The sequence below is a fragment of the Oncorhynchus gorbuscha genome, linkage group LG16 (assembly GCF_021184085.1).
Source record: "Oncorhynchus gorbuscha isolate QuinsamMale2020 ecotype Even-year linkage group LG16, OgorEven_v1.0, whole genome shotgun sequence".
Classification (NCBI taxonomy): Eukaryota; Metazoa; Chordata; class Actinopteri; order Salmoniformes; family Salmonidae; genus Oncorhynchus; species Oncorhynchus gorbuscha.
Window position 1 is genome coordinate 38866124 of NC_060188.1, and position 72089 is coordinate 38938212.

The 72089-nt window shown below is 42.9% G+C and overlaps 1 protein-coding gene and 2 long non-coding RNA genes across 10 annotated transcripts in view; 1 reads left to right on the plus strand and 2 right to left on the minus strand.

The window, feature by feature from the left end:
- Positions 1-28189: 28189 nt before the first annotated feature.
- On the minus strand, positions 28190-30566 carry LOC123998821. Its single transcript, XR_006832344.1, has 3 exons — positions 30381-30566; positions 29241-29740; positions 28190-29117 (listed from the first exon to the last, which is right to left on the minus strand). It is a non-coding gene; the product is annotated as an uncharacterized LOC123998821 (long non-coding RNA).
- Positions 30567-32016: 1450 nt separating this feature from the next.
- LOC123998773 lies at positions 32017-33913 on the plus strand. The gene is made up of 3 exons (XR_006832330.1): positions 32017-32133; positions 32446-33256; positions 33392-33913. It is a non-coding gene; the product is annotated as an uncharacterized LOC123998773 (long non-coding RNA).
- A 35469-nt stretch (positions 33914-69382) lies between these two features.
- LOC123998783 (transcription factor COE1-A) overlaps positions 69383-72089 on the minus strand; it is a 147294-nt gene continuing 144587 nt past the window's right edge. For all 8 annotated transcript variants that reach the window (XM_046303925.1, XM_046303923.1, XM_046303919.1 and 5 more), the window contains one exon: positions 69383-71940. In XM_046303925.1, the coding sequence (XP_046159881.1) occupies positions 71909-71940 (32 nt within the window). In that variant the 3' untranslated portion in view covers positions 69383-71908. The remainder of the gene's footprint in view (positions 71941-72089) is intronic.

The window sequence follows — 72089 nt, forward strand, 5'->3', positions numbered from 1 at the left end:
AAAGTGGAGTCGCAATTCAACAGCTTAGACACGAGACGCATGTGACAGGGACTTCTGACAATCACGGAGAAAACAATAAAGGGAAAATAAAGGGAGTTCAGACAATAAAGACAATAAAGGGAAAACCTGTAGCCAACTTTCAGGCTTGTTTAGCCTTACTGGGCTGATGGCCCCGAATGGCATCCCAAGCCTCTTAGAGCATGTGCAGACCAGCTGTCTGGAGTGTTTATAGCCATTTTCAAGCTCTCAGTATCTCAGTCTGTCATCCCCTCTTGCTTCATGATGGCCACCATTGTTCCTGTACTCAAGCAAGCCAAGGTAACTGAACTAAATGATTATTGCTCCATAGAACTCACTTCTGTCATCATGAAGTGATTTGAAAGGCTAGTCACGGACCATGTCACCTCCAACATACCCGACAGACTTGACCCACTCTAATTTGCATACAGCCCCAACAGTTACATGGACGACACAATCACTGTTGCACTGCACACCACCATATCCCACCTGGACAAGAGGAATACCTATGTGAAAATACTGCTCATTGACTACGCTCAGATTTTAACACTATAGTACCCACCAAGCTCATCACTAAGCTCAGGAACTTGGGTCTAAACTCCTCCCTATGCAACTGGAACCTAGATTTCCTTACAGTGCGACCCCAGGTGGTGAGGGTAGGCAACAACACCTTCGCCATGCGCATCCTCAACACGGGGGCCCTCCAGGGGTGTATGCTCAGCCCCCTCCTGTACTCCCTGTTCACTAGTGACTACGACTCAAACTCAATCATCATGTTTGCTGACGACACAACAGTGGTAGGCCTGATTACCAACAACAACAAGACAGCCTATAGGGAGGAGATTAGAGCCATGGCGGAGTGGTGCCAGGACAACCAGGATAACCTCTCACTCAAGGTCAACAAATAAAGGAGCTTATCGTGGACAGCAAGAGACAGAAGAGGGAGCGTGTCCCAAACCTCATCGACAGGGCTGCAGTGGATAGGGTCATAAGCTTCAAGTTCCTCTACATGCACATCACTGAGGAACTGAAAGGGTCTCGCCACACCGATATTGTGGTGAAGAAGGCGCAACAGCGCCTCTATAATCTCAGGCGGCTGAAGAAATTCGGCATGGACCTTAATACCGTCACAAACGTCTACAGATGCTCCATGGAGAGCATTCTGTCGGGCTGCAGCACCGCCTGGTAGGGCAACTACTCCGCTATCAAGGACCTCACTCACCCGAGCCACAGACTGTTCACTTGGACAGTACAAGTGCATCAAAGCCAAGACCTAAGGTTACAAAACAGCTTATATTACTAGCCTATCATTCTGTGGACAGACATTACTAGCCGTCTACCAGGTGATGCAAATAAAACAAACACACACACAAGCTATCACACACACACTCACTCACAGCCAATGTTGCTGTCCCATGTTATAGAGACATTGAACCACTGGTCACTTCCCGTTTCTCACTGCGTGTAATACTGTATCCCTGACATAGCTTATTGTAATATTTCTACTACTGGACATTGTATTGTAGTTACACTGTTTATACACACCGCATATTTATTTATATACTGGATTGTTGACATAGCTTATACTCTTATATATCTACTGTTGTATATCATTCTTAGTTTATTTTGCATAAATTCCCCTGGTGCACATATGTATAGATTGCATTTTGATACTTCTGCAGTGCTAATTGGGTTGTTAAATTGGATTCATCCCACCGTTCTTGATTTCTTGCATTTTATTTTGTATTTTTCTTTACATTTAATTTTTTAAACATTTGACTTCATTGTTAAGCACTAGTAACATAAGCATTTCGCTTGCATTTCTGTAACAACTGCTAAACTGTGTATGTGACCAATAAACGTTGATATGATATATAGCCCCTTTTCTATTTCAGGGGGTCTCAAAGGTTTGCTCATTCATTTTTTGCATTTCCACAAGGTTCTGTTCTTGCCTCTAGAGCTAATTGGACATCAAATCCTTTAGGCATGTCCAATGTGCCCTGGCACTCTCCATTTGTCCTTGCATGGGTGATTGAGTGAGTCAGTGAGCAAGTGAGTGAGTGAGGAAAAGAGCGTGACTGGTTGATTGATTGTTTATGCACTTTATTTTATATTGCTTTAGTTTATCAATACATTTTTATTTGCTTTGAGTGTTTCATTTATTTTCAAATGTTAATTGTATATTCTTGACAAATCCTTAGTTTTGTTAGATAGCGATGTGCCTTTTTTGTCGCGTTCGTTATACGAAGGAGAACAAGGTGCAGCGTGGTATGCGTACATTCTTCTTTAATTAATAGAACGAACACTGAACAAACTAACAAAATAACAAAATGAACCGTGAAGCTATATGAATAGTGCAGACAGGCAACTAAACATAGAATAAGATCCCACAAACACCAAAGGGAAATGGCTACCTAAATATGATCCCCAATCAGAGACAACGACAAACAGCTGCCTCTGATTGGGAATCATATCAGGCCACCATAAACATACAAATCACCTAGACCTACAAAATCCTAGACATACAAAAACCCTAGACAATACAAACCCCTAGACAATACAAAACCCCTAGACAATACAAAACCCCTAGACAATACAAAACCCCTAGACAATACAAAACCCCTAGACAATACAAAACCCCTAGACAATACAAAACCCCTAGACAATACAAAAACTAGCGTACCCACCCTAGTCACTCCCTGACCTAACCAAAATATAAAGAAAACAGAGATATCTCACGTCAGGGGGTGACATTTTTGCAACTCACAGAATAAATTAACTTAGTTCATACTGTATTTCATCTAATCCTTTTTCTATTTATTGCATGGAAACGATCATGTGTAAAAAAGTTCAAATAACCTTAGCGAAATTAGCTAATTATCAAGGTCAAGTTTTAGTTTAAAAAATACTTTTTAATTCTTAGAAGTCTAAGCTGCTGGGGGGTGGGTTCTAAGCTGACATATGGAATTGTTTGAAGATGGTCATACTATGGATCATATAGTTGTTTGATTTAGAATGTTAGGATCCCTTTAGGTATAAAATAAAAAAATATTCAATATAATATTGAATTTGGCCTTTACACTATAGCCCAAAGAAACACATTGAATAACACATTCATAAATGGCAAAAAAAATGTAGTCATAAGAAAAAAGGTTTTTAAGTGTTTGTCCTATAAGAAAGCTAAGGGAAATATATATATTTTACCCTTTTTTGGGTAGGCACAAAACTACCTTCATACTTTCATATTTTTTTTCAACCGCTATCGGTGTCCTGTGACACTTGTGAGGGTTGTAGAACAAAACAAAATGGAGACTACAATCGTGTAGAAAGAGTCCCCCGCTCCATAGAGTGGTCATAATAGTTTGTTTGTCAAACCATTCGGACGCTACAGACGTTTTCGTGAGGAGACAGGTTTTTGGAATATCTCATGGTCTGATAAACACCGCTCTGTCACCTTTCACCGGTGCGCCTATAGGAAGGAAGGAGCAGAATGGAGTCGGGATCTGATTTGCCATTGGGGCGGTGGGGGGAGGGGCTTGTAGCCACCCCAGAAGGTAGAGTAGGCTACTGATGTCACAATAATCATACTAACCCACAACAAAAACTACTGAAGAGGCAACGAAGGGATACTTTAAACATTAGCTGTCAGAGCAGCTTACAGATCATTGCACCTGTACATAGCCCATCTGTAAATAGCCCACCCAACTACCTCATCCCCATATTGTTATTTATTTATTTTTTCTCCCTTGCACCCCAGTATCTCTACTTGCACATTCATCTTCTGCACATCTATCACTCCAGTATTTAATTCCTAAATTGTAATTATTTCGCCACCTTGGCCTATTTATTGCCTTTACCTCCCTAATCTTACTTCATTTGCACACACTGTATATAGACTTTTCTATTGTGTTAATGACTGTACGTTTGTTTATTCCTTGTGTAACTCTGTGTTGTTTGTGTCACACTGCTTTGCTTAATCTTGGCCAGGCCACAGTTGTAAATGAGAACTTGTTCTCAACTGGCCTACCTGGTTAAATAAAGGTGAAATAAAAAAATAAAAAAATAAACATACATCTGGGTCTAAGGAGATGTACTAGGTAGTGTTTGACATGATATTTGAGTTTAGGACCTGTACAGGATGCAATTTAGGAAACGTTGCATTTTTACAATGTGTGTGTGCACGCGATTGTTCATACGTCGGTGGATGCTTGTGTGTGCGCGCGTGTGTCTGCATAAGTGTGTGTATCTGCGTGCGCGTGTGTATGTGTGTGTGTGTATGTGTATATCTGTCTCTGCCTGTATGTGTGTGTATGTGTGAAGCGTCACACATAACTCTTCCTAATGGACAGTCCTGCTCCGGCACCCAGCTCCCTCCACTCCGGCCACACCATTCATTAGGGCTAATTTGACATGTTTACAGCCCTTCTTCCTCATATCACACACTTAAGGGGATTGATTGGACCCAAATCGAAACACCTTCGGCTGCATGCCTGCCCGCACTGAGAGCCCTACTTACACTCAAGGACCAGGTAAGTTATGCATGAGTGGAAACTTCAGCCGTGTCTAATAGATGGTGTGTGAGTGTGCTTCTAAGTGAGTGTGTGAGCGTCCAATTTATCTGTATGTCTGAGGAAAGAAAAAATAGTGAAAGATAAAATATGGTGTTGGTAAAACTATTAGAGAAATAAGAATTTCAGAACTCTGGACCTCACAAACTTTCTTTGGAGCATATATTTTTCTGTCTTAAGGACTAAAAAGGAAGGACTGAATTCAATAGCATTTCTGAAAGTAGTATTGTTGAATGGTGTATGAATTTATACGACCTTGATTTAAAAAAGCCCCTATCATTCCCAACATTTTCAACACTGCCTACTGTCCCTGCCCAGCTGGGCCCAGTGTAACTAGAGCAGGAGGCCCTTCATAGTGCCAGAGAAATCCACACAGGCAGGGGGAGTCAGGTCAGGTCCCCCAACAAACCCCCCCCCTTACCCCAGCCCTCCACTCCCACAGCCCTGCTGCTCCAGAAGTCTAACTGGGAGACAAAGCTCACAGCAATTACAAGCCAGACCTTTCCCAGCATCAAGGTCAACATCCCTCTGTCTTCCCTTAATATCCTACTCACTCTCTCCCAGGTCTGGGGCTCGGTCACTTCCTTTCGGAGGGAGAGAGAGAGAGAGAGAGAGAGAGAGAGAGAGAGAGAGAGAGAGAGAGAGAGAGAGAGAGAGAGAGAGAGAGAGAGAGAGAGAGAGAGGATGAGAGTAATAGAGAGAGAGAGAAAGCGAGAGAAAAAGAAAGAAAGACAGAGAGAGAGAGAAAGAAAGAGACAGAGAATGATTCAGTTCCATGTAGTGCTTCTACATCTGCATTGATTGCTGTTTAGGATTTTAGGCTGGGTTTCTGTATAGCACTTTGTGTCCTCGGCTGATGTAAAAAGGACTTTATAAAAACATTTGATTCATTGATTGTAGTGGGAACATACATTGACTTTGGAAAGTATTCAGACCCCTTGACTTTTTCCACATTTTGTTAGGTCACAGCCTTATTCTAAAATTGATTTTTTTTAAATCCCCCATCAACCTACACACAATACCCCGTAATGAGTATTCATACCCTTAACTCAGTACTTTGTTGAAGCACCTTTGGCAGTGATTGCAGCCTCGAGTCTTCTTGGGTATGACCTACAAGCTTGGCACAACTGTATTTAGGGAGTTTCTCCCATTCTTCTCTGCAGATCCTCTCAAGCTCTGTCAGGATGGATGTGGAGTGTTCCTGCACAGCTATTTTCAGGTCTCTCCAGAGATGTTTGATCAGGTTCAAGTCCGGGCTCTGGCTGGGCCACTCAAAGGACATTCTGCCACCTCTGTGTTGTCTTGGCTGTGTGCTTAGGGCCGTTGTCCTGTTGGAAGGTGAACTTTCACTCCAGTGTGAGGTCCTGAGCACTCTGGAGCAGGTTTTCATCAATAATCTCTCTGTACTTTACTCAGTTCATCTTTGCCTTGATCCTGACTAGTCTCCCAGTCCCTGCCGCTGAAAAACATCCCCCACAGTATGATGTTGCCACCACCATGCTTCACCATATGGATGGTGCCAAGTTTCCTCCAGACGTGACGCTGGGCATTCAGAACAAAGAGTTCCATCTTGGTTTCATCAGACCAGAGAATCTTGTTTCTCATGGTCTGAGAGTCTTTAGGTGCCTTTTGGTAAACTCCAAATGGGCCGTCATGTGCCTTTTACTGAGGGGTGGCTTCTGTCTGGCCACTCTACCATAAAGGCCTAATTGGTGGAGGGTTGCAAAGATGTCCTTCTGGAAGGTTCTCCCATCTCCACAGAGGGACTCTAGAGCTCTGTCAGAGTGACTATCAGGTTCTTGGTCACCTCCCTGACCAAGGCCCTTCTCCCCCGATTGCTCCGTTTGGCTGGGCGGCCAACTCTAGGAAGAGTCTTGGTGGTTCCAAACTTATTTCATTTAAGAATGATGGAGGCCACAGTGTTCTTGGGGACCTTCAATGCTGCAGAAATTTTTTAGTACCCTTCCCCAGATTTGTGCCTGGACACAATCCTGTCTCTGAGCTCTATGGACAATTTCTTCGACCTCATGGCTTTGCTTTTGCTCTGACCTGCACTGTCAACTGTGGGACCTTACATAGACAGTGCCTTTCCAAATCATGTCTAATCAATTGAATTTACCACAGGTGGCCTCCATTCAAGTTGCAGAAACATCTCAAGGATGATCAATGGAAACAGGGGGTCTGAATACTTATGTAAAAAAAAAGGTATTTCTGTTTTTGAAACATTTCTAAAAAACAGTTTTTGTTTTGTCATTTTGGGGTATTGTTTGTAGATCGCTGACGATTTAAAAATAAATCGAATCAATGTTAGAATAATGCAGTAACGTAACAAAATGTGGAAAAATTCAAGGGTCTGCATACTTTCCGAAGGCAGTGTGTAGTGGAGCTATTTCCTCATCATTACATGAACCTCAGCCTGATTTAGCAAGCCACACACATATGCACACACAAACAAAGCATGCACTCTCATGCACCCACCCACACACACGCACAAATGCACGCTCATACACACACACATATGTATGCACACACACATATGTATGCACACATACACACACATGCATGCTTGTACGCACGCACGCACGCACGCACGCACGCACGCACGCACGCACGCACGCACGCACACACACACACACACACACACACACACACACACACACACACACACACACACACACACACACAGCCAGAGAGCAAAACATGTTTTCAACAACATCACACTGTGCTTTTTATTTATTTTCATCTAAACTTTCTCAACCAATGAACTGTTAAATCAAGCCAAAGTACAGAGTTGAACAGAGTTGGGGGGCATAGGCAGTCTTTTCAACATTCTGATGTATGCTACAGTGCTCAGTCTCAATTTCTATAATTGACAAGTGTGCCATAATTCACCTCTCCCAGCCCCTGTAGCTGTGCACACACACTCTGACTTCCAGCAAGTGTGTTTTTCTAAGGGGGGGGTTATTTGAAGGAAGTACGAACTACTGCCTTAGTGCATATTTCAAATGTATGAATCTTGGAATCCCCAAGCGTTCCGATATGATTACTCCAAGAGGAATGAAAAAAAGGAACTGAGATTCTCATATGGAAGTTATTATGTATTTTGTGCAGTGGGGAACAGTCAAGGCCTTCTACGCCTTCAGAGACGGCCCAAGGATTTCTAAAATAATTGCTGTATTTTTTTAATATAAATTATTTTTTTTCTTCTTCTATTTCATCTTTTCAATAATATTTAAATGATATTCTGATTATGTTATTTTTATCAATGGCATTCTGATTTCTTCTCTTCAGTTTGTGTTGGAAAGGAAAGGGTTAAAACTGAGAAAAACATGTCCAATAAGGATTTTTTCTTTGAGGGTCTCTGGGGAGATAAATCTAGCTACATAGCTCACCATTGTCGAGGCACTCAGAAGCTCGATAGAAAGCCATTCAACTGTATTAGAGCAGACTTTTGGAGTGACAGTGGAATCAACCAATCATATTTTGACTTGTAATGGTTGGGACCATTTTTACAAAAACGTATGCAAACCTCTACCTTTTCAAAGGCAGATGGGTAACTGCACAATAGCGAGCAATAGTTTTCCCACGTACTAAGCTAGCTAGTATATGGTTCTTTAAAATCATGCTGTGTGTGACTGCTGTCTTTCTATCAACCTATGTGTTTTAGTCAAAGTGTGCTCTCCTACATGGAGTGCACAGGTACTACAGCCCGTTTTGACCAGAAGCGGGGCCTCAGCTTGACAATGCTTTACTCCAAAAGATTGGTCGATTCATGGGCGTAGGCGTGAACTTATTCAAGTAAAGTAAATACATTTTGAAAATCGATAGCTTGAGACTATAAGGTTTTATCTGAATTTTTGTCAAAGTTGAGTTATTGACATACCCTTGTTCTGTTAAATGTTCTCTACCTATATACCGTAGTACTCCAATTCATGTTGTTCAAAAGAATACAAGATAAAACAAATGGCTGACATCATTCAAACTAATGAGGGTTCAGAACTTTACAGCCTATTATCTCAGAATAATATTTTTTTGCAGATAGAACCTTATAGTCCCAAGCTCTTGAAATGTGACAAAAAAATATACGGTACCATTCAAAAGTTTGGACACACTTACTTATTCAAGGGTTTTTCTTTATTTGACTATTTTCTACATTGTAGAATAATAGTGAAGACATCAAAACTATGAAATAGCACATACGGAATCATATAGTAACCAAAAAAGTTTGAAACAAATCAAAATATATTTTATATTTGAGGTTCTTCAAAAGTAGCCACCCTTGGCATTCTTCTACAATGTAGAAAACAGGCAAAATAAAACAATTCAAGGGTTTGAGTACGTGTGTCCAACCTTTTGACTGGTACTCTAGCTGGCTACAGCAGGCCACTGTGTGTAGTCTAGGAGCAGCTAGCTAGCTAGCTAGACAACTTTACATACTGTATAGCTAAGTAGAAAATCATCAGCTAGCTGACTTCGTATTAGCTTGTTATCTTGATGTAGGCATATTAATGATTGTAAATTAAAAACACATTCTCAAATGCAAAGGATTTGCTGCTCCAGCTGTAAGAAAAGGGAAGTAGTAGGTGTACTAGTTGGATAGGGCAGGTAAGGGTTGTATGTGTACTTATGTTAGCAAATGTTGTATACAACAGTACTAGTTGGATAGGGCATATCATTTTGTGGAAGGACATAATCAAATTGAAAAAGCACTCGCACATCTGAGCAATCTTTTTTGTAGGTGCATGGCAACAGTTGAACAAGATGAAGGAAAAAGGAAACCGCGACACTGCTCTTGATAGTATCACTGATATTTATTTAGCTTACATACCGGCCTCACGGCCCTCGTCAGAGCTTTTGTGACATTATGAAAATGTTCTCCAATTCATGGAAAGGAAAACTATGACAACAGACAGAGAGGTAATAGCAACATAATAGTCAGGGCTGTCTAATTGTAATATAATGAAGCTTGCTTCTTTGTGACGTTATCTGTCCTCAGATATGGAGAGCTGCTGTCTGCAGATGAAGAATTCCCAATGACTGTCCCAAGAGACTGTTGGCACATCCTTGTGTGCCAAGGGTGGTATGTGTACTTACAGTTGAAGTCGGAAGTTTACATACTCTTAGGTTGGAGTCATTAAAACTCATTTTTAAACCACTCCACAAATGTCTTGTTATTAACAAACTATAGTTTTGGCAAGTCGGTTAGGACATCTACTGTGTGCATAACACAAGTAATTTTTCCAATAATTGTTTACAGACAGATTAGTTCACTTATAATTCACTGTATCACAAAGTATTCGGTCATATTTCCGTTCACCTTGCCCTGATTAAAAGCAGTGGTTCGCACTTTCAGTTTCACGCGAATGCTGCCATCAATCCACGGTTTCTGGTTTGGGAATGTTTTAATCATTGCTATGGGAACGACATCTTCAACGCACGTTCTAATGAACTCGCACACCGAATCAGCGTATTCGTCAATGTTGTTGTCTGACGCAATACGAAACATATCCCAGTCCACGTGATGGAAGCAGTCTTGGAGTGTGGAATCAGATTGGACGGACCAGCGTTGAACAGACCTCAGCGTGGGAGCTTCTTGTTTTAGTTTCTGTCTGTAGGCAGGGATCAGCAAAATGGAGTTGTGGTCAGCTTTTCCGAAAGGAGGGCGGGGCAGGGCCTTATATGCGTCGCGGAAGTTAGAATAGCAGTGATCCAAGGTTTTGCCAGCCCTGGTTGCGGAATCGATATACTGATACAATTTAGGGAGTCTTGTTTTCAGATTAGCCTTGTTAAAATCCCCAGCTACAATGCAGCCTCAGGATGTATGGATTCCAGTTTGCAAAGAGTCAAATAAAGTTCGTTCAGAGTCATCGATGTGTCTGCTTGGGGGGGAATATATACGGCTGTGATTATAATCGAAGAGAATTCCCTTGGTAGATAATGCGGTCGACATTTGATTGTGAGGAATTCTAAATCAGGTGAACAGAAGGACTTGAGTTCCTGTATGCTTTTGTGACCACACCACGTCTCGTTAGCCATAAGGCATATGCCCCCGCCCCTCTTCTTACCAGAAAGATGTTTGTTTCTGTCGGCGCGATGCGTGGAGAAACCAGCTGGCTGCACCGACTCCGATAGCGTCTCTCCAGTGAGCCATGTTTCCGTGAAGCAAAGAACGTTACAGTCTCTGATGTCCCTCTGGAATGCTACCCTTGCTCGGATTTCATCAACCTTGTTGTCAAGAGACTGGACATTGGCGAGAAGTATACTGGGGAGTAGTGCACGATGAGCCCGTCTCCGGAGTCTGACCAGAAGACCGCTACGTTTCCCTCTTTTACGAAGTCGTTTTTTTGGGATCCATTCCATTGTCCTGGGTGAAAGGCAGAACACAGGATCCGCTTCGTACTGATGGTGAGTTGACGCTGCTCTTATATTCAGTAGTTCTTCTCGACTGTATGTAATGAAACCGAAGATGACCTGGGGTACTAATGTAAGAAATAACATGTAAAAAAATAAAAAACTGCATAGTTTCCTAGGAACGCGAAGCGAGGCGGCCATCTCTGTTGGTGCCGTAACATGCCTGTTACGCGAATGGAGTAAGAAGCAAAGGTAAGTTGCTAGCTAGCATTAAACTTATCTTAGAAAAAACAATCAATCAATCATAATCACTAGTTATCACATGGTTGATGATATTACTAGTTTATCTAGCGTGTCCTGCGTTGTATATAATCGATGCGGTGGGCATTCAAAAGGACTGTCGTTGCTACAATGTGTGCCTAACCATAAACATCCATGCCTGTCTTAAAATCAATGCACAAAAGTATATATTTTTAAACCTGCATATTTAGCTAAAAGAAAGGTTAGCAGGCATTATTAACCAGGTGAAATTGTGTCACTTCACTTGCGTTCATTGCACACAGAGTCAGGGTATATGCAAAATTTTGGGCCGCCTGGCTCATTGCGAACTAATTTGCCAGAATTTTACATAATTATGACATAACATTGAAGGTTGTGCATTGTAACAGCAATATTTAGACTTAGGGATGCCATCCGTTAGATAAAATATGGAACGGTTCCGTATTTCACAGAAAGAATAAATGTTTTGTTTTGTCCGGATTCGACCATATTAATGACCTAAGGTTCGTATTTCTGTGTACTATTATGGTATAATTAAGTCTATGATTTGATAGAGCAGTCTGACTGAGCGATGGTAGGCACCGGCAGGCTTGTAAGCATGAATTCAAGCAGCACTTTTGTGCGTTTAGCCAGCAGCTTTTCACAATGCTCCAAGTATTGCGCTGTTTATGACTTCAAGCCTATCAACTCCCGAGATTAGGCTGGTGTAACTGATGTGAAATGGCTAGCTAGTTAGCGGGGTGCGCACTAATAGTGTTTCAAATGTCACTCGCTCTGAGACTTGGAGTAGTTGTTCCCCTTGCACCTCATGGGTAACGCTGCTTCGAGGGTGGCTGTTGTCGATGTGTTCCTGGTTCGAGCCCAGGTAGCAGTGAGGGGAGGTACAGACACTCTACTGTTACACTGGCAATACTAAAATGCCTATAAGAACATCCAATAGTCAAAGGTATATGAAATACAAATCGTATAGAGAGAAATAGTTATATAATTCCTATAATAACTAAAACCTAAAACTTCTTACCTGGTAATATTGAAGACTCATGTTCAAAGGAACCACCTGCTTTCATATGTTCTCATGCAAACAAGGAACTTAAACATTAGCTTTCTTACATGGCACATATTGCACTTTTACTTTCTTCTCCAACACTTTGTTTTTTGCATTATTTAAACCAAATTGAACATGTTTCATTATTTATTTGAGGCTAAATTGATTTTATTGATGTATTATATTAAGTTAAAATAAGTGTTCATTCAGTATTGTTGTAATTGTCATTATTACAAATAAACAAATAAAAATCGTCCGATTAATCGGTATCGGCTTTTTTTGGTACTACAATAATCTGTATTGATGTTGAAAAATCATAATCGGTCGACCTACCTGAAGGTACCACGTTCATCTGTACAAACAATAGTATGCATGTATAAACACCATGGGACCACTCAGCAATCATACCGCTCAGGAAGGGGACACGTTCTGTCTCCAAGAGATGAACATACTTTGATGCGAAAAGTGTAAATCAATCCCAGAACAACAGCAAAGGACCTTGTGAAGATGCTGGAGGAAACAGGTACAAAAGTATCTATATCCACAGTCAAACGAGTCCTATATCGAAAGGCCGCTCAGCAAGGAAGAAGCCAATGCTCCACAACCGCCATAAAAATGCCAGACTACGGTTTGCAACAGCACATGGGGACAACGATTGCAATTTTTGGAGAAATGTCCTTTGGTCTGATGAAACAAAAATGGAACTGTTTGGCCATAATGACCATCGTTATGTTTGGAGGAAAAAGGGGGAGGCTTGCAAGCCGAAGAACACCATCCCAACCGTGCAGCACGGCCGTGGCAGCATCCCAGCGTCTTTTTTGCGAAGATGCTTCAGCGTGTGGGCGGAAGTTTCCGGTCACAACTTGTAGACTTGTTTACGTGCTGCTGCAATGCATTTTGTTGCTAACCTTACTTTGCTACGTGACAACTTTGCAGTTTTTGCTTTTTAATTACTGTTTATACAGTATATTGTTTTTCCCTCCCTCAACTTTTTTTTCTCATTCCACTTTTTCACTCAGGACGCTTTATCTGGACGTGGTTCGTCAGGACCTCCGACCAGTCGAAGCTAAGTAGTAACATTAACATGATAACCTCTAATTGCAGTAGCTGTTCTCATAATATACAGGAGAATGATCACCTTACGGCGAGGATAGCTGTACTGCAAGCCCAGCTTCAGACGCAATCGTTAGGCAAGGGTAATTTAAGTGTTGGAAAGGATGAAATAGTGTTTGTGCCTCCAGTAAGTACAGATAGTAATATAAATCCTCTCGCACAGTCCCCGCAGCCGGACAACTTTCTCATGGCTTCTGGAGGGAAATGCTGTAGAAATGCTCAACCGGTGTCGCTCATTCAGCAGACAAACTTTTAACCGTTTCTCCCCATTAAGCAGCGAGTTGGAGTCAGAGATTGAGCCTTATATGGTCTCTACTCCTCCCGATACGGGGTCTGAGACGATGGAGCCTCCCACCATTAACTCTGACAAATTGAAAACCCTTGTCATTGTCGACTCCACTACCTGCAGAATTAGACTTAAAACTAATAATCCTGACGTTAACTTCTTCGAGATAGGGGGCGCTCTTTTAATTTTGGGATAAAAAACGTTCCCGTTTTAAACAAGATATTTTGTCACGAAAAGATGCTCGACTATGCATGTAATTGACAGCTTTGGAAAGACAAAACTCTGACGTTTCCAAAACTGCAAAGATATTATTTGTGAGTGCCCCAGAACTAATGCTACAGGCGAAACCAAGATGAAGTTTCATACAGGAAATGCCCCAGATTCTGAAGGCGCTGTGTTCCAATGTCTCCTTATATGGCTGTGAATGCGCCAGGAATTAGCCTGCCCTTTGTGTCGTTTCTCCAAGGTGTCTGCAGCATTGTGATGTATTTGTAGGCATATCATTGGAAGATTGACCATAAGAGACTACATTTACCAGGTGTCCGCCCGGTGTCCTGTGTCGAAATTATTGCGTAATCTTTAGGTCCACGTTCCATTTATTCAGAAGAGAAAGTCAACTGCCACGATGGATTTATCGTCGATAGATATGTGAAAAACACCTTGAGGATTGATTCTAAACATCGGTTTGCCATGTTTCTGTCGATATTATGGAGTTAATTTGGAAAAAAGTTAGCGTTTTAATGACTTAATTTCCATTTTTTTCTTAACCAAACGTGATGAAGAATACGGAGCGATTTGTCAACACAAATAATCTTTTTGTAAAAACTGAACATTTGCTATCTAACTGAGAGTCTCCTCATTGAAAACATCTGAAGTTCTTCAAAGGTAAATTATTTTATTTGAATGTTTTTCTGGTTTTTGTGAAAATGTTGCATGCTGAATGTCAGGCACAATCCTATGCTAGGCTATCAATACTGTTAGACAAATGCTTGTTTTGCTATGGTTGAGAAGCATATTTTTGAAAATCTGAGATGAGTGTTGTTAACAAAAGGCTAAGCTTGAGAGCAAATAGATTTATTTCATTTGCGATTTTCATTAATAGTTAACGTTGCGTTATGCTAATGAGCTTGCGGATAGATTTACACAATCCTGGATACAGGTTTTTTTCATAGCTAAACGTGACGCAGAAAACGAAACGATTTTTCCTAAACAAATAATATTTTTGTAAAAACTGAACATTTGCTATCTAACTGAGAGTCTCCTCATTGAAAACATCTGAAGTTCTTCAATGGTAAATGATTTTATTTGAATGCTTTTCTGTTTTTTGTGAAAATGTTGCCTGCTGAATGCTAACGCTAAATGCTATGCCAAATGCTACGCTAGCTATCAATACTGTTACACAAATTCTTGTTTTGCTATGGTTGAGAAGCATATTTTGAAAATCTGAGATGACAGTGTTGTTAACAAAAATCTAATCTTGAGAGCTAGCATATTGATTTCATTTCATTTGCGATTTTCATGAATAGTTAACGTTGCGTTTGTGGTAATGAGCTTGAGGCTGTATTCACGATCCCGGATCCGGGATGGCTCGTCGCAACAGGCTAAGGCTAAAACTGGCGAGTGTAGCTCAGCTAACCCCATTGAGACCGTGTCTGTGCCTCAACCTAGGTTGGGCAAAACTAAACATGGCAGTGTTTGCCTTAGAAATCTCACTGGAATAAAGACCTCCTCCATTCCTGTCATTATTGTAAGAAATTGTGATATAGTTATATAGGGATATAGTTATCCATGTTGACACCAACGATGTTAGGATGAAACAGTCAGAGGTCACCAAGCGCAACATATCTTAAGCGTGTAAATCAGCAAGAAAGATATGTTAGCCAGCCTGCCAGCTTAGTGGAGTCTGCCACTAGCACAGTTAGTGTAGTCAGCTCAGCTAACCCCATTGAGACCGTGTCTGTGCCTCAACCTAGGTTGGGCAAAACTAAACATGGCGGTGTTTGCCTTAGAAATCTCACTGGAATAAAGACCTCCTCCATTCCTGCCATTATTGTAAGAAATTGTGATACCTCACATCTCAAAATAGGGCTACTTAATGTTAGATCCCTCACTTCCAAGGCAGTTATAGTCAATGAACTAATCACTGATCATAATCTTGATGTGATTGGCCTGACTGAAACATGGCTTAAGCCCGATGACTTTACTGTGTTAAATGAGGCCTCACCTCCTGGTTACACTAGTGACCATATCCCCCGCGCATCCCGCAAAGGCGGAGGTGTTGCTAACATTTACGATAACAAATTTCAATTTACAAAAAAAAGTATTTTTTCGTCTTTTGAGCTTCTCGTCATGAAATCTGTGCAGCCTACTCAATCGCTTTTTATAGCTACTGTTTACGTTCCTCCTGGGCTATAGATAGAGTTCCTCACTGAATTCCCTGAATTCCTATCGGACCTTGTAGTCATAGCATAATATTCACATTTTTGGTGACTTTAATATTCACATGGAAAAGTCCACAGACCCACTCCAAAAGGCTTTCGGAGCCATCATCAACTCAGTGGGTTTTGTCCAACATGTCTCCGAACCTATTCACTGCCACTGTCATACTCTGGGCCTAGTTTTGTTCCATGGAATAAATGTTGTGGATCTTACTGTTTTTCCTCATAATCCTGGACTATTGGACCACCATTTTATTACGTTTGTAATCGCAACAAATAATCTGCTCAGACCCAACCAAGGATCATCAAATGTCGTGCTATAAATTCTCAGACAACCCAAAGATTCCTTGATGCCCTTCCAGACTCCCTCTGCCTTCCCAAGGACGTCAGAGGACAAAAGTCAGTAAACCACCAAACTGAGTAGCTCAATTTAACCTTGCGCAATACCCTAGATGCAGTCGCACCCCTAAAAACTAAAAACATATGTCACAAGAAACTAGCTCCTTGGTATACAGAAAATATCCAAGCTCTGAAGCAAGCTTCCAGAAAATTGGATGGGAAATGGCGACACACCAAACAGGAAGTCTTCTGACTAGCTTGGAAAGACAGCACTGTGCAGTATCGAAGAGCCCTCACTGCTGCTCGATTATCCTATTTTTCCAACTTAATTGAGGAAAATAGGAACAATCCAAAACATATTTTTGATACTGTCGCAAAGCTAACTAAAAAGCAGCATTCCCAAGAGAGGATGGCTTTCACTTCAGCAGTAATACATTCCTGAAGTTCTTTGAGGAAAATATCATGATCATTAGAAAGCAAATTACGGACTCCTCTTTAAATCGGCGTATTCCTCCAAAGCTCAGTTGTACTGAGTCTGCACAACTCTGCCAGGACATAGGATCAAGGGAGACACTCAAGTGTTTTAGTACTATATCTCTTGACAATTATGAAAATAATCATGGCCTCTAAACCTTCAAGCAGCATACTAGACCCTATTCCAACTAAACTACTGAAACAGCTGCTTCCTGTGCTTGGCCCTCCTATGTTGAACATAATAAACGTCTCTCTGTCCACCGGATGTGTACCAAACTCACTAAAAGTGGCAGTAATAAAGCCTCTCTTGAAAAAGCCAAACCTTGACCCAGAAAATATAAAAAACTATCGGCCTATATCGAATCTCCCATTCCTCTCAAAATTTTTAGAAAAAGCTGTTGCACAGCAACTCACTGCCTTCCTGAAGACAAACAATGTATGTCAAATGCTTCAGTCTGGTTTTAGACCCCATCATAGCACTGAGACTGCACTTGTGAAGGTGGTAAATGAACTTTTAATGGCGTCAGACCAAGGCTCTGCATCTGTCATCGTGCTCCTAGACCTTAGTGCTGCTTTCGATCACCACATTCTTTTGGAGCGATTGGAAACTGTCTATCGCCTCCTTTGAATTCCATGCTGTCACAGTCACTAGCCCTTTCAAGCTTAACATCCTTATCATTTATCGCCCTCCAGGTTCCCTCGGAGAGTTCATCAATGAGCTTGATGCCTTGATAAGCTCCTTTCCTGAGGACGGCTCACCTCTCACAGTTCTGGGCGACTTTAACCTCCCCACGTCTACCTTTGACTCTTTCCTCTCTGCCTCCTTCTTTCCACTCCTCTCCTCTTTTGACCTCACCCTCTCACCTTCCCCCCCTACTCACAAGGCAGGCAATACGCTCGACCTCATCTTTACTAGATGCTGTTCTTCCACTAACCTCATTGCAACTCCCCTCCAAGTCTCCGACCACTGCCTTGTATCCTTTTCCCTCTCGCTCTCATCCAACACCTCCCACACTGCCCCTACTCGGATGGTATCGCGCCGTCCCAACCTTCGCTCTCTCTCCCCGCTACTCTCTCCTCTTCCATCCTATCATCTCTTCCCTCCGCTCAAACCTTCTCCCACCTATCTCCTGATTCTGCCTCCTCAACCCTCCTCTCCTCCCTCTCTGCATCCCTTGACTCTCTATGTCCCCTATCCTCCAGGCCGGCTCGGTCCTCCCCTCCCGCTCCGTGGCTCGATGACTCATTGCGAGCTCACAGAACAGGGCTCCGGGCAGCCGAGCGGAAATGGAGGAAAACTCGCCTCCCTGCGGACCTGGCATCCTTTCACTCCCTCCTCTCTACATTTTCCTCCTCTGTCTCTGCTGCTAAAGCCACTTTCTACCACGCTAAATTCCAAGCTTCTGCCTCTAACCCTAGGAAGCTCTTTGCCACCTTCTCCTCCCTCCTGAATCCTCCGCCCCCTCCCCCCTCCTCCCTCTCTGCAGATGACTTCGTCAACCATTTTGAAAAGAAGGTCGACGACATCCGATCCTCGTTTGCTAAGTCAAACGACACCGCTGGTTCTGCTCACACTGCCCTACCCTATGCTCTGACCTCTTTCTCCCTCTCTCTCCAGATGAAATCTCGCGTCTTGTGACGGCCGGCCGCCCAACAACCTGCCCGCTTGACCCTATCCCCTCCTCTCTTCTCCAGACCATTTCCGGAGACCTTCTCCCTTACCTCACCTCGCTCATCAACTCATCCCTGACCGTTGGCTACGTCCCTTCCGTCTTCAAGAGAGCGAGAGTTGCACCCCTTCTGAAAAAACCTACACTCGATCCCTCCGATGTCAACAATTACAGACCAGTATCCCTTCTTTCTTTTCTCTCCAAAACTCTTGAACGTGCCGTCCTTGGCCAGCTCTCCCGCTATCTCTCTCTGAATGACCTTCTTGATCCAAATCAGTCAGGTTTCAAGACTAGTCATTCAACTGAGACTGCTCTCCTCTGTATCACGGAGGCGCTCCGCACTGCTAAAGCTAACTCTCTCTCCTCTGCTCTCATCCTTCTAGATCTATCGGCTGCCTTCGATACTGTGAACCATCAGATCCTCCTCTCCACCCTCTCCGAGTTGGGCATCTCCGGCGCGGCCCACGCTTGGATTGCGTCCTACCTGACAGGTCGCTCCTACCAGGTGGCGTGGCGAGAATCTGTCTCCTCACCACGCGCTCTCACCACTGGTGTCCCCCAGGGCTCTGTTCTTGGCCCTCTCCTATTCTCGCTATACACCAAGTCACTTGGCTCTGTCATAACCTCACATGGTCTCTCTTATCATTGCTATGCAGACGACACACAATTAATCTTCTCCTTTCCCCTTCTGATGACCAGGTGGCGAATCGCATCTCTGCATGTCTGGCAGACATATCAGTGTGGATGACGGATCACCACCTCAAGCTGAACCTCGGCAAGACGGAGCTGCTCTTCCTCCCGGGGAAGGACTGCCCGTTCCATGATCTCGCCATCACGGTTGACAACTCCACTGTGTCCTCCTCCCAGAGTGCCAAGAACCTTGGTGTGATCCTGGACAACACCCTGTCGTTCTCAACTAACATCAAGGCGGTGGCCCGTTCCTGTAGGTTCATGCTCTACAACATCCGCAGAGTACGACCCTGCCTCACACAGGAAGCGGCGCAGGTCCTAATCCAGGCACTTGTCATCTCCCGTCTGGATTACTGCAACTCGCTGTTGGCTGGGCTCCCTGCCTGTGCCATTAAACCCCTTCAACTCATCCAGAACGCCGCAGCCCGTCTGGTGTTCAACCTTCCCAAGTTCTCTCACGTCACCCCGCTGCTCCGTTCTCTCCACTGGCTTCCAGTTGAAGCTCGCATCCGCTACAAGACCATGGTGCTTGCCTACGGAGCTGCGAGGGGAACGGCACCTCAGTACCTCCAGGCTCTGATCAGGCCCTACACCCAAACAAGGGCACTGCGTTCATCCACCTCTGGCCTGCTCGCCTCCCTACCACTGAGGAAGTACAGCTCCCGCTCAGCCCAGTCAAAACTGTTCGCTGCCCTGGCCCCCCCAATGGTGGAACAAACTCCCTCACGACGCCAGGACAGCGGAGTCAATCACCACCTTCCGGAGACACCTGAAACCCCACCTCTTTAAGGAATACCTAGGATAGGTTAAGTAATCCCTCTCACCCCACCCCCCCCTAAGTTTTAGATGCACTATTGTTAAGTGACTGTCCCACTGGATGTCATAAGGTGAATGCACCAATTTGTAAGTCGCTCTGGATAAGAGCGTCTGCTAAATGACTTAAATGTAAATGTAAATGTAAACCCAAATTGTTCTACACAGACAAGTTCTGGCCTGGTTTAGATATTATCTGTTGGAAAGATATCTGTTTGTCTCTGTGGATGGTTTGTCCTCTGACAAATCAAGTGTAAATTTCGGTGTTCCTCAAGGTTCCGTTTTAGGACCACTATTGATTTCACTAAATAGTGAAATCAATAATAATGTTAACTTTCACTGTTATGCGGATGACACACATCTGTACATTTCGATGAAACATGGTGAAGCTCCAAAATCTCTCTTTTGACGAACATATCAAGACTGTTTCAAGAACATCTTTTTTCCATCTACGTACCACTGCAAAAATCTGACATTTTCTGTCAAAAACAATTAGGCAGAAAAATTAATCCATGCGTTTGTCACTTCTAGGTTAGACTACTGCAATGCTATACTTTCCGGCTACCTGGATAAAGCACTAAATAAACTTCAGTTAGTGCTAAATACGGCTGCTAGAATCTTGACTTGAACCAAAACATTTGATCATATTACTCCAGTGCTAGCCTCCCTACACTGGCTTCCTGTTAAGGCAAGGACTGATTTCAAGGTTTTACTGCTTACCTACAAAGCAATACACGAGCTTGCTCTTACCTATCTTTACTATTTGGTCCTGCCGTACATACCTACACGTACGCTGCGGTCACAAGACGCAGGCCTCCTAATTGTCCCTATAATTTCTAAGCAAACAGCTGGAGGCAGGGCTTTCTCCTATAGAGCTCCATTTTTATGGAATGGTCTGCCTACCCATGTGAGAGACGTAGACTCGGTCTCAACTTTTCAGTCTTTACTGAAGACTCATCTCTTCAGCAGGTCCTATGATTGAGTGTAGTCTGGCCCAGGAGTGTGAAGGTGAACGGAAAGGCACTGGAGCAACGAACCGCCCTTACTGTCTCTGCCTGGCCGGTTCCTCTCTCTCTACTGTGATTCTCTGCCTCTAACCTTATTACAGGGCCTGAGTCACTGGCCTACCGGTGCTCTTCCATGCCGTCCCTAGGAGGGGTGTGTCACTTGAGTGGGTTGAGTCACTGACGTGGTCTTCCTGTCTGGGTTGGCGCCCCCCCTTGGGTTGTGCCGTGGCGGAGATCTTTGTGGGCTATACTCAGCCTTATCTCAGGATGGTAATTTGGTGGTTGAAGATATCCCTCCAGTGGTGTGGGGGCTGTGCTTTCTTTCTTTCTTTCTCTCGGAGTACCTGAGCCCTAGGACCATGCCTCAAGACTACCTGGCATGATGACTCCTTGTTGTCCCCAGTCCACCTGGCTGTGCTGCTGATCCAGTTTCAACTGTTCTGCCTGCGGCTATGGAACCCTGACCTGTTCACCTGATGTGCTACCTGTCCCGACCTGCTGTTTTCAATTCTCTAGAGACAGCAGGAGTGGTAGAGATACTCTCAATGATCGGCTATGAAAAGCCAACTGACATTTACTCCTGAGGTGCTGACCTGTTGCACCCTCGACAACTATTTTATTTATTTTTTTTATTTCACCTTTATTTAACCAGGTAGGCTAGTTGAGAACAAGTTCTCATTTGCAACTGCGACCTGGCCAAAATAAAGCATAGCAGTGTGAACAGACAACACAGAGTTACACATGGAGTAAACAATTAACAAGTCAATAACACAGTAGAAAAAAATGGGCAGTCTATATACAATGTGTGCAAAAGGCATGAGGAGGTAGGCGAATAATACAATTTTGCAGATTAACACTGGAGTGATAAATGATCAGATGGTCATGTACAGGTAGAGATATTGGTGTGCAAAAGAGCAGAAAAGTACATAAATAAAAAACAGTATAAAAACAGTATGGGAATGAGGTAGGTGAAAATGGGTGGGCTATTTACCAATAGACTATGTACAGCTGCAGCGATCGGTTAGCTGCTCGGATAGCTGATGTTTGAAGTTGGTGAGGGAGATAAAAGTCTCCAACTTCAGCGATTTTTGCAGTTCGTTCCAGTCACAGGCAGCAGAGTACTGGAACGAAAGGCGGCCAAATGAGGTGTTGGCTTTAGGGATGATCAGTGAGATACACCTGCTGGAGCGAGGATCGGTAGGATAGTCAGTTTTACTAGGGTAAGCTTGGCGGCGTGAGTGAAGGAGGCTTTGTTGCGGAATAGAAAGCCGACTCTTGATTTGATTTTTGATTGGAGATGTTTGATGTGAGTCTGGAAGGAGAGTTTGCAGTCTAGCCAGACACCTAGGTACTTATAGATGTCCACATATTCAAGGTCGGAACCATCCAGGGTGGTGATGCTAGTCGGGCATGCGGGTGCAGGCAGTGATCGGTTGAAAAGCATGCATTTGGTTTTACTCGCGTTTAAGAGCAGTTGTGGAGGCCACGGAAGGAGTGCTGTATGGCATTGAAGCTCGTTTGGAGGTTAGATAGCACAGTGTCCAATGACGGGCCAAAAGTATATAGAATGGTGTCGTCTGCGTAGAGGTGGATCAGGGAATCGCCCGCAGCAAGAGCAACATCATTGATATATACAGAGAAAAGAGTCGGTCCGAGAATTGAACCCTGTGGCACCCTCATAGAGACTGCCAGAGGACCGGACAGCATGCCCTCCGATTTGACACACTGAACTCTGTCTGCAAAGTAATTGGTGAACCAGGCAAGGCAGTCATCCGAAAAACCGAGGCTATTGAGTCTGCCGATAAGAATATGGTGATTGACAGAGTCGAAAGCCTTGGCGAGGTCGATGAAGACGGCTGCACAGTACTGTCTTTTATCGATGGCGGTTATGATATCGTTTGGTACCTTGAGTGTAGCTGAGGTGGACCCGTGACCGGCTCGGAAACCAGATTGCACAGCGGAGAAGGTACGGTGTAATTCGAGATGGTCAGTGACCTGTTTGTTGACTTGGCTTTCGAAGACCTTAGATAGGCAGGGCAGGATGGATATAGGTCTATAACAGTTTGGGTCCAGGGTGTCTCCCCCTTTGAAGAGGGGGATGACTGCGGCAGCTTTCCAATCCTTGGGGATCTCAGACGATATGAAAGAGAGGTTGAACAGGCTGGTAATAGGGGTTGCGACAATGGCGGCAGATAGTTTCAGAAATAGAGGGTCCAGATTGTCAAGCCCAGCTGATTTGTACGGGTCCAGGTTTTGCAGCTCTTTCAGAACATCTGCTATCTGGATTTGGGTAAAGGAGAACCTGGAGAGGCTTGGGCGAGGAGCTGCGGGGGGGGAGAGCTGTTGGCCGAGGTTGGAGTAGCCAGGCGGAAGGCATGGCCAGCCGTTGAGAAGTGCTTATTGAAGTTTTCGATAATCATGGATTTATCGGTGGAGACCGTGTTACCTAGCCTCAGTGCAGTGGGCAGCTGGGAGGAGGTGCTCTTGTTCTCCATGGACTTCACAGTGTCCCAGAACTTTTTGGAGTTGGAGCTACAGGATGCAAACTTCTGCCTGAAGAAGCTGGCCTTAGCTTTCCTGACTGACTGCGTGTATTGGTTCCTGACTTCCCTGAACAGTTGCATATCACGGGGGCTATTCGATGCTATTGCAGTCCGCCACAGGATGTTTTTGTGCTGGTCGAGGGCAGTCAGGTCTGGAGTGAACCAAGGGCTGTATCTGTTCTTGGTTCTGCATTTTTTGAACGGAATGTGCTTATCTAAAATGGTGAGGAAGTTACTTTAAAAAAGTGACCAGGCATCCTCAACTGATGGGATGAGGTCAATGTAAGTCGCTCTGGATAAGAGCGTCTGCTAAAAAAATGTAAAATGTCCTTCCAGGATACCCGGGCCAGGTCGATTAGAAAGGCCTGCTCACAGAAGTGTTTTAGGGAGCGTTTGACAGTGATGAGGGGTGGTCGTTTGACTGCGGCTCCGTGGCGGATACAGGCAATGAGGAAGTGGTCGCTGAGATCCTGGTTGAAGACAGCGGAGGTGTATTTGGAGGGCCAGTTGGTCAGGATGACGTCTATGAGGGTGCCCTTGTTTACAGAGTTAGGGTTGTACCTGGTGGGTTCCTTGATGATTTGAGTGAGATTGAGGGCATCTAGCTTAGATTGTAGGACTGCCGGGGTGTTAAGCATATCCCAGTTTAGGTCACCTAACAGAACAAACTCTGAAGCTAGATGGAGGGCGATCAATTCACAAATGGTGTCCAGGGCACAGCTGGGAGCTGAGGGTGGTCGGTAGCAGGCGGTAACAGTGAGAGACTTATTTCTGGAGAGAGTCATTTTCAAAATTAGTAGTTCAAACTGTTTGGGTATGGACCTGGAAAGTTTGACATTAATTTGCAGGCTATCTCTGCAGTAGACTGCGACTCCGCCCCCTTTGGCAGTTCTATCTTGATAACTACTGTGATTATTATTATTTGACCATGCTGGTCATTTATGAACATTTGATCATCTTGGCCATGTTCTGTTATAATCTCCACCCGGCACAGCCAGAAGAGGACTGGCCACCCCTCAGCCTGGTTCCTCTCTAGGTTTCTTCCTAGGTTTAGGCTTTTCTAGGGAGTTTTTCCTAGCCACTGTGCTTCTACACCTGCATTGCTTGCTGTTTGTGGTTTTAGGCTGGGATTCTGTACAGCACTTTGAGATATCAGCTGATATGAGAAGGGCCATATAAATACATTTGATTTGATCATGTTTTGGTGGTGCTTGCTGCAGAAGGGACTGGTGCACTTCACAAAATAAATGGCATTATGAGGAAGGAAAATGATGTGGCTATATTGAAGCAACATCTCAAGACATCAGTCAGGAAGTTTAAACTTGGTCGCAAATGGGTCTTCCAAATGGACAATGACCCCAAGCATAATTCCAACGTTGTGGCTAAATGGCTTAAGGACAACAAAGTCAAGGTATTGGAGTGGCCATCACAATACCCTGACCTCAATCCTAGAGAAACTTTGTGGGCAGAACTGAAAAAGAGTGTGCGAGTAAGGAGGTTACAAACCTGACTCAGTTACACGAGCTCTATCAGGAGGAATGGGCCAAAATTCACCCAACTTATTGTGGGAGCTTGTGGAAGGCTACCCGAAACGTTTGACCCAACTTAAACAATTTAATGGCGCTATCAAATACTAATTGAGTGTATGTAAACTTCTGACCCAATGGGAATGTGATGAAAGAAATAAAAGCTGAAATAAATTATTCTCTCTTCTATTATTCTGACATTTCACATTCTTAAAAGTGGTGATCCTAACTGATCTAAGACAGGGAATTATTACTAGGATTAAATGTCAGGAATTGTGAAAAACTGAGTTTAAATGTATTTGGCTAAGTTGTATGTAAACTTTCGACTTCAACTATGTACACTGAACAAAAATAAAATGCAACATGTAAATTGTTGGTCTCATGTTTCATGAGCTGAAATAAAGGATCCCAGAAATGTTCCATACGCACAAAAACATATTGCTCTCAAATTATGTGCACAAATTTCTTTGCATGCCTGTTCGTGACCATTTTTCCTTTGCCAACTTAATCCATCCACCTGAAACCAACCAGAGCTGGGACTTGAACCTGATCGAACATCTCTGGAGAGACCTGAAAATAGCTGATTAGCAACACTCCCTACCCAACCTGACAGAGCTTGAGAGGATCAGCAGAGTAGAATGGGAGAAAATGCCCAAATGCAGATTTACCAGGCTTGTAGCGTCATACTCTAGAAGACTAGAGGCTGTAATCACTGTCAGAGGTGCTTCCACAAAGTGCTGAGTAAAGGGTATGAATACTTATGTAAATGTGATAATTCATTATTTATTTGTTTTGCTTTGTCATTGTTGGGTATTGTGTGTAGATTAGTATTTTTTAAAATCCATTGTAGGATAAGGCTGTAACGTAACAAAATGTGTAGAAAGTAAAGGGGTTTGAATACTTTCTGAATAGGCACTGTATACTATTATATCCTATGTATTTTCAAATATCAAATTTATTAATATTTACATCAGCTGATATATCAAAGTGCTGTACAAAAACCCAGCCTAAAACCCCAAACAGCAAGCAATGCAGGTGTAGACGCATGTAGGCTAGGAAAAACTCCCTAGAAAGGGAAAACCTAGAGAGGAACCAGGCTTTGAGGGGTGGCCAGTCCTCTTCTGCACTGTATATTCTATCCACATACTGTCCATAATGTCTAAACATCCCATCACATAGACGAGCAGCCGAAAGTTTGGACACACCTACTCATTCAAGTTTATTTTTCTATTTTGACTATTTTCTACATTGTACAATAATAGTGAAGATATCAAAACTAAGAAATAACACACATGGAGTCATGTAGTAACCAAAAAGGTGTTAAACAAACCAAAATATATTTTATATTTGAGAATCTTCAAAGTAGCCACCCTTTGCCTTGACAGCTTTGCACACGGCTTGGCATTCTCTCAACCAGCTTCACCTGGAATGATTTTCTTACAATCTTGAAGAAGTTCCTACATATGTGACTCACCATCTGGATTCAGTCTTATGTAGAAAAATGTGATTTATTTTTAATTTTTTATATTGGATAAAAGTAGATACTCAGAGCTTCAAAATGGTATATCATCAACAAGTAATTCTGCTTTGAATGTTGCTAAACTTGTGAACTCACTTTTGAGAAAAGGGCCTTTGAATGTTTTGGGACCTACTGGAGAGCTCTCCTTTGTCTACACCCATTCAGTATTGTTCACACCCTCTTATTAAGCCAGCCCCACCCATCTATATCTTTAACGGTTGACATGTGAGGTCACATGATAAACAGTGTGTAGTAAAGATTAAGGCAAAAAGTTGTAGTAGCCTACAATAAGGAACAATTCCAAGTTAACAGAAAGTGTCCAGATAAAAATATTTTATAAATATTAGATTAGGCCATCATTTTAAATGAATGTCATTGTAAATAGGAATTTGTTCTTAATTGACTTGCCTAGAAAAAATACTAATAATAATTGATGACGCTTACCCAGACACACATACAGTGGCAGGAGAAATTTTGGACCATTCCTCTTTACAAAACAGTTTCTGTTTGGCAATATTCTTGGGATGTCTGGTTACTTCTGTGTTTTGGGTCATTGACCTGTTGCATCACCCAACTTCTGTTGAGCTTCAATTTGGCCAGACAGATAGCCTAACATTCTCCTAAACTTGGGAATTAATTTTTCCGTTGATGATAGCAACCTATCCAGGCCCTGAGGCAGCAAAGCAGCCCCAAACCTTGATGCTCCCTCCACCATACTTTACAGTTGGGATGAGATTTTGATGTTGGTGTGTTGCACATTTTTTTCTTGTCACATAGTTCCATTCAAAACAACTCAACTTTAGTTTCATCTGTCCGCAGAATATTTTGCCATAAGCGCTGTGGAACATCCAGGTGTTCTTTTGCGAACTTCAGACGTGCAACAATGTTTTTTTTGGACAGCAGTAACTTTGTCCGTAGTGTCCTCCCATGAACAACCATTCGTGTTTAGTGTTTAACATATCATGATTTCTGTAAGTCTTTAGCTGACACTCTGGGATTCTTCTTAACCTCATTGAGCCTTCTGCACTGTGCTCTTGCAGTCATCTTCGCTGGACGGCCACTCCTAGGGAGAGTAGCAACAGTGCTGAACTTTCTCCATTTATAGACATTTTGTCTTACAGTGGACTGATGAACATCAAGGCTTTTAGAGATGCTTTCGTAACCCTTTCCAGTTTATTAATGCAAGTCAACAATTCTTAATATTAGGTCTTCTGAGATCTCTTTTGTTCGAGGCATGGTTCACATCAGGCAATGCTTCTTGTGGTTAGCAAACTGAAAATTTGTGAGTGGTTTTTATAGAGCAAGGCAGCTCTAACCAACATCTCCAATCTTGTCTCATTGATTGGACTCCAGGTTAGCTGACTCCTGACTCCAATTAGCTTTTGGAAAAGTCGTTAGCCTTTCCCGACCTACACTGGGAATGTTTAAATAATGTATTCAATATAGACAAGAAACATACAATAATTTGTGTGTTATTAGTTTAAGCACACTGTGTTTGTCTATTGTTGTGACTAAGATAAAGATCAGATCAAATGTTCTGACTAATTTATGCAGAAATCCAGGTCCTTCCAAAGGGTTCACACACATTGTCTTGTCACTGTACATGAGTAAATGTAAAGATACCTTAACAAAAAATGACTGAAATAAAAGTAAAAGTCACCCTTTAAAATACTACTTGAGTAAAAATATTTGTTTTAAAAAATACTTAAGTATCAAAAGAAAATGGAATTTCTTAAATGTATAACGTATAAATCATTTCAAATTCCTTATATTAAACTAGACGCCCCAATTTTCTTTTCTTTTTTCATTGACGGATAGCCAGAGACACACAAACATAATTTACAAAAGAAGCATTTGTGTTTAGTAAGTCTGCAAGATCAAATGCAGATCAACATCCCTGGTCGGGATGTTCCTCTTGTTAAGTGTGTCAAAACGTAATGAGTATTTTTGGGTGTCAGGGAAAATGTATGGAGTAAAAATGTACATTATATTCTTTCGGAATGTAGTGAAATAAAAGTAAAATTTGCCAAAATTATAAATAGTAAAGTAATGTACAGATACCACCAAAAATACATAAGTAGTACTTTAATGTATTTTTACTGAGGTACTTTACACCACTGCCCAAATGCCTTCCCAACAGTACATTAGCATACTTTATAGACTGTTACACACACACATTATCAATATTCGGAGAGCCTGTTTCTTTTCTGCCCTTGACTTTGGTGCAGGGCATGTGATGTCCATAGCCTCTTTGTCTCAAAGCTCCCTGATTTTCTCAAAAATATACATTTATCTAGCTGTGTTCAGTCCAGGTGGTGCTTGTACAGGCAGACCATTTATGGGAGGAAGGATGTCAGTGTTGCGCATTAGCTGAAACCTGGTCTCGATAGTCCAAACGATCCTTGGCGACAACAACACCAGGCACCAGAGCATCGAAGCTATTAATAAACAGGGAACACACAAAAATAAATCAGAGGAAATTATGACCCTGCACAACATCAATTCACCTCCCAAGTTCAGATAAGAGTAACCTCACACAATGCAATGAAAATGATTTTCACCTGAAGTGCTGGTACTGCTTGATTTGTGGCAGCAGTCTGAAGTACGGAGTCAGGCGTTGTTGACAGCCATAACTGTCCACCAGCACTGTACCATCCTCCAGTCCAACCAGATGTGAGATGTTGACCCCTGTCACGGTGATGTCCTTCACAATACCAGCAATCTCAAAACAAAGTGTTCACTCTGGTATATCTATATCGGGGGCAAACTTAGTATGGCCTGTGATCAAGAAGTGAAGGTCCAGACTGTGGTGGAGCTTGTGCATGGTCCGACCAGGCACAATACCAGAGCACAAACTTGTTCTTGTTTTAGCCACTGCAGTTATCACAATTCAGGTCCACCTATGTTTCCCCAACTCTGTAGTTGGTGAAGAAATGGTGCATGTAGTTGATGACTGCGCTGCTGCCTTTGCTTGCTTGGGCCAGCTCTCTTTTTGATGGGAGGCATTAGACCATTCTCCTTGTATGACTGGTGGAGGAGAGTCAGGCATGTTCTACTGATGCTGAAAAACAAATTCCAGATAGATAATAATGCCAAAATATTTGTAATAGATGCGAAATTGCATTCTGAGATATCAATACACACAGTTCATACACATAATGTTAGCTAGCTAGCCAGCCATCTAACTTCAGCTGGCTAGCTAACAGCAAGCTTTAACTAGCAATACCAACTGATTGTCATAGCTAGATAAAGTTAACCAAATAGGTTCAATGTTAGCTAGTAAGCCAGCCATCGTATGTCAGCTTGCTAGCTAACAGCGAGCTTTAAATAGCAATACAAACCAATTGTCATAGCTAGCCAAAGATAACCAAATAGGTTCAATGTTATCTTACGTACACACGTAAGTTAATGTTACCTAACAGCAAGCTTTAACTTGGGGTCTTTTGTTTAGACATGTCACTTTAACATTAGCTAGCCTGCTAAAAAATAAACTATAATCCCAATCCACAGAGTAACGTTGCTAGCAGTACAATCCGATTGTCATAGATAGCTAAAGTTAACCAAATAGGTTCAATGTTAGCTAGTAAGCCAGCCATCGAACTCCAGCTGGCTAGCTAACAGCAAGCTTAAACTTGCAATGAAAACAACTTTCTGACAAAATTAGAAACGTACGATATCTGAAGCTGTGGTTATATTCTTACCCACAAACATGGATGAAAGCTTCACAGCAGACTGCAACCCCTTTTATTAAATAAGACGTCCTGTGTTGTTTCCGTTTAGATTGCACAGCTTGTTTGGCCCATCGTTGTGTTCCACTGATTTCAAAACTCGGTCAACTTCTTCCGTGAGAGAGAGTCAGCATGGCCCAATCCACTGACTTTTGTCAATAGCACCTGATAAATTCAGGGCAGCAATGTTATTGAGAGCAGTAGCAACATATTTGCAGTTCTCCATGACTAACTTTATATATTTAAAAAAAACTGCTGTAGAAAGGATTATCTACACATAACAAGCAGCTCATTTTATAAATAGACACAAGATGCTACACTGCAGACCAATCTGAAACTCATCTCTCGGCATGTCCAGCACACTCATTATCTCAGCTAATCATGGCTAGTGGGAAGGTTCCTCACTTTTTCTTTGGCTAAACCAACTAGGCTTGTAATTGAATCCTACAGACAAAGAACCATATAAAAATTTAAAAAGAAAGAGAGATATACATGAAAAATCATTATTGGACACCCTTTTTCTATAGTGAACCGGTTTCACAAGCTTTCCACGCGCAACTTTTCTATTTGCTGATGAAAATCGCCGAAATGTGGGAAAGAAATGTAAAACAAAACTAAAAGAATGGAAAGACAGGCAAAGGAAGATCTTACGGGATGTGGGAAAACCCTATACAAATCGTAAGGGTTAAGAAAAAACTGAGAAAAGCTTTCCAAAAGAGGTATGTGGAAGAACCGTATATCAAACAATCAAGCTAGCTAGCTAGCTATGGAGGACAGTAAGTAACTGTCTAATTTGTAACTATAGAGAAAACGTATTAGCTAAAGTTTGTTGGCTACTAACTTATACATTATCGTTACAAATGTTATTGCTAAATTATAGAAGAAAAATAGCTAGTTACTTTTTCTCCATCCACCGGATGATTCGACATGGCTACAATAGCTAGCTAGTTTTATGTAACATTACACTGTATCCTGCAGGAAATTAATGTGCTCCACGACGTGCAGAAAGGATTGTGGAAAGTTGACTGCATCCGTTCAACAGTTTCTACACTGTCCCATACGAGAAACATCAAGTGTTGATTCTCTCCGGCTTAGAACCGGTTAGAAATAAGACAAAACGCCTATTATTACAATAGCTATATTGAACACGTGCATAGTTTAACTTTGACAGTAATGCTACGTACATTAATGTTAACTCTAAAAGTGCAGTGTTACACAATGGTGCAATGCAAACTCATTCTGTGTATAGGTCGGGAGTGTGTGAAATATGGAGGTCCTGATCAAGCAATACCCTGAATGTGCTACGGTATATTCAATTCTGAATTTATCATTGTCAATTTTTATTGCAGCATGAGGTGAAATGGAGACCTGAGGATTACAAAGGAGAACAAACGACGGAAACAAACCTTCAAATACCATGTACAGCAAGCAGGCCAGAGATTGAATGTGTGCAAGGTCACTTTCATGTCTGTGTTCCAGCTAACCAACAGCTGTCTTCAGGCTAGTGAAAATATGAATTAATGTCTATGTGAATATCCATTACAAACATATTATATTCTCTGTGCTAGTTTTTAAGAACCTGCTAATTGAAATGTAATTGTTTTGGTCAGGTTGTTCAGGAAAAGTTAGGAGTTCAAGCTGAGGCAGGTGAGGTTGCAGGGTCTCCAGATCAGACTACTGAGGCTCGGTCTCCTTTAGAAGATGGAAGTGGGAAGCATAGCAATAGGTAATGCGCTATGTATTCCAGCCTGAATTATTTCACTATAGCAGTGCTCTAAACAATCTTCTAAACATTAACATAGAGTATCGAATGGATGTATAGCGAATTCTTAAACAAAAATATAAATACCTTCCCCCTCCCACCAGTGCCCTCCCACCGGATGGCACTGGCCTAATTTTCGCCGCCCTACAGGACCCCCCGGCCACAAACGGCAATGGCGTGGCTGTGATTTGTACCCCGGCTATAGCGACACAGTTGCACTCTAAGGCAGGTCCCTAGACCATTGAGAGAATACAACATCTTGTTGTCTCCTTACAGGCCACATCGGATATATGCTACAGTGAAAGAGGGCATCAAGGGAAAGATTCTATCTTTCCCAAAACCCCAGAACCACTACTCTCGGATGAAGGGGGATGTACACAGAGAATACCTCAACCCTGATCTGAATTTGTTGCAAATGTACCGACTCTACAAAGAGAAGAATACCACATCATCTGCAAAATTCTGGGTTTGTAGGGACATTTTCAAACAGTCTCAATTTCGGCCAACCCAGGAGTGACACCTGTGGCAAATGTGATGCATTCTTCACTAAGATGTCAGCAGCAACATCTGAAGAGGAGAAGAGGAAGATTGCAGTTGAACGTGAGTTGCACCATCGAAAAGCCGAAAAGGCCGACACACAGCTTCAAAGTGACACTGAGTGGGCTAAAGCCAATGCTGACTGCCATGTCATTTCTGTGGATCTACAGGGGGTGATGTACACCCCTAATCAGTCCTTCATACACCGGGGCGGCAGGGTACCCTAGTAACCGGAAGGTTGCAAGTTCAAATCCCCGAGCTGACAAGGTACAAATCTGTCGTTCTGCCCCTGAACACGCAGTTAACCCACTGTTCCTAGGCCGTCATTGAAAATAAGAATTTGTTCTTAACTGACTTGCCTAGTTAAATAAAGGTTAAAAAAAATATATTTAAAAAAATGATGTTTCAAAGATGATACTTGAAGCACAACCAGCAAAACCATTCAAGGTGATGAGGATGCAATGTGAAGACTTCAGGCACCTCCCAGATTATGTCATCAAGCGACCAGCTGGACTACAGACCACCTCAGTGAGGTGGTAAAAAGTCACAGGTATTGCACAGAGAATAGTTGACTAACATCCCATCAACATGCAACATGTTGTTCTAACAATAAAATATCCTAATGCTTGACTGTGAAAGTTGTTATTGATGTCAGGAACTTAAAATGTTTCTGTTCTAATTTCAGTTGAGGATCCTTGGAATCTGTACGCCAGACAGAGCCACAGTCTATTTGAGGGATGGAAATCGTGGCTGATCTCCTAAACCAAAACAAGGAGCTACACCTCAACCTCCCTATTTTGCAAGCCACTGCCCTGGAGCACATGAGAGTCCTCTGCCCATCAAAAAAACAAGTACCAAGATCTGATGACCTGTGCAACTACTTGCCAGCTGCTGCACACTCTTTTTATAAATCACTGCAGAGTGAATCATTTGTTGTTAAACCAAGCTACATAATTAACCGTTTTTTTTCTGTGAGTTTATGATCTCCTGAACCTGGTATAGTATGTTGAATCTGAATACATTTCAGAAGACATGTCACCCCTATTGTAGGAAATTAAATGTATAGTAGGTGCTTTCTATGTGAATCCATTTCTGTATGATTTGAACCAGCACAATATATTGAATTAATTTAATTTTAAGATGTTGTTCCTCGTGTAGAAAATGTTATGTACAATGTGTTCTGTTGAGACTTATTTTGTGTGTGATCATTTGGACCTTTTTTCATCTGAATGAATTAAAACCAAATAAGTCATCACATACAGTATGTGAGTATTCATTTGATCTTGATTACCTTTTTTTTATTCAGTACAATATACGGTACGTCTCTCTGTCACCACATTTAGCATGAACTCTAAGCAGTTACTACTTATTTACTGCTGTCACCTCAGTGCAGAAGGACATGTCTTGCCTTCAGCATGGGTTTAACGCAATTTTAAATTGCTGATCATAGTGTTAAATGCAAAGAGAATGGTTTTCTGAACGTTTTGTAATATTGACCTTAGGGACCTGCATAATGGACATGCATATTGGCACATCACATTGATCCATATTTGATATTTACAAGTTGTGTTTGTTTTGATTGAATTAATTTAATTGTATTCTATTTTTGTAGTTATTCTATGGTATGTTCACATTGAGGGCTTCGTTTTAAATGAGACTAAGATTTCATGACTCAACTTTTAAGAAAAGTCATCAGTGCTAAAGTTGATATACCACCTTTAAATGAACCTCCATACTAATGAATTAACTACATATTGCATTTAAGTTATTTACATGAAGGGCATCTGTACTTGAAAGTACTTAAAACATCATATCAGGTGTTAAAAAAGGACATCTTACAAGAGTCATGCAAAATGTCACAAACTGTTCTTCCACAAACTGAGATCATCACTGGAGATAAACTGTTCTTCCACAAACTGAGATCATCACTGGAGATAAACTGTTCTTCCACAAACTGAGATCATCACTGGAGATAAACTGTTCTTCCACAAACTGAGATCATCACTGGAGATATACTGTACTTCCACAAACTGAGATCATCACTGGAGATAAACTGTTCTTCCACAAACTGAGATCATCACTGGAGATAAACTGTTCTTCCACAAACTGAAATCATCACTGGAGATAAACTGTTCTTCCACAAACTGAGATCATCACTGGAGATAAACTGTTCTTCCACAAACTGAGATCATCACTGGAGATAAACTGTTCTTCCACAAACTGAGATCATCACTGGAGATAAACTGTTCTTCCACAAACTGAGATCATCACTGGAGATAAACTGTTCTTCCACAAACTGAGATCATCACTGGAGATAAACTGTTCTTCCACAAACTGAAATCATCACTGGAGATAAACTGTTCTTCCACAAACTGAGATCATCACTGGAGATAAACTGTTCTTCCACAATCTGAGATCATCACTGGAGATAAACTGTTCTTCCACAAACTGAGATCATCACTGGAGATAAACTGTTCTTCCACAAACTGAGATCATCACTGGAGATAAACTGTTCTTCCACAAACTGAGATCATCACTGGAGATATACTGTTCTTCCACAAACTGAGATCATCACTGGAGATAAACTGTTCTTCCACAAACTGAGATCATCACTGGAGATATACTGTTCTTCCACAAACTGAGATCATCACTGGAGATAAACTGTTCTTCCACAAACTGAGATCATCACTGGAGATAAACTGTTCTTCCACAAACTGAGATCATCACTGGAGATAAACTGTTCTTCCACAAACTGAGATCATCACTGGAGATAAACTGTTCTTCCACAAACTGAGATCATCACTGGAGATAAACTGTTCTTCCACAAACTGAGATCATCACTGGAGATAAACTGTTCTTCCACAAACTGAGATCATCACTGGAGATAAACTGTTCTTCCACAAACTGAGATCATCACTGGAGATAAACTGTTCTTCCACAAACTGAGATCATCACTGGAGATAAACTGTTCTTCCACAAACTGAGATCATCACTGGAGATATATTGTTCTTCCACAAACTGAGATCATCACTGGAGATTAACTGTTCTTCCACAAACTGAGATCATCACTGGAGATAAACTGTTCTTCCACAAACTGAGATCATCACTGGAGATAAACTGTTCTTCCACAAACTGAGATCATCACTGGAGATAAACTGTTCTTCCACAAACTGAGATCATCACTGGAGATATACTGTTCTTCCACAAACTGAGATCATCACTGGAGATAAACTGTTCTTCCACAAACTGAGATCATCACTGGAGATAAACTGTTCTTCCACAAACTGAGATCATCACTGGAGATAAACTGTTCTTCCACAAACTGAGATCATCACTGGAGATATTCTGTTCTTCCACAAACTGAGATCATCACTGGAGATAAACTGTTCTTCCACAAACTGAGATCATCACTGGAGATATACTGTTCTTCCACAAACTGAGATCATCACTGGAGATAAACTGTTCTTCCACAAACTGAGATCATCACTGGAGATAAACTGTTCTTCCACAAACTGAGATCATCACTGGAGATAAACTGTTCTTCCACAAACTGAGATCATCACTGGAGATATACTGTTCTTCCACAAACTGAGATCATCACTGGAGATAAACTGTTCTTCCACAAACTGAAATCATCACTGGAGATAAACTGTTCTTCCACAAACTGAGATCATCACTGGAGATAAACTGTTCTTCCACAAACTGAGATCATCACTGGAGATATACTGTTCTTCCACAAACTGAGATCATCACTGGAGATATACTGTTCTTCCACAAACTGAGATCATCACTGGAGATAAACTGTTCTTCCACAAACTGAAATCATCACTGGAGATAAACTGTTCTTCCACAAACTGAGATCATCACTGGAGATATACTGTTCTTCCACAAACTGAGATCATCACTGGAGATAAACTGTTCTTCCACAAACTGAGATCATCACTGGAGATATACTGTTCTTCCACAAACTGAGATCATCACTGGAGATAAACTGTTCTTCCACATTCTAAAAATTAAAATGGCAATAAATAAAGTATTTTTTGAAATAACAAAAACATATCAATTGTTGTTGGAATTGTTGTCAACCATAAAACACCAAATGTACACACAATGAATATTGTAAATATAACTGATTATCTTAAAATGGAAAAATTGTCGCATATATGGTTCTTCGTCTGTAGGATTCAATTGATCAACTTTATTCATATTTACAGATGGCATAACTGTTTGTTATTGAGGCACTTCTCACATGTTCGAGAAGGAATTTCTGCCAAAATAATTTGATCAAAAAATATGTTTTACTTTCAAACGGCACCCTGTGAAGTCTTGACTTGCAACATACGCCTAGTTTCCTGAATCAGGTAATATATGGACTTGGTCTTTTATGATATAGGGCTATCTCATAAAGAGTGCCAAGAGTGTGCAAAGCTGTCATCAAGGCAAAGGATGGCTACTTTGAAGAATCTCAAATAAAAAAATATATTTTGGTTTGTTTAACACTTTTCTGGTTACTACATGATTCCATATGTGTTATTTCTAAATTTTGATGTCTTCACTATTATTGTACAATGTAGAAAATAGTAAAAATAAAGAAAAACCATTGACTGAGTAGGGCTGTCCAAACTTTTGACTGGTACTGTATATTTATACTATACTACATACCATAGACTTCCAGTCATTGCTCTCACGCTAGTTAGCATTGGCTCCCAAAACTATCTCTAACTTCCTTCATACTGGATGCAGAGACAAAACAATTGTATCCATGAGTTCATTTGACTCTGGAAAAGTAGATAAATGGCTTAATGGCCAAAATCCTGAAGTACCCAATTGAAGTCTAATGTTGCGTTTACAGTTTGAAAGAAGTTGCTGACTTGCGTCAGCGTAATTACTTAGTAGCGTTAGCGCAATGATAGTAGATACCATAGACTTCTAGTCATTGCGCTAATACTCGTTAGCATTGGTTCGCAAAACTACCTCTAACTGTATGCAGAGGAAATGGTAGTCATGAGTCCATCTGACTCCGGGGAAGTAGATACAGGGCTTCATTGCAAAATCCTGAAGTATCCAATTCAAAGGTTGCAAAACTGAGACATTAGGCCACATTCATATATTGATAGACAATTTCGAGAGATTGATCTCATTGGACAACCAAATACTTCAAGAGTAACTTTGTTGTTCCCTCCACACATAAAAAAAAAAAACTAAAAACAAACAATATATATAAAAAGATAATAGACCAAATGGGACTTCATTTCAGATGTGTATATCGTTAGACAATATTTTCAATCACATGTAAATGCTTTGATCCATTTTGATGTGATTTTAGTTGAATTGTACAGCTTTCTTACCACATCATTTCCCTACCAGTGATGCCAGCCCAATGTCGCATTTTTGTAACATTTCCAGAAAAGTGTTCTACAAACTTGAAATTCAAAATATGGATTATTTTCATAATCAGAGGCCTGTTGCAAGTTTTTCCGAAGGGTAATATATATTTTCCCTTGTTTGGATCTGTCCTTGGATCTCACAGGGTTAACTTAGGCCGTCAAGGAAAAGCTGAAACGGACATGCAGTGGTCACACACTGTTCCGTTGGCCCAGGTACAACAGCAACACACAGAAATGAATGGAAATCTTGAGCTGAGCTCTGAAGTCTGTATACAGAGGACCTTCACTACTATCCCTGCACAGCAGAGAGCAATGCAGGGCCCTGGCAATACCTGTGTGTGTGTGTGTGTGTGTGTGTGTGTGTGTGTGTGTGTGTGTGTGTGTGTGTGTGTGTGTGTGTGTGTGTGTGTGTGTGTGTGTGTGTGTGTGTGTGTGTGTGTGTGTGTGTGTGTGTGTGTGTGTGTGTGTGTGTGTGTGTGTGTGTGTGTGTGTGTGTGTGTGTGTGTGTGTGTGTGTCTGAGAGAGAGCGAGAGAGAGAGAGCGAGAAGACCTTAAAAGAGAGAGACTTGGGAGCAGAGGAGATATCCAGAGAAAAATGCAAGCATTTCAAGCACCAATAATCAAACTAGTGTAATTTATTTTCCATCAAGAGCCTAGCTTAGTCAGAAACTGACTGCCCCCATTTATCTATGCAGCCTCTCAGATTCCAATGGATATCATGACTGACTAGTTGAAGCATCTTCTCTCCTAATTCTCCTACACTCACAACCACTCACAGCTCTCGGGCCATGCCAAAATTAGGGTTAAGGGTTAGCACTACTCACGTAAGTACGATGTAATACTGAGTGGCACAACGGTCTAAGGCACTGCATCTCAGGGCTCGAGGCGTTACCACAGACCCTGGTTCGATTGCAGCCTGATATCACAACTGGCTGTAATTAGGAGTCACATAGAGCCGCGCACAATTGACCCAGTGTCGTCCGGGTTTGGCCGTCATTGTAAATAAGAATGGGTTCTTAACTGACTTGCTTAGTTAAATAAAGGTTCAATAATACATTTGAAAAAATTACCATTCTAACCCAAAAATTTACACTACCGTTCAAAAATTTGTGGTCGCTTAGAAATGTCTTTGTTTTTTAAAGAAAATCACATTTTTTGTCCATTAATATATCATCAAATTGATCAGAAATACAGTGTAGACATGGTTCATGTTGTAAATGAGTATTGTAGCTGGAAACGGCAGATTAGGCGTACAGAGGCCCATTATCAGCAACAATCACTCCTGTGTTCCAATGGCACGTTGTGTTAGCTAATCCAAGTTTATAATTTTAAAAGGCTAATTTATCATTAGGAAACCCCTTTGCAATTATGCTAGCACAGATGAAAACTGTTGTACTGATTACAGACTAGTTGAGTATCTGGAGCATCAGTATTTGTGGGTTCGATTACATGCTCGGAAAAAAGAACTTTCTTCTGAAACTCATCAGTCTATTCTTGTTCTGAGAAATGAAGGTTATTCCATGAGAGAAATTGCCAAGAAACTGAAGATCTCGTACAACGCTGTGTACTACTCCCTTCACAGAACAGCGCAAACTGGCTCTAACCAGAATAGAAAGAGGAATGGGAGGCCACTGTGCACAGTTGAGCAAGAGGACAAGTACATTAGATTGTCTAGTTTGAGGAACAGACACCTCACAAGTTCTCAACTGGCAGCTTCATTAAATACTACCTGCAATACACCAGTCTCAACATCAACAGTGAGGAGGCGACTTCGGATGCTGGCGTTCTAGGCAGGTTGCTGATAATGGGCCTCTGTACGCCTATGTAGATATTCCATAAAGAATCAGCTGTTTCCAGCTACAATAATCATTTTCAACATTCACAATGTCTACACTGTATTTCTGATCCATTTGATGTTATTTTAATGGTAAAAAAAATGCTGTTTTTTTTTCAAAAACAAGGACATTTCAAAGTGACCCCAAACTTTTAAACGGTAATGTATATATCATTTTTTTTCATAAAAACTTTATTTAACTATGCAAGTCATTTAAGAACTAATTATTATTTACAATGAAGGCCTACCCCGGCAAAACCTGGACGACGCTGGGCCAATTGTGTGCCGCCCTATGGGACTCCCAATCACAGCCAGATGTGATGCAGCCTGGATTAAAACCAGGGACAGCAGTGACGCCTCTTGCACTGAGATGCATTGCCTTAGACCACTGCAACACTCGGGAGCAATATGAACTCAGCAAGAAAAGAAACATCCTCTCACTGTCAACTGCGTTTATTTTCTGCAAACTTAACATGTGTAAATATTTGTTACCCCACATATTTGTTACCCCACTAAATGTTACCCCACTCCTCCACCAAGGCACCTGCAAGTTCCCAGACATTTCTAGGGGGATAGGCCCTAGCCATTACCCTCCAATCAAACAGGTCCCAGACATGCTCAATGATATTGAGATCCAGGATCTTCGCTGGCCATGTCAGAACACTGGCATTCCTGTCTTGCAGGAAATCACGCACAGAACGAGCAGTATGGCTGGTGGCATTGTCATGCTGGAGGGTCATGTCAGGATGAGCCTGCAGGAAGGGTACCACATGAGGGAGGAGGATGTCTTCCCTGTAATGCACAGCATTGACATTGCCAGCAATGACAACAAGCTCAGTCCGATGATGCTGTGACACACCGACCCAGACCATGACGGACCCTCCACCTCCAAATCGATCCCGCTCCAGAGTACAGGCCTCAGTGCAACGCTCATTCCTTTGACGATAAACGCGAATCCGATCATCACCCGTGGTGAGACAAACCCGCAATTTGTCAGTTACGAGCACTTTTTGCTAGTCCTGTCTGGTCCAGCGACGGTGGGTTTGTGCCCATAGGCGACGTTGTTGCCAGTGATGTCTGGTGAGGACCTGTCTTACTATTGGCCTACAAGCCCTCAGTCCAGCCTCTCTCTCTCAACCTATTGCGGACAGTCTGAGCACTGATGGATGGATTGTGCAGTTGTTGTTGCCATACTGTACCTTGGAAGCTATAGCAATGCATGTTGTCACACCCTGACCATAGTTTGCTTTGTATGTTTCTATGTTTTGGTTGGTCAGGGTGTGATCTAAGTGGGCATTCTATGTTACATGTCTAGTTTGTCTAGTTCTATGTTTGGCCTGAAATGGTTCTCAATCAGAGGCAGGTTACACATGTATTAATGTCTACATAAGTTTTTGCCACGTTTACTCTATTACAGACACCTTAATGCCTACGTTTAAATTAGATGATGTGAGCTAAAAATACAAAACATCTTCCTGAAAGTGTATATATATATATTTTTAAATAATGTTACTGACCCCATTTGAACAACAATACTCAAATACATGTCATTGAAATACTGTAGAGTTCCATTAATTCCTTTGGAGGACTGCTCCTACTTGGGAGTTCCAATATGGCCCACCGGTGGCTAAAAAGCCACTCGATGGCCAATACATCAGACATCCAGGGTTTATAAACATCATTGGTCTAACCCTAATCCTAACCCTATAGTGGTTATACATTGGGGGAAAGTCCTGTGGCATGCTGGGTAGGGTGGAGTGGGCTTGGCCCAGCGCCCAGGGGACTCCCAAATCTAAACGATGTTGTTGCCATGGCCGTGGTGTTCTCCTCTCCGGCCAGATGTTTCAGTGTCGTGGAACACTAGGGGTCTGCCAGAGAAACGCTGCCTGGCCTGGCCTAGTGGATTACTGGAGCTTTGCTTGCATGTGTTCTAAGTGTTTCCATTATGATGAATGGCCTCTGAAATCCCCAGGCTGATCCCAGGCCTGTTCCCACGGGAGAGCCCCACAGAGGAGTAGAAGCACTGCTAACTCCACCCTGTTGCACTGCATTCCCTCTCTGGGGCTCTCGTTCTTGTTCTCTCCCTCTTCGTCACACTCTCCATTTCTTTCTATCTCTACCTCTGCTCTCTATATGCCCCTCTCTCTCTCTCTCTCATACCTTTTTTTCTCTCTCTCTTCCAGACGCTCTTTGCACTGGACTGGCCTACTATGGAACATGGACTTCTGACACAGAGAGATCTATGCCACTCATAAACCCAGAATCCCTGGTGCTTATATGTGTCCTGATCTTGTACACATTGTGACTGCGCCCACATTTTCAGACATGCGTCCACACATGGTATTAAAATGTATCTTATCCACCCACTGTGTCTGCATTGTGATCAGATTTCCTGGTCCCTCCCTGTATGCAAGTTATTTGACAGACATTCTTTCACAATAACATTTATTTTGACATATATTGGTGCCATAAGTCAATGTTGCCACCTAATGATTTTAGAGGGTGGAATAATGATGATTAAAATGGTTTTACTGTCCAGAACCATCTACATATGTAAGATATCCAGACAATGCCTGCCTGACACCTCCGGAGTTGGGCAGGAAGATCTGATCACAATCAGATCACAATGTGTCTTTTGATTGTCTACACCTAATTGTCAAAAGATGTGTACACAATCAGAATGTGGACAAGATCAGGACAAAGGATGCATGTTAGAACCAGGTGTAAATGGGGCTAGTGTCACTTAACAGGAGATTATGCGTGATGTAAAACCCTGCCAGTGCTTGGCCCTGCTGTCCCATGTCTAAAGGTGATTGTTAGATCAGTGAGGTGTCAGTGTAGGGCATGTATGACATGAGACGTCTAGCAGCAGGGTGTGTTACAGTGATACGCAGGCTCAGTTGAGGTTATAGGTTATGTGGAGGTCATGTAATTCTAGGATGCAGAGGCTTGGCTCACCTCTCTACTCCACACGAGCTGGTGCTCACTGGTTTGATTAGAGAAACTGAGGGTCACAGGAACTTCCTGTGTGTGTGTGTGTGTGTGTGTGTGTGTGTGTGTGTGTGTGTGTGTGTGTGTGTGTGTGTGTGTGTGTGTGTGTGTGTGTGTGTGTGTGTGTGTGTGTGTGTGTGTGTGTGTGTGTGTGTGTGTGTGTGTGTGAACCATGTACAGACTGTGTACCTGACAAGAGAGGTGCAAGGGTGTCAAAAAAAGGGAGGGAAAGAAAGAAAAAAAATAAAGGATGTGAGGAAGGGGAAGGCCATTAAAAATACATGATTTGATATTCATTCCATGCCATTGTTTAATACTTGTTTCTTTCTGATTGGCTTGAAGGGGCATTTTAGAGGGTGAATTATTTCCCTTTATATTACTGGTTGCTTGGATCCTGGGTGCTGATTGGCAGGAAAATTTCCTGTGTGCCAAGTTGGTATTTGGCCATCATTACTACAAGTTTAGATAAATAAATTTACAACTGGCTAAATTAATTTACTAATCTAAAATGTTGTTAGCTGACATGGCTTATTGAGTGACTGTCAGTGACTGACAAAACAAGTGAAAAACTGCTGGTGCACAAACACATTTCAAACTTACACCTTGTATATTCCACTATTCTAACTTTCAACAGTAGGTCAAGAACCTGACTGAGTCCCCCCCCCCCAAAATAAAAAAAAATATTGTAAAATCTTTTGGGTCACCATTTATTCCTGGAGCCGGATCTGCTGATTGGACGAGCAGCTTTCCAAGCCATGCTGTATAGAGTACCACAGTACGAGTCATAGTACCCATAAAACTTAGCGGTTTAAGCGAAGAAATGGTTCCAATTGATTTTCCACTTTCCTATAGGGGATTTTAGAAACACTGAAAGTAAGGGCTGTGTTTCGTTTATGCTTACCTAAACAAAAAACAACCAAGATGAAATGCTAATTAGCTGCTAATGTGGCTATCATAACGAACTCCAAATACCATGATGACCTGGACGTGACTCGAGTTAAAGGTAAAAATCTCTGGACTATCTAATGTTAGCTAAACTTAGTAATGAATAAGTTGGCTACATTTCTTTGAATTGACTATTCTGTGAACTGTCCTGTGTAAGTTTTAAATTGACACAATACCTGTTAGCAAAGGTGTCAGCTAGAGATGACATGCAGGAATTTATAGTGATTTGTAGTCTTGCATGATGTGTACTTTGATGCTAATTAGAATCCCTTTAATAGAGTCCTTTTTAATAGAACTATGCAAAAAGCCTTAGCGACTGGGGCACATCTGCAGCAACATAACCAAAATAACTAATGGCCAGATTTTTTGCCGGACTATATCTCCTGGTGGAAGAATGAAATTGTATGAATTGACTTATCAAAATAATGTTTTCATGAAAATGTGTAATTCATTCTTATTTTATTATGTTGGTAACAGTTTTATGAAAGCAATAAGACACGCGAGGCAGTGCTGTATCATGAATACAGTCACAGGTAAATGGGTTGACTGGCCCTCTGAAATCGTACCTTATTCATGTAACAATGCTCAAGAAGCTGGTGTTTGGAGGATATATTGGCACAGGTGTTGTTTGCCGAGGACCGGAAAACTGTGCCAATATATTCTTCAAACACTGGCTTCTTGGATATTATCACTTTTATACAAGGGTTATCATCATATTCAAATAATATTGTTAATAAATATATATTTTTATAAATGTATTCATACTATTTCATCCTTACATGAGATATAGTCCCTACACAAATCTAGGGTTGCTACCCAAGCCGGCTGGTAGTAACGCAGCCCAGTCATTAAGTCTTTTTGTTCCAAATCCAGTGTATAAATTGTAAATCTGGAGGTGCCGGAACAAAAAGTGAGTGCGAGAGGGGGGTGACCTAGGGGGTGCTCAGGTACCGGAAAGGATAAAAAAGAAAATCACCTTTATAACAAAGCAGTGCATGCCTATAATCACATTTGCATAGTGGCATAGACCATGAGAGTAGAGGCATTTACAGATTTTTTTTTTTACTTGGGTCTAGGGGCATTTTTTTTAATAAACACGTTTCATAAAAAGTGGCATTTTATATGACTGTAAGAACCGACGCTGGAGACGAGAAGCAAAGTACAGGGAGTGAAACATTCATGGAAAACGGCCATCAAACAAAACAAGAACAGAGTCTGGATGGGGGGGAACAAAACAACATTACGACAATAATGTTGACATGGGGATCAAAACTGAGGAACAGACAGATATAGAGGGGGCAATCAACAATGTGAAGCAGCCTAGGGCCCTTGAGCGCCAAAGAGGGCGAGCGGGAGCAGGCGTGACAGTGACTGGAGACTTTAGCAGAATCTTTTTTTTAATACCACACAAATGATGGAAATGACAGGCTACTTTGACACTGACAAACTGCAAATCGGAGATCAATCAAACCAACCTGGTCTTGAATCCATCAATAGCCTAAGCCTAGGTGTGTTGACACATATTGTACAATATGAGGAGGAAAATGATAGTCGTAGAAATGCTCTCCACTTTCACTGACTTACCCAATGATGCGCAGCTCACTCACAGGCGATGACCTATACTCTCGTGTCAAAAGCCTCTCTTGTTTAACTTTGTAAAACAATGTTTAATCAATACGCCTATTTGGAAGCTGATAAAATATTGTGGAAGCCTACTGTAAGATTAAAGGCTCCTCCTTTAAGCAGGAGCCATTTGCTTTCCAACCTGTGTTTTCCTGCAATTGTAGTTTAAATATTGCAAAATTCTTATTCTGGCTGTTCATGCTGTTCATGACAGATTTGCAGCCTGTTCCCAGGCTATATGCCTTGTGATTGGGCTACATAAACACAATTCACAGCTAGGCTATTTTTAAAAAGATGCAATTTGTCCTCTGTGGCTAAATTATAGGCCTACTCCTGGTGTAGTATCCTGGAATGATTTCATTCCTTTTCTGAACAGACAGCAGTAATTCTATAACTTTGGAAAATGTATTTCAATTGATCAGAGGTGCTGCAGCTTCTACAGCACCCTTCCTGCAGCTGTGATTTTACAAGGAAATAACTTATGAAGTGCAACGCTGGAGAGAGGAGAGTTGCAGGCTTTTAGTTCTATTGAGATACAGGCGCGCTTCTCTCTCTCACTACAGCAACGGCCAAGCGTTGGTCTCAAACATAGGCTATAATGTCGCGCAAACCATTCCTGCCCAACAGGAATTCTTTCTTAGAATATCAGATGTGGATCGAAAAAATCTACATTTTCACAAAATGTTTTTATAAGGGGCAGGATCATTCATGAGGAGGCAAATCGAATGAACTCTGATCACTTTTCTTTGAATTTTCTCATTGTAAATATTGAATTTATTTCTCACGTAGTGGTACAGTTCTTATCCCTTGCTTGCAAGCTAGCCAACTACGGCTAACTTACAGTCACGTCAAACAGTGCAGCCAGAATAACAGCAAAGTAGCTGCATTTACATTTGTTTAAGCTGTGTTCTAGTGACATTTTGTTTTTATACATCCATAACAATGAGCTAATGGGGTGCGATTTTGCCTGGCGTAGAAAATGTGCTCCCTCGTAAGGACACTGTTGTTCAGATGAGCTAGCCAACAACACAGCTAACACAATCACTTCAAACTGAAGCTGGAAAGAATGCAAACCAGCTCCACTTCCTTTTGTTTGACCTTTGTTTTCAATAGACATTTCTTTGTATACAGCGATGCCAGCTGATTCATGATTTCGACTGGCTGAGAAACGGTGCCGAACTGTCGTCTCGTCCCAACTCCCGACACGTTCAGTACTATGGGACAGCTGGAAATCTAATTTGAATATTGAAACAATGTTGCAAATGTCGGAGAGACAGACAGGACAGCAAGGTTTACACAAATCTCTGCTGTTGAAAATGAAATGTTAGTCTAAAAGAAATATGAGATAATGTCTAGATGCTGTTTATAGTGGAGATCAAGTTTATAAATTGCCTGGTTGGGTTGATGAGACAGTGGATTGTGCAGTCAGATGTAAGTAAATATGCATTTTAACGTCATAGATTTAGCCGGTGGAATAGACACTGGCTGGAATGCGGTTTTGACCAATCAGCATTCAGGATTAGATCCACCTGTTGTATAAGTACCCTTGAATCACTGTAACAGTGAGAGTGTTATCACTATGTAACAAAATAATGTACATGTTTAATTATTAAGTGACGTGGTGTCATATTCAAGTCCTAATTGGTCAATAAGCTTATCTGTCATGTCCACAACACACTGGTTCTGGCTCAGCATTGGACAACATCACTGTCTTCCTTTCACAAGAACTGAGAGAGAGAGAGAGAGACCATGTGTAAGTACTGTAGAAGTAACAGAGGGTGTGTGAGCGGGAGTGTTTAAGAGCAAGAAAAAGTACAAGAGCTACGGGGAGAGGGTGGGCTAGCACTACAACTATTTGTAGCGCAAGAGAGCGGGAGTGAGTAACCCTCACTCTGAGAGAGACCCTCGGCTCATTTGGACGCACAGGAAGATAAACATGAGCGAGAGAGAGGGAAGAGGGAAGAGAGAGAGAGGATTTATGGTTGTGCTCTGTGGGGGTCTGTAGCCCCTTAATGCAAGTTTTACAATGGCTCTAAAGTCCGTCTCGGGCTGGCGCGATGGGAGGGAAGTGCTTCATCAAATATTGAAGGGGCTCAAGGTGACATTATGGGATTCTAATTATATCAATTATTTAGCACACACAGACGGCGGCCCTCATGACATTATCACGGGGCTATTGGCCTGGTAACAGAGTGAGCAGGAAGGTGCTGATGATGGACTTTGTTTCTGAGAGAGAGGGGGGGGTCAGTGACTCACTGAGGCTGCCCACCTGAAATAAACACAGCGACTGAACACACACACACACACACTGCCTTACTGTCCCACTGTTTGCCACAATTACCGTCATGAATGGGTGTATATCACAGCTTAAAATGAAGTATGAAAGTAGTTTATGCAGTTGAGCATGGCCTTTGAAAGTATGTATATACCTCAGATGAAACAATGACGTCAGCTTGCTACTGTATACAGTTTACTGGATCAATATGATATAAGGACCTAACTCACACCATGGTGGAACTGAAATTGACTGATTTCTCGAGGATGTAGCGGTCCTTAAAGGGGCAATCCTTAGTTGAAACAACAATGTGGGCACCCCGCCTCTATTTTGGCAAAAATCTGAGGGAAGGGCCTAGAGAAATGTAACCACTCTCAATTTGCATAGACAGAGCTATGGATGCAAGGAAAGGACTGACCGTCCAAGATATCAAAAATTATAGTTTTAAACACGTTTTGATGCTTTACGGTGTTTGTTCACATTTACAACGTTGGAGTAAAACAAGTTTATATTTTGGATTCTGATGGGGTTTGACAGTTGAACGAAGCTCACTATAAGTTATATTATTCAATAATCAATGGGTATATAGGCCTACTGTATCATTCATTTATAAGTCCAAAAATGGATGTAGCTACTGCTGACTGCCTCTTTAACTCTTGGTGTGAGCTTCGGAGTTTTCCCATACAGTATCTCATTTCAACTTCAGGAATGGCTGAGACAGATGGGTTTTTTCTTTCCGCAAGGTGAGCAAAAATCCGGGATGAAACTTGATTTATACATTTGCCCTTTTCTCCCCCATCTCTCCCCTTTGATATGCAAGCGCTGTGTGCTTGTAAAGTGTATAGCCAGCAGAAATCAGACAGACTTTTATAAATGACCAGTTTGTCGGGGAGACAGCCAATGTTGGAAAACACACAGTGATCCTAAGGATGAAAATTACGCGGTGAGGGTGCTGACATTCTGTTAACAACAGGAGTAATAATGTCAGCCAGGTTCAAACCCTCTGCACTAAATACTGTATCTCGGTTACAGCCAACACCACCATGGTCGCAGAGTCATCTAACTCCCGAGTGGCGCAGCAGTCTAAGGCACTGCATCTCAGTGCACAAGATATTAGTACAGCCACTCTGGTTCAATTCCAGGCTGTATCACAACCGGCTGTGATTGGGAGTCCCATAGGGCGGTGCACAATTGGCCTAGTGTCGTCCGGGTTTGGCCGGTGTAGGCTGTCATTGTAAATAAGAATTTGTTCTTAACTTACTTGCCTAGTTAAATAAAGGTTACATTTTTTAAAACTAAAATATTGCCACTTACACACCACCAAACATAGTCATGGAGATTACCTCAACACATTGCTTGGAGTCACATTAGCAGTGGAGTCACTATTCCATGCAATATATAACAATAGATGAGTTTCAAATGGCGAGATTTTCATGTGAATCTTCCAAAATCCGCATCCATCAAATTCACTTGTTGTGGATAAAAGGCTGTGCGTGATGACATAATGCACATAAAAATAACTTTTGCCGTTAAATTCCCATGAACCAAATAAAAAAATGCAAGTTAAACGGGTTTCAACTCTACTGAGGGTTTTGTCACAGAAAATGTTGCGTTATATTGCAAATGTGCCCACTTTGGTCTTGGCATGCACACTCTAGCCAACCGTTTGCATATACAGTGAGGTTATAGCCTACATTTACATTACATTTAAGTCATTTAGCAGACGCTCTTATCCAGAGCGACTTACAAATTGGTGCATTCACCTTATGACATCCAGTGGAACAGTCACTTTACAATAGTGCATCTAAGGGGGGGGGGGGGGGGTGAGAAGGATTACTTTATCCTATCCTAGGTATTCCTTAAAGAGGTGGGGTTTCAGGTGTCTCCGGAAGGTGGTGATTGACTCCGCTGTCCTGGCGTCGTGAGGGAGTTTGTTCCACCATTGGGGGGCAAGAGCAGCGAACAGTTTTGACTGGGCTGAGCGGGAACTGTACTTCCTCAGTGGTAGGGAGGCGAGCAGGCCAGAGGTGGATGAACGCAGTGCCCTTGTTTGGGTGTAGGGCCTGATCAGAGCCTGGAGGTACTGAGGTGCCGTTCCCCTCACAGATCCGTAGGCAAGCACCATGGTCTTGTAGCGGATGCGAGCTTCAACTGGAAGCCAGTGGAGAGAGCGGAGGAGCGGGGTGACGTGAGAGAACTTGGGAAGGTTGAACACCAGACGGGCTGCGGCGTTCTGGATGAGTTGTAGGGGTTTAATGGCACAGGCAGGGAGCCCAGCCAACAGCGAGTTGCAGTAATCCAGACGGGAGATGACAAGTGCCTGGATTAGGACCTGCGCCGCTTCCTGTGTGAGGCAGGGTCGTACTCTGCGGATGTTGTAGAGCATGAACCTACAGGAACGGGCCACCGCCTTGATGTTAGTTGAGAACGACAGGGTGTTGTCCAGGATCACGCCAAGGTTCTTAGCGCTCCGGGAGGAGGACACAATGGAGTTGTCAACCGTGATGGCGAGATCATGGAACGGGCAGTCCTTCCCCGGGAGGAAGAGCAGCTCCGTCTTGCCGAGGTTCAGCTTGAGGTGGTGATCCGTCATCCACACTGATATGTCTGCCAGACATGCAGAGATGCGATTCGCCACCTGGTCATCAGAAGGGGGAAAGGAGAAGATTAATTGTGTGTCGTCTGCATAGCAATGATAGGAGAGACCATGTGAGGTTATGACAGAGCCAAGTGACTTGGTGTATAGCGAGAATAGGAGAGGGCCTAGAACAGAGCCATGGGGGACACCAGTGGTGAGAGCGCGTGGTGAGGAGACAGATTCTCGCCACGCCACCTGGTAGGAGCGACCTGTCAGGTAGGACGCAATCCAAGCGTGGGCCGCGCCGGAGATGCCCAACTCGGAGAGGGTGGAGAGGAGGATCTGATAGTTCACAGTATCGAAGGCAGGCGATAGGTCTAGAAGGATGAGAGCAGAGGAGAGAGAGTTAGCTTTAGCGGTGCGGAGCACCTCCGTGATACAGAGAAGAGCAGTCTCAGTTGAATGACTAGTCTTGAAACCTGACTGATTTGGATCAAGAAGGTCATTCTGAGAGAGATAGCGGGAGAGCTGGCCAAGGACGGCACGTTCAAGAGTTTTGGAGAGAAAAGAAAGAAGGGATACTGGTCTGTAGTTGTTGACATCGGAGGGATCGAGTGTAGGTTTTTTCAGAAGGGGTGCAACTCTCGCTCTCTTGAAGACGGAAGGGACGTAGCCAGCGGTCAGGGATGAGTTGATGAGCGAGGTAAGGTAAGGGAGAAGGTCTCCGGAAATGGTCTGGAGAAGAGAGGAGGGGATAGGGTCAAGCGGGCAGGTTGTTGGGCGGCCGGCCGTCACAAGACGCGAGATTTCATCTGGAGAGAGAGGGGAGAAAGAGGTCAGAGCACAGGGTAGGGCAGTGTGAGCAGAACCAGCGGTGTCGTTTGACTTAGCAAACGAGGATAGGATGTCGTCGACCTTCTTTTCAAAATGGTTGACGAAGTCATCTGCAGAGAGGGAGGAGGGGGGGAGGGGGAGGAGGATTCAGGAGGGAGGAGAAGGTGGCAAAGCGCTTCCTAGGGTTAGAGGCAGAAGCTTGGAATTTAGAGTGGTAGAAAGTGGCTTTAGCAGCAGAGACATAAGAGGAAAATGTAGAGAGGAGGGAGCGAAAGGATGCCAGGTCCGCAGGGAGGCGAGTTTTCCTCCATTTCCGCTCGGCTGCCCGGAGCCCTGTTCTGTGAGCTCGCAATGAGTCGTCGAGCCATGGAGCGGGAGGGGGAGGACCGAGCCGGCCTGGAGGATAGGGGGCATAGAGAGTCAAAGGATGCAGAAAGGGAGGAGAGGATGGTTGAGGAGGCAGAATCAGGAGATAGGTTGGAGAAGGTTTGAGCAGAGGGAAGAGATGATAGGATGGAAGAGGAGAGAGTAGCGGGGGAGAGAGAGCGAAGGTTGGGACGGCGCGATACCATCCGAGTAGGGGCAGTGTGGGAAGTGTTGGATGAGAGCGAGAGGGAAAAGGATACAAGGTAGTGGTCGGAGACTTGGAGGGGAGTTGCAATGAGGTTAGTGGAAGAACAGCATCTAGTAAAGATGAGGTCGAGCGTATTGCCTGCCTTGTGAGTAGGGGGGGAAGGTGAGAGGGTGAGGTCAAAAGAGGAGAGGAGTGGAAAGAAGGAGGCAGAGAGGAATGAGTCAAAGGTAGACGTGGGGAGGTTAAAGTCGCCCAGAACTGTGAGAGGTGAGCCGTCCTCAGGAAAGGAGCTTATCAAGGCATCAAGCTCATTGATGAACTCTCCGAGGGAACCTGGAGGGCGATAAATGATAAGGATGTTAAGCTTGAAAGGGCTGGTAAATGTGACAGCATGGAATTCAAAGGAGGCGATAGACAGATGGGTAAGGGGAGAAAGAGAGAATGACCACTTGGGAGAGATGAGGATCCCGGTGCCACCACCCCGCTGACCAGAAGCTCTCGGGGTGTGCGAGAACACGTGGGCGGACGAAGAGAGAGCAGTAGGAGTGGCAGGAGCCTACATGATGAGATTATCAAGGACAAAATAGCTAAATTATTTTTATCCGTCAAATGGCAGCCAGGCATCGATAATCATGTCACCAGAATAAGACCCTCAATATATATTGGAAAGGAGCATCAAGCTAATCACTGTGCACTTTCAACAACCTGTGAAGTTCATCACAATTTATATAGTCTAGCCTAATAAACTGCCTTCTTTCTGGAGTCGTAGTGGGACGACCACACAACGCAAACTACATATAGTTGTTTCTCAATATACATACTACCATTCTCCACACTCTCATGCTCCAAGTGCATTCTCCGAGGGCGTTCTCTTGAGTACGTTCTTGTGAGGATGAGAGTGTGGAGAACGCATAAAACATGACATTTGAGAATCACTCCCCTTACTGTATTACCTCACGCTGCATCTGCCCATTCACTGAACCTTCTTCCAGCCAGGACAATGGCAACAATAGAGACCAAACAATAAATACACAAAGCAAACCTTTTACTTCATAATTATTAGCTAGATACAGCGTGTATTTATTGACGTATCAAGTTGAAATATTGTAGTCAGGCAACATATGAGATATGAATAGGCCACAGGAGGTTGGTGGCAAATTAATTAGGGAGGACGGGCTCGTGAGAATGGCTGGAGCGGAATCAGTGGAATGGTATCAAATACATCAGACACATAGTTTGATGCCATTCCATTAGTCAGTCATTATTATGAGCCGTCCTCCCCTCAGCAGCCTCCGCTGGAAAAGGCAACATTTAATTATGAAGTTGTGTATTTTCTCTCACTTCAACTCAAATTAATGCCACGGCCATTGATTTCAAGAAAATGTACGTCATTTTTTACATTGTTTGCATCAAACTTCTTTGCATACTTTCCGTTGAAGCTTGCATCGATGCACGCTTCAACATATGTACAAACGGAGTACGCACTCGAGAAGTGCCCTCCTTGCTCTATTTCGCATACTTTCATTTGTACTCATACTCCGACCCTCCCATGCTCCAACGCTCCCATGCTCGGAGAACGGTAGTATGCATTTTGAGAAACATCCACTGTGCAATCGTGTGACTCTAAGTTGGTTATTATATCAATATTTGCGCATAAAAACGTTTCTACCGTCATTTCTAGCATTCATTGTAAAGACACCTAAAGAGCCCACCTTGTCTTGCAGTATTTTGTTTTGGCGACTTTTGAAAAGTTTGTTGACAAATTTGCTGTTTTGGATGGAAACCTGATTATTGTTCTACTTTATTTGAAAGATATGCTGATCCAGTGTTGACACCAACAGAACAGGGTAAGACTTGTATGTAATCTCAGTTGTCGTTGAACTTCCTGTAAACTTGTTGGGAATGTGAAGAATATCATTCCAAAGTGTTTATATATCCCTTTTCAGAAATGCTGGTAGATGAGCTTTTATTGTTAAAATAAATTATGAAAGAGAATGGTTTTGTTTGTCACTATCTAATCATGGCATGGGTTTGTTCAATGACAGACAATCTATCGCTTGATGGTTTCATTTCAGAGACAAATATTTTTTTATTTTTTAGCTAAATGATATTCATCCGCCTCCCTCTCAGTGAAATAAGTAGTACTGATAGGTTTTGCACAGTCAAATGTAACTGTAACAAAAAACTAGATTTTTATTAAAAGAAGTATACAAACTAAACATTTATGACATCAAAGCCATAAGACTCCTGAACATCTAATCAAATGGTAACCCAGACTATTTGAATGCCCCCCCCCCCTTTTACACTGCTCCTACTCTCTGTTATTATCTATGCATAGTCACTTTAATAACTCTACCTACATGTTCATATAACCTCAATTACCTCAACACCGGTGCCCCAGCACAGACTCTGTACCGGTAGTCCCTGTATATAGCCTCGCTATTGTTATGTTACTGCTGCTCTTTAAGTATTTCATACTTTATCTCTTGTGTTTTAGGTATTTTCTTAAAACTGCATTGTTGGTTAAGGGCTTGTAAGTAACAATTTCACTGTAAGGTCTACTACACCTGTTGTATTTGGCGCATGTGACAAATAACATTTGATTTTGATTTCATCAAAAGTATTCACATTTTATTGTGTTGCAAATTGGGATTAAAATGAATCATTGTCATGTCTTTTGTCAACAATATACACAAAATACTCTGTAATGTCAAAGTGGAAGAATTATTTTTAAGATAAAAAAATTATATGGATAACTAAAATATAGTTGTATAAGTATTCAGCCCCTTTGTTTAGGTAAGCCTAAACAAAGTAATGTCATACTTTCCAGGTCCATACCCAAACAGTTTGAACTACTAATTTTGAAAATTACTCTCTCCAGAAACAAGTCTCTCACTGTTGCCGCCTGCTACCGACCCCCCTCAGCTCCCAGCTGTGCCCTGGACACCATTTGTGAATTGATCGCCCCCCATCTAGCTTCAGAGTTCGTTCTGTTAGGTGACCTAAACTGGGATATGCTTAACACCCCGGCAGTCCTACAATCTAAGCTAGATGCCCTCAATCTCACTCAAATCATCAAGGAACCCACCAGGTACAACCCTAACTCTGTAAACAAGGGCACCCTCATAGACGTCATCCTGACCAACTGGCCCTCCAAATATACCTCTGCTGTCTTCAACCAGGATCTCAGCGATCACTGCCTCATCGCCTGTATCCGCCACGGAGCCGCAGTCAAACGACCACCCTCATCACTGTCAAACGCTCCCTAAAACACTTCTGTGAGCAGGCCTTTCTAATCGACATGGCCCGGGTATCCTGGAAGGACATTGACCTCATCCCGTCAGTTGAGGATGCATGGTCATTCTTTAAAAGTAACTTCCTCACCATTTTAGATAAGCATGCTCCGTTCAAAAAATGCAGAACCAAGAACAGATACAGCCCTTGGTTCACTCCAGACCTGACTGCCCTCGACCAGCACAAAAACATCCTGTGGCGGACTGCAATAGCATCGAATAGCCCCCGTGATATGCAACTGTTCAGGGAAGTCAGGAACCAATACACGCAGTCAGTCAGGAAAGCTAAGGCCAGCTTCTTCAGGCAGAAGTTTGCATCCTGTAGCTCCAACTCCAAAAAGTTCTGGGACACTGTGAAGTCCATGGAGAACAAGAGCACCTCCTCCCAGCTGCCCACTGCTCTGAGGCTAGGAAACACTGTCTCCACCGATAAATCCATGATTATCGAAAACTTCAATAAACACTTCTCAACGGCTGGCCATGCCTTCCGCCTGGCTACTCCAACCTCGGCCAACAGCTCCGCCCCCCCGTAGCTCCTCACCCAAGCCTCTCCAGGTTCTCCTTTACCCAAATCCAGATAGCAGATGTTCTGAAAGAGCTGCAAAACCTGGACCCGTACAAATCAGCTGGGCTTGACAATCTGGACCCGCTATTTCTGAAACTATCTGCCGCCATTGTCGCAACCCCTATTACCAGCCTGTTCAACCTCTCTTTCATATCGTCTGAGATCCCCAAGGATTGGAAAGCTGCCGCTGTCATCCCCCTCTTCAAAGGGGGAGACACCCTGGACCCAAACTGTTACAGACCTATATCCATCCTGCCCTGCCTATCTAAGGTCTTCGAAAGCCAAGTCAACAAACAGGTCACTGACCATCTCGAATCCCACCGTACCTTCTCCGCTGTGCAATCTGGTTTCCGAGCCGGTCACAGGTGCACCTCAGCCACACTCAAGGTACTAAATGATATCATAACCGCCATCGATAAAAGACAGTACTGTGCAGCCGTCTTCATCGACCTCGCCAAGGCTTTCGACTCTGTCAATCACCATATTCTTATCGGCAGACTCTACAGCCTCGGTTTTTCGGATGACTGCCTTGCCTGGTTCACCAATTACTTTGCAGACAGAGTTCAGTGTGTCAAATCGGAGGGCATGCTGTCCGGTCCTCTGGCAGTCTCTATGGGGGTGCCACAGGGTTCAATTCTCAGGCCGACTCTTTTCTCTGTGTATATCAATGATGTTGCTCTTGCTGCGGGCGATTCCCTGATCCACCTCTACGCAGACGACACCATTCTATATACTTTCGGCCCGTCATTGGACACTGTGCTATCTAACCTCCAAACGAGCTTCAATGCCATACAGCACTCCTTCCGTGGCCTCCAACTGCTCTTAAATGCGAGTAAAACCAAATGCATGCTTTTCAACCGATCGCTGCCTCCACCCGCATGCCCGACTAGCATCACCACCCTGGATGGTTCCGACCTTGAATATGTGGACATCTATAAGTACCTAGGTGTCTGGCTAGACTGAAAACTCTCCTTCCAGACCCACATCAAACATCTCCAATCGAAAATCAAATCAAGAGTCGGCTTTCTATTCCGCAACAAAGCCTCCTTCACTCACGCTGCCAAGCTTACCCTAGTTAAACTGACTATCCTACCGATCCTCGACTTCGGCGATGTCATCTACAAAATGGCTTCCAACACTCTACTCAGCAAACTGGATGCAGTCTATCACAGTGCCATCCGTTTTGTCACTAAAGCACCTTATACCACCCACCACTGCGACTTGTATGCTCTAGTCGGCTGGCCCTCACTACATATTCGTCGCCAGACCCACTGGCTCCAGGTCATCTACAAGTCCATGCTAGGTAAAGCTCCGCCTTATCTCAGTTCACTGGTCACGATGGCAACACCCATCCGTAGCACGCGCTCCAGCAGGTGTATCTCACTGATCATCCCTAAAGCCAACACATCATTTGGCCGCCTTTCGTTCCAGTACTCTGCTGCCTGTGACTGGAACGAATTGCAAAAATCGCTGAAGTTGGAGACTTTTATCTCCCTCACCAACTTCAAATATCAGCTATCCGAGCAGCTAACCGATCGCTGCAGCTGTACATAGTCTATAGGAAAATAGCCCACCCATTTTCACCTACCTCATTCCCATACTGTTTTTTATACTGTTTTTATTTATTTATTTTTCTGCTCTTTTGCACACCAATATCTCTACCTGTACATGACCTGATCATTTATCACTCCAGTGTTAATCTGCAAAACTGTATTATTCGCCTACCTCCTCATGCCTTTTGCACACATTGTATATAGACTGCCCATTTTTTTCTACTGTGTTATTGACTTGTTAATTGTTTATTCCATGTGTAACTCTGTGTTGTCTGTTCACACTGCTATGCTTTTATCTTGGCCAGGTCGCAGTTGCAAATGAGAACTTGTTCTCAACTAGCCTACCTGGTTAAATAAAGGTGAAATAAAAATAAAAATAAAAACTAATTCAGGAGTAAAATGTTGCTTAACAAATCACATAAAAGGTTACATGGACTGTGAAATAATCGGGGTTGAGATAACCATTCCTCTGTCCCCAGGGGCGCCGCCAGGGATTTTGTGCCCCATGAAAAGATTTCACATTGGGCCCCACCACCACAGGCCATACCAACTCTGCACAATTGCTGTAACCACACACCTCCAGAACCCAATCAACCTATTCAAATAACTCTACCTTTGCAGGCTGCAACTCTCTTGTAGTTCAATATGAACTGTACAATATTTACTGACAGTGAGCTGTGACAATATAACACTGTGCAGACATGCATGCAACATTCTGCATACAGTGGAATTCACTATTTGATGCAAGACTGATACTCTCTATAAGAAATGTGCTTAAGGCCGTCTTTTACAGTCTATATGCAATTTTAATGGGTCAAATTCTTGAATGGAAAGTTCTCTTTACATGAATGAATAACTTAAATTAAATGAGTTAAATATACATTAAACTCTTCAATCCCAAAAAATGAACATGATCATCTGTAGAATGATAGAACAAACAAAATAATAAAATCACCAGCAGATTTTTTTAACTAAGTAAAAGTACCAACTAGAAAATAAGCAGCTGTAAAAGTGGAAATGGAAAACAAAATGGAAATAGAAGTGAAAATGGTGGCGCTAGAGGAAAGGTCAAGAGGTCACCAAATCAATAGGTTTCTTGCACTTTGGGTCTTGATTGTGCACAACAAATATTATGGCAATCCAACCATTTACCTTGAGATAAATCTTGTTCTCACTCTGTTCTCAGTCTTGATTTCAGCCTGTGGGCATCATATGTGTGTAGTGATCCAATATCCATAGCCAGTCTGTCTGATTAATGCTGGCTATACACTTTAGCCAGTTATCACTGGCCCTTGCTCAGCCTTACTCACCAAGAGCCCAGCATCGAGCCTTCTTGCTAGCAAAGTCTTTGAAGTCCAGCTTTCTAGCAAACTGACTTTCAATGGACAGCATGGTAAGACTGCAAAGCCTGTCCTGGGACATAGTGGACCTCAAATCGTAAAAAAAATCAGTTTTATCTTATCTCACAGGCAGTGTGCAAAATAAACGTAAAGCAATGCACTCTTCTCCAAAAATGCTTTGCAGCTGCATCTTACATATTGCATTCAGAAGACTAAGAGGGGACAAGTTAGGGGGGGGGGAAGTGGCAGCATATACAGTGTTCAGGTAGGTGTCTTACCTGAAACTCAGGTGTAAGATCTATGGAATACTTCATGATCAGTGGTTGGAACACAGAAGGGACTTTATCCTCACTAATCTGCCCAACTTTCAGAACAGCAGAAAATTATTCTACAGTTTTTGCAGTGGTGTGGAACATAGTGTCCAAGTCACTTATGATGTTGTCCACAGCAGTAAAAAAAACACTGTGTTCCCAAAACACTGTTTCTGCACTGTCCTGAGCTGTCCTCTTGGGAGGTCTCATTATGGAATCTCTTCCTTTTCCTCTGGCGGCTTTGTTGCTTGCAAAATCGAGGTGCAACACTCATTTGCATAGCAATCAGTGTCGCCCCAGACAGGAGGGACTCCCATCCGTCTCTGAAAGCCTGCATCTCTTCCTTTAAGGCTCTGATATTGGCTGCCTCTGTGTCAAGTGAGATTTTTCCTGACTGGAGAATCACATTCCTGTCCTCAATGCATTGCAGTACCTGCAATTATGCCAACTGACATATCATTCAACACAATGCTGCCCACCTCCGTTGGGAGGTTGGGAGTAGGGCTGGTTCAGGGGCATGGGGATGGGGAGACAGGGCTGCTGAGCCTGAAGCTGCATCTGTTGGGCCTGGCACCAGGCAGGGGCAGGCACAACTGATTTAGTGTGAATAGCTTGCTAAAAGTTTGCCTGCATTGATTAAATGTCGGCTAAAAGAGGAGCGAAATGTAAACACTCAGAATTTTCTGTGAAGATATTAAGTAACTAATATTAGGGGAGCAAAAGTAGCCTATTTCACTAACAGGTTTATTCCCACCAAACACAGACTACACACACCTTCCTTTGTGAAAAATTGGGTGACTTACTTAAGCCTTTTCATTTCTCCCTCTCTCATTTTGTTTTTGGAAGCCAGATTTCTCTTTAGGAAGCTGAGACATGAGGCTCCACTGGCACTCCTCACTCGCAATTCACTGCTAGCAAGTACCATCAGCGCCTAGTTTGGGGGCAGGACTGAACCATTTCATGTAAATAGAGGGCGGGGGGGGGGGGGGGGGCAATAACTTACCCCTCCCATGCGAAGCCCCAGCTTGTCCCCCATTACATACAACACATCTAAGGTCCCTCAGTGAAGTATGGAATTTCAAGCACGGATTCAACTACAAAGAACAGCAAGCTTTTCGAAAGCCTCATAAAGAAGGGCAATGGTTGGTAGGGTTACAATAACAAGTCAGACATTGAATATCTCTTCCAGCGTGGTCAAGTTAATAATTATGCTGTGGATAATGTATTAAACTACCCAGACACCTCAACGATACAGTCGTCCTTCTGAACTGAGCTGCAGGACAGGAATGTAATGAGACCATCCTCCTCAATGAATTTCATAAAAATAAAAATAGGGAAACGTTTAAAAAGTGATCCTTTTTAGATAAAACAATACAACATATATTCACGTCACCAATTCAGCAATTAAGGCCTACAGTAGCCTCAACAGTACTCTGTAGGGTAGCATCATGGGGAAGCCAGGGGACAGCTAGCTTCTAACCTACTCTGGGTACATTGACTTCATTACAAAATCTAGGAAGCTCATGGTTCTCACCTCCTTCCATAGACTTACACAGTAATTATGACAACTTCCGGATGGACATCCTCCAACCTAACAGAGCTATTGCAGCATCAACTGACATGTTGTCCTCCCAATAAAATGATCAGAGAATGAATCGAGTACTGAAAGCATAAGCTACCGCTAGCTAATGCTGCAGTGCATAAAATGTGGTGAGTAGTTGACTCAAAGAGAGAGAAAGGCAATAGTTGAACAGTTTTGAAAAAATTCATTTATTCAAAAATTAAGTAGGAGCAAGAGAGAGCGAGAAATAGAGCTAGCTATATTTAGTCTTTTTTTCCACTTTCGCTTACTTAGCCAATAAATGTAGCTAACTAGTTTAGCTTACTCAAACACCCGGCTCCAACAGAGGGATGCTATGTTAGCTAGCTGACTATGGCTATCCAACATTGGAGGTGTTGGACTAATGTATTGCCCCCATGACCTACCGGTGTAACTGCTTATGAAAACATACATTGACTTGGATAAACATACCCAAATTTATCCAAGAGACACTCCTCACGTTTGCAACTGTTGGGCTAATGATTATGCCAGAGATCAGCTGAATGCAGGCAAGAATGTGCAAGGCGGTATCGAATGTGTCACTGTCTGGCCATGTGTCACTATCTGTCACATCAAATGTTTCTCTCGACCTGTGTGCACCTATGTTGTTAACTATAATTTATAGGCAAGGTTGTAGCAACCCCATGATGGGTATAGGGAGAATTTGAGTATCATGTAGTAGCCTAAAACCTACCGATGTTACATTGAGCTGGGTCATCCATTATCCTGTAATAGAAATAAGGCCATGCTCATAAAAAAAATAGTCCTCCCTCATCTTAAACGGCACCGACCACCACCGATTTGGAAAATTTGCAATAACAGTGTTTAACATGATTTTTGAATGACTACCTCATCTCTGTACCCCACACATACAATTATCAGTAAGGTCCCTCAGTCGAGCAGTGAATTTGAAAGAGATTCAACCATAAAAATCAGGGAGGTTTTCCAATGCCTCGCAGATAAGGGCACCTATTGGTAGATAGGTAAAAATAAAAAAGCAGACTTTGAATATCCCTTTTAGCATGGTGAAGTTATTAATTACACTTTGGATGGTGTATCAATAAACCCAGTCACTACAACGATACAGGCATACTTCCTAACTCAGTTGCCAGAGAAGAAGGAAACCACTCAGGGATTTCACCATGAGGCCAATGGTGACTTTAAAACAGTGATAAGGAGAGAACTGAGGATGGATCAACCACATTGTAGTGACTCCACAATAATGACCTAAATGACAGAGTGAAAAGAAGAAAACAAATATACAAAATACAAATATTCCAAAACATGCATCTTGTATGCAACAAGACACTAACGTAATACTGCAAAAAAACATGGCAAAGGAATACACTTTTTGGCCTAAATGCAAAGCACTATGTTTGGGGCAATCCAACACAACACATCCCTGAGTAACTGCCTCCTTATTTTCAAGCATGGTTGTGGCTGCGTCACTGTATGGGTGTGCTTGATGTCGGCAAATGCTGGGAGATTTTAAAAAAGACTGAAGAGAAATGGGATAGGGCTAAGCACAGGCAACATCATAGAGCAAAACCTGCTTTAGTCTGCTTTACACCAGCCACGGAGAGGAATTTATGCAAATTGAAGTGGGTCTAGGGTGTCAGGTAAGGTGGAGGTGATATGATCCTTGACTAGCCTCTGAAAACACTTCATGATGGCAGAAGTGAGTGCTGCGGGGCGATAGTACTTCGTTTAGTTACCTTTGCCTTCTTGGGTACTGGAACAATGGTGGCCATCCTGAAGCATGTGGGGACAGCAGACTGGGATAGGGAGAGATTGAAGATGCTGGTCTGCACGTGCTCTGAGGACGCGGATTGCACAATCCAGATGGATTGAATTGTTCTTTTCCCCTCATCAATCGACACACAATACCCCATAATGACATCACAATACCCCATAATGACATCACAATACCCCATAATGACATCACAATACCCCATAATGACATCACAATACCACATAATGACATTACAATACCACATAATGACATCACAATACCACATAATGACAAAGCAAAAACAGGTTTTTTGACTTCTTTGCAAATGTATTGAAAATAAAAACTGAAATATCACATTGATGTAAGTATTCAGACCCTTTACTCAGTACTTTGTTGAAGCACCTTTGACTGCGATTACAGCCTTGAGTCTTCTTGAGTAAGATGCTACAAGCTTGGCACACCTGCATTTGGGTAGTTTCTCATAATCTTCTCTGCAGATCCTCTCAAGCTCTGCCAGGTTAGATAGGGAGCGTCGCTGCACAGCTATATTTTAAGGTCTCTCCAAGAGATGTTCGATCGTGTTCAAGTCCGGGCTCTGGCTGGGCCACTCAAAGACATTCAGAGACTTGTCCCGCATTGCCTTGGCTGTGTGCTTAGGGTCGTTGTCCTGTTGGAAGGAGGTCCTGAGAGCTCTGGAGCAGGTTTTCGCTGTACTTTTCACAGTTCATCTTTCCCTAAACCCTGACTAGTCTCCCAGTCCCTGCCACTGAAAAACTTTCCCACAGCATGATGCTGCTACCACCATGCTTCACAGTAGGGATGGTGCCAGGGTTCCTCCAGACGTGACACTGGGCATTCAGGCCAAAGAGTTCAATCTTGGTTTCATCAGACCAGAGAATCTAGTTTCTCATGGTCTGAGAGTCTTTAGGTGCCTTTTGGTAAACTCCAAATGGGCTGTCATGTGCCTTTTACTGAGGATTGGCTTCCGTCTGGCCACTCTACCACAAAGGCCTAATTGGTGGAGTGCTGCAAAGATGTCCTTCTGGAAGATTCTCCCATCTCAGAGTGACTATTGGATTCTTGGTCACCTCCCTGACCAAGGCCCTTCTCCCCAGATTGCTCAGTTTGGCCAGGCGGACAGCTCTAGGAAGAGTCTTGATGGTTCCAAACGTATTCATTTAAGAATGATTGAGGCCACTGTGTTCTTGGGGACCTTCAATGCTGCAGACATTTTTTGGTACCTTTCCCCAGATCTGCCTGGACACAATCCTGTCTCTGAGCTTGATGGACAATTTCTTCTACCTCATGGTTTGGTTTTGCTCTGGCATGCACTGTCAACTGTGGGACCTTATATAGACAGGTGTGCGCCTTTCCAAATCATGTCCAATCAATTGAATTTACCACAGGTGGACTCCAATCAAGTTGTAAAAACACCTCAAGGATGATCAATGGAAACAGGAGGCATCTGAGTCTCATAGCAAAGGGTCTGAATACTGAATACTTATGTAAATATTTATTTTATTTAACCTTCATTTAACTAGGCAAGTCAGTTAAGAACAAATTCTTAAGAACAAATCCTTCTTTAACCGGTCTCCTTCCCTTCATCTACACTTATTGAAGTGGATTTAACAAGTAGCATCAATAAGGGATCATAGCTTTCACCTGGATTCCCCTGGTCAGTCTATGTCATGGGAAAATTTAGCAGATGCTCTTATCAAGAGCGACTTACATCAAGTGCGTTCAACTTATTAACATAGCTAGGTGAGACAACCACATATCACAGTCGAATATACAGAATACAAATATTCCATTCATGCTAAAGATTGGACATACAGCGTTTAGCAAAAAAAAGACAAGAAGTAAAATCATATACATCTAAAATCTATTCGTATAACATTTCTAATGAAATGTAAAAAAGTGATGGATATAACGTTTTGGGGGGGAAAAAACGTGATTTTAATATTCCATAACTCTTCTCAAGAGATTCCTTTAGCAGTGACGCTAGTAGTTAGCCATGGAGCTGTTCCTAGATTTGTGACGACATTGTCTTCACGTCTATATTTTAGACCTAGGCATCATACAGTATGCTGATGTCTTTCACCTGCTCAAAACCGGATGCTAAAATAGTAGGAGTGACGAGAGGTTAAATCAACCACCCACACTTCTTTTTTGGGGGGGTGTTGGTGGTGGTGTGACATATCACCTCCCCCTGTGCCCCTTTTGTCTCTCACGTACCCCTCCCACCAACACTCTCAGATCTCCAGTATCATCTAGCCCCTCTCCTCTTCACCAGCTGCAAGGACTTTCTTCCTCTCCCTCCTCCCACTCTCCTTTCCCCTTTTTCCCCTCCCAAACTTTCTCTCTCTCTCTCTCTCTCTCTCTCTCTCTCTCTCTCTCTCTCTCTCTCTCTCTCTCTCTCTCTCTCTCTCTCTCTCTCTCTCTCTCTCTACCCCCCTCTCTCTCTCTCTCTCTCTCCCTCTTAACCCCCCCCTCTCTCTCCCAAACCTTCTTCTCTCCCCTTCCATTCTCCATCCCCACCGGGACCGTGTGTTTTCAGTTCTAAGGCTGTCTTTCAATCCATTTCCTTTATCGTCTGCCGTAAAAAGAGCATCAGTAGAGAATATTTATTTATTTATTTAGCCCAGAGAGGCGCAGGGGGGTTCCTGTGTGCAGCGTCTCTTGATCTCAGAGAATTACCTGAAAGCTTTGCTCTCCAGGAAGAGACTGCAGCGTTGGAGCAGGCCTGCCTGCCTTCCTCCTCTCCTCCACTCATCCCTCCTCTTCGCCAGTCATCCCTCCTTCCTCCCCAGCCTTTATCTCTGTGGCTCTGGCCAGACTCAGTCTGTTGATGCATGAATAATGAATAGACCAGGGACACGGCAACATCAGTGCTGCAAACTGCCTCCATAATGAGATCCACACTATGGATAGAGGAGGATGGTGGCAGGGTGGGAGGCAGGTGAGGATGTACAAGGTATACAGTACAATAATAGGTTCGCCGCGCTGCATGTCTAAACATGCAAATAAACTGCCAGTAAACACAATTGTTGAGCATCAGTGATCAAGGCGTATGGATTATCCTGCGTAACGGTTTGTTACACAACATGCCGGGGGTAGCATGTAGAAAAGCAGGAACAAAGAGAAGAAACCCCATAGAGAAGCAAAAAAGTTCCCAGCAATGTTAGACAATGACAACTTTGTCCTTCAGTATTTCTCCTGACCCCATTGTTTAGTTAGGGGCCCAGCACCACTACACACTTGGTTAGTTACTCCTGATCCCTCGACAGATCACAAAGGCTGTAGTGTTACGTGGTGACCTACCTGGGAGTGGAACTGTTCTGCTGCAGTGGACAACAGTGACCTGTAGGATAACATTTGACCTAAAAGGTGAGAGGTCACTGAGCAACATTGAATGACATTTTCCTTGAATGGGGGGGGGGGGGTTGACACAGATTCCGGTAATTAGTCCATCCCAGATCTGAAGAATCTGCCTTCCTTTGGTGAACTGAGCAGATAAATATGTCTGGATCAAATACATTATACATTTAAAAAGTTTGTACATGTTGGTATTTTATATCTATTATAAAAAGAGGACAGGTAACTATGGAAGACTGAAACACACCTGTTGTCGTGGGAGATTTTCTCGGGGGATTAATATTTCACCATGACCTCTGAACTTTGATCCCTATCTTGACACCGGTGAATTCCCAGCCTCTGGGACACAACTTCAGTAACAGATGCTCCTATCATCCTTATGGTCCTCTGAATGTCATGGCATATCACAAACCATAGTCCCACACTATCATCGAGAAAGAGGAGGAATAGAAGAAAAGAAAGGGGGTAAGAGAAAGATAGATAGAGAGAGAGAGAGAGAGAGAGAGAGAGAGAGAGAGAGAGAGAGAACTGTCATACACACTGAAAGCATGGTTAGACTACTGATCTGAGGCCCACCAGTGCACCTTGTCTGGTGCAGAGTGTGTATGAATTGAATGGCAGCGGTAAGTGTATCATATGCAGGCCTCCTCCCTCTCATTACCCCGCGACAGCCTCCTCACAGGCACAGGTCAAGCATGCCCTGTGCTTAACGGCCCCCTTGTCAGCCAGGATAAATAGCTCAGCAGCCCTGATTGCTAAATTATATCTTCACTTAGTCATCTATCAATCACACGCCTGCATTAGGAAGAGGGCAGGACCCCCCCCACCCCCACCCAATCAAACCCCTGACAGTCTGATAGAGGGAGGGGGAGAGAGGAGGGAGGGGAGGGACGTGGAGAGGGAGGGAGGGGATGAGCCCGGTGGGGTTAAGTGCAGTGAGGGTGTGATGTGTGGCAGGGAGGAGAGGAGGGAGACAGAGAGAGACAGAGAGAGAGAGAGAGAGGGAGGAGGTTTCTCTTCTCTCAGAGATCCATTAGCTAATGGATGTCTTGAGCCCTGTCACTTATCCCCACTACCGTCGCCACACACTCATCTACTACGCTTCAGAGACGGAGTGTGTGCATATGCATCCGATGTAGATACAACGTGTTTGTGTGTGTATTCCTATATTCATTGTGACTTCAAGTGTCCCTAAATTCAGTGTGATAAATTAACTCAATATGAGAGAGCACATGTGTCATGGGACTTAAACTCATTGATGTCAATAAGACATCGCTCTGCTTTGATCAGGCCTTGAGGCTTAGGAATAGGAAAATAACCTTCCCATACACCTCCGCACACATGCACACGCACGAGCGCGCACACACACACACACACACACGAGCGCGCACACACACACACACACACACGAGCGCGCGCACACACACACACACACACACACACACACACACACGAGCGCGCGCACACACACACACACACACACACACACACACACACACACACACACACACACACACACACACACACACACACACACACACACACGAGCGCGCACACACACACACACACACACGCACGAGCGCGCACACACACACACACACACACACACGAGCGCGCACACACACACACACACACGAGCGCGCGCACACACACACACACACACACACACACACACACACACACACACACACACACACACACACACACACACACACACACACACACACACACACACACACACACACACACAGAGTCTCCGCCTGCAGCCTGGCTGATCAATAACCCGGAGCAGGGCACATCTGTCTAATTAAGAAGGCCTTCCTCACTGAGCATTGTTTGCGAAAGCAAACTCGTCGTGGCGTCTGAAGCGCCTGGCACTTCACTAAACGCTTTCCATTATGTGAGCGTCTCCATTCGGTGTCTATGACCACGCAGTTGGCAGTGTGATGAAAATCGCAGAACATCACAGGGCTTGTGAAATGTGCTTGATGTGGTAGCTAGCTCCACGGCACACAGACAGACGATCCAAAAACCACAGTTCCAGGACCATCTCAGGGTCCTGTTCCCCCTCGTATTCAGATCCCCGTGATGCTCCGCACGGCCGGGGAACCGTGTGAGGTCAGCAGAACGAGGGTTTTACAAGCTAATCAGATCCGAGTGGCTCAAATGAAATGTGCACAATGAAAAAAGACACTTCATTCCCGCTGAGGACCGTAAATGCAAATGATGAATCAATTACATGCAAAGCGCATACCAATTAATAACTTAGGAAGCCATCATTAATATGTTAAAGGAAACTAGCTGGGCATATTCACCATTCCATTAGGCTGTAATACATGAATTAATTAACTAATTAAAGCAGGATTCTGATCCAGAGGGGAGGAACCCTTTCATTTGTGATCTAGATGAGAGATGTGCAGGCCTCCACTCTGATTTGATTGGGCCATTCAGGTTCACTGCTTTGATGACGTCATACCCGGGCATTGCCCTGCATTTAAACCCATCCAGTACGACTTGAACATGGGATAAATCCTGCGCAATGCTATATGATGTTGGCTTGGCATGGCTGAGTTTATAATGGCGCTGTGACAGTGGGGTGTGTAATGAAATCGTGGATACTCAAATCTCACCGTGTTGTGGGTCCAGGAACGAGCTTGTATAGTGTGTGCGTTTTTGACTTTGTCGAGTGTGTTGGTGCCCCAGTATATCACGTCACTGGGAAATGCAACAAAATGCTACCAAGACAAAACAGCTTCACAAAGACAACAAGAACATCAACAGTTTCACAGACAAGAGGGAACTTTAATTAAATATTGTGAAAGTTGAAAAGTTATTTTACAGTTCAAAGTTAATCAAAAAAAAAAAAAAAGAAGGAGATCATCTTTACAGTAGTTTCATTTTCTCTTTTCCTTGTCCATCAATATATAACTGCTCTGTGTGTCCAGTCGAAGACAAGGCTTGGTAAGAGAAATGGAGAGATGGGCTCAAAAGGGTGACAATAGGATTCAGAGAACAATTTCATTCCTTTCGTTGACCAGGTGGCCACCTCCCTGACAGGGATGGCTCTATACTCTTGGCTGGGCGGTGACACAGTAAACCTCAAACGTATCTGTCCCTGTACCCGAAAGACAGGAGAACTGAGTCACAATGCATACAAGCTGAACTCATCATTACACAAGTGCATTTTACAAGAGACTCCCTCGTCCTCAGAATCCTCAGTTTAAATTCTCCCCCTCCTATAAAGTCACTTCAAAAAAATATCCGTCAGCAATTAAATTAAAAAGCCACGTTCTCTTTCAGAGGACTGTTAGCGCGAACACACACACGCGCACACGCACGCACGCACACACGCACGCACGCTCACACACACAAAAGACTACAAAGAGTGGTCATATGACCCATGTCAGAGATAAACAGGTGGCTCAATTTGTATATAAAGGGAGGGGAAGAGAAAAGGGGGAGAGTCAGAAGAGGGCAGTAGCAATTGTCGAAGCAAGGGTGTAAAATGACTTGTGTGTACAGATTATTGTGCTGTCATTTAAAACTGTTCATCATCAGATCTGTTGTTGTACCATAACCTTTCTCAAACAGAATCAAACAGTAGATGTAGAATATGGCTTCACCATCAACCCACCCCTAGCTGTGTATATGAGAGAGGAATATGAAGGGGAGGCTTGGCTTCAAATGAGTATTGCAGTGCACCTCACTACTCTCCTCCTCTCCTCCACCACTCCTTACCCCTCCAGCTGCTCAACACATTAAATATTTATCCTCCCTTCTCTTCTCAGTCATCTCATCACAGTGTCCTCCCCCCATCAGCCAGCCAGCCCCATCCACCACCTTGCCTCCCTCCCTCCCTCCCTCCTCTTCCTCTCTATCCTACAGCTCTCCTCTTCTCTTACTACCTGCCACTCTCTCTGCCTTGCCGTGCAGAGCGCTCACTGTGACAGGGAAAACAGGTAAACATTCCTCAGGGCTCCAGGATAAGGAACAACTCCACTTGTGCTACCCCCCTCTCTATATTTTGCTTGTTGCACCCATTTTGAAGTATGTTAGCAGAGCACTGGTGGGGTCTCTACTCTACACTGACGGCTGTGGCTTTGCACTGTTAAGGCATCTAAACTGCTGGTTCAGATTTTGGTGAGACAACAGAGGGGAAAGGGAAAATAAGATGGAAGCAAAATTGGGGGGGGGGGGGGGGGTTATTTTCATATTTTTTGCCAAAAATGGTCTTCCTGCTTTTAGCACACAAATGCATCGCTAGGAGGAGAAAACCCATATGCATATTGTTTGTTTTTCAACAGTATCAGTTCTTCTGAAAGCCAAAAAATCTAAGCAAAAAAAAGATATTTATATGATATACTTATATACTCTCAAAACCTATATAACTAAATACTATAAGAATAATATGCTACTTTTACCATGTGATAAAACAAATCCAATATCAAGACAAAACGAAAAACAGCAACATTTTCATTAACTAACAAATTATACAAAAATAGACAATGGCTTTAGGGTGGATGGAATTAGAAATGAAAGTATGGCTTTAAAACAAAAACAAAAAAACATACCAATGAAATGTATCAAAATGACATTTAAACGTGGAACATGGTCGACAACCAAATAAAAACAGATCGGTACTGTCACAAAATGCAAACATACACATGAAGGATGATGAAGAAGCAATGTACAAATTCAGGAGATACATACATTATTTATATGGATATTTTACATACTGTATATCCCTTTTTTACTATCCAAAATCTCCGAGCTAAAGTTGATGAGATCATTTTGAGTATGTAGTAAACGTGACATCCGTGACACTATATTGTAAAGCTGCCTTAAGACTTCTTTAAATGTATAAATATATCTTAAACAATGACTTTGGCAAAAAAAAAAAAAAAAATCACAAAGACTAACAAATGTATTACTATATACAAAAAAACACACACATCACACAAGAAAGCAAAGAAAAACAATTGAAAAGGTTGGATTCAGATATTTGCTAGGCATCTGAGGAGTCGGTAACTTTTACAGTGCTGGCTATTCCATTGATCACCATGGCAGCTGGGACACCACTACACACCTCTCTGTTGACTCATTAGTCTGTCTATAAAGTGTCTCCCAGTATTCCGTTTCTCAGATCCTAAACTGTTGTACGGTAACATGGTGGAATAAGAAGCACATTTTTAATGGCCGGCCCATGATCACAGTTTCATGGTGAGAGCGTAACAAACAGAACAACTATAATAATACAACATTTTAATTCACACGATATAGCAAAAGTGAAATGGCAACACCCTTTAAAAATGTATGGTTTCCTTCATTGAGATTTCGTGGTGGATGGCAGAGAGAGAGAGAGAGAGAGAGAGAGAGCACACTTTAACAAAAGGGGTTCTGATGTACAGTTATGGGACTTGGCTGAGCGGCTCCACAGCAAGTTAGCGGTCCAGAGTCCATACAGTAGAGACACTGTTGGCATCCAGGGCAGGTTCAGGCTCTGCTCTCTATCTCTGACAACCACCTAGGAGCTTGGACACGATCGGTGCACTCACAGCCAACATGGGGTGAATGGCTGGTTATGTGTCATCATGGATAAATCACTTGCTTTCTGTGGAGATGAGTGAAAGCGCTAGTCGTGGCGATGGCAGTCTCTGCTTGGCATGAGAGGGAGAGAAATGTGTATGGGCTGTTTGTGGTGGCCCAAACACACTCGAAAGCAGAGAGTTTCTGCAATGGTGCATAGTTAGCTTGTGCTACCTATCATGTATGTGTCTTTCTGTGCCTTGGGGTTAGTTAGGGCATGTGGCATAGTCTCCAGCATAATGTTATTGTATAAATCTAATTCAGTCTTCACTATTCAACTGGAGGTTCTCTGCCACTCACTTTCAACAAGTTGTTTTATCCTTCACAAACATTTTCTTCATTTATCTTTCTTTTTTTTGTAAATTCATAAATTTAAAAAATCCCTCTAATAGTGTGTATAACATTTTGAAATATGGGAAATATGTATTTTTTCGCACAAAGGTAAAACACAAACGATGCACTAAATAAAAGAAAGAGTCAATCCTCTCCAAAATAAATAATGTTTTTTTTTTTTCGGTGGGCTTTCTGGGTAATCTGTGGCCTTGCCTTCCCTCTTAAAAAGTGTCAACAAGGTGTACAAATTCAAAAGAGGTTGTTGCAAATTCTCTGTTTTTTTTCTCCGTTTTTTTTCTTCTTCTTCGTCTTCTTTTTTTTGTTCAAATGTGATTCCTTTTAAAAAGGGCCTGAGTTACGGGTTCCATTCCTTCAATGCAGGACTGACGATCCAGTCCTAAACCGGAGCCTTATGTACATGCTGAGATCCATGTCTGGGTGTGTGTGTCCTTCTCCTCACACACACGCACCGCTTACATGGGAGGAACGATCATTCCAGGAATCACTGTTGGGTGGAGGAGGGGGGGGGTAGAGTCGGTTAATGCATAAACAATTGCCCAATGTTTTCCTCACATAATGATTCCTCTTAAATAAAGCAATCTGTTCACACATCTGCATAACAAACTACGGCCTATGAAACTATGACTCAAATAC